This window comes from Alligator mississippiensis, chromosome 9, assembly GCF_030867095.1.
Source record: "Alligator mississippiensis isolate rAllMis1 chromosome 9, rAllMis1, whole genome shotgun sequence".
NCBI classification, from domain to species: domain Eukaryota; kingdom Metazoa; phylum Chordata; order Crocodylia; family Alligatoridae; genus Alligator; species Alligator mississippiensis.
The window spans coordinates 16193416-16264737 of record NC_081832.1 but is presented as its reverse complement, the minus strand read 5'-3'; the positions used below and the strand labels follow the sequence as shown (position 1 = coordinate 16264737).

Genomic DNA, 71322 nt, shown 5'->3' with positions numbered 1-71322 from the left:
GAAAAGAAAACGGTCTGTGTAAGTAATGATCCTAATTCCACTAAGCACTCTATAGCATCTCTTGGTAACACCCATCACGCAAGGATCTCCACCTTCTTCAAATAGTTTTCTAACAAAGAAATGACAGTGCAGGGAAACACGGTGACATAGTTAAGTTCAGCAGAGGAACCACTGACAAATATTAGCAGTGGAAGCAAGACCGCTTAACTGGAACTGGTAGAATAATAGATTTTGCCATCCTGCTCAGAAAGAACTGAATGGGGTTTCTGGGTATATCGAAAAATTCACCTCTGATTGAACCAAAATGGGTTTTGGTTTGTGTTTTTTAAGTGTGATGATCTTAGAGCCCCCCAAAATTCCTCCTGGGTTGATGTGAACTGTTTCAGCTAACCTGGGATGGACTGTTTCATTGCATTTTCAGGTGAATGAATCCTTTCTTTCTTTCCCTTTCCTTTAGGACAATACTGAAATGAAAAGTGCTGTTTTTTCCATGAAAAATCCAAGTGCTTCAAAGCTTTAAACATTTTTCCCCATTTTTTTCAGCTGCAACTATTTTGTGAATTCAGTCCCAACTGAAGGATAATGGCAGTTCCTCTGAAGTTTTCCTTTCTGTCAAATTCACTGAAAAAGTTTTCTTCCCCATCTCTTGTTCAGTTCTCTGCTCTGGCTACCACACCAGGCTGACTCCTAGTATAGGAAATGGTGGTAACAACAGCTCTGGTAGAAAGAAATGGTCTTGTCTGCTCTGGGATTACGGGAAATAACTCCTTCCATTTATCAAAATGATGGACAATTTGCTTCCAATTTCTCCAAACCTTTGAAGAACTATGATTCCCATATATCCTTTCTTTGGCAAATGGCCCATAATGGGGAGCTGCCTTTGAGACATGGAAAACTTGGAGTGTCCCTGAGAAGCTGGGAGAGGCCTTGCCAAGCTCCCCACCCCCGGAGGCAGGGGCACAAAGTTTCTTAAAAAAGAAGGTGACCAAGGGAGGCAAAAGGGAACTCTTCAGTTTATTTATTTCCAAATACATTATCTCACCTCTCCCTCTATTCTCCCTCCAGGAGACAGAGAAGCCCTCTAGTAATATAAAATCCTGGGGTCTGTCTTTATCTTCCACATTTAACTGAGAAACAAACCAGCATCAAGAATATGATGAGCCAGGTGGTGATGTAATGGAGTTTCTGGGGCTTTGTGGTCTATACGCTGCACCGCTAAAAATTGAGACGACACAGCCATTTTGTATGCATTTCAGATGCAGCCAGTGGCAGAGGTGAAAGGCACACTGTACCCTCACTGTTTCTGGGAGACCTGCCTTTCCTCACTGGTGGTTTTTTCTTGCTGCACAATGACAGTGCTGCCCGGGCTGTTCTCTGTGTGTAGCAAGAACGCAGCAGAGGGGACAGATGATACCGCATGCCAGCAAGATCCTGCTCGGAGACTCCGTCTGGATTTCCCTGCAGAGGTCAAAAGTCTGCGCCTTTTTCCCTGGTCTGTCCTAAACACCATCCAAAGTCATCATTCAGCTACAGCCACCCTAGTGTTACCTCACCGCGCAATACCCAGCTACAGACAGACCACCCACTGGAGACCTGGAGGGAAACCAAAGCTATTTCTTCAACATTTATCTAAGAGCCCAAAGCAAATGGACCCTGTAGCTGTAACTCTTAAACCTGACGGTTAGATGGATAGAAGGAAAACATTCAACCTGATCCGTGTATTAATCAAGGGAAACACTGAAAATAAACACCGGCCTGGGTAGAAGGCCAGATCCTCAGCTGGTGAACGCTGGCATGGCTCCACTGAACTGGCTTGGCTCCATGGGAGTCCAATGGAATTACACCATTCAACCCCACCTGCAGATCTGGCCTCTGATACATAAAGCAGCATACAGGTACTAACTGGGCTCCTTGCTGGCAGATTCAGAGAGGACAAGGACTGGAGACTAGGAGAGTCATGGTGGCTGATTTCTCTTACATCGGAGTTGGGTGCTCTTAGAAGCAGGTGCAGCCAGTTAAAGTACACTGCCATTGTGGGTGCTATTCCTGCTCTGGAGATGAAGGAGGGACTGAGGCACTGCTTATCCGCACAAAGTTTCTCCAGAGAAATATCCCAATCTCCATTGCATGAGAACTGTGTGAGGCCACAGGGAAGCTGGCTCTACAGTTTCTTGGTCCTTAGCTACCTGGTCCTGGCCTGCCAAGAAGAAAATCTAACTTATGCCACTGGCTAGCAGGGTACCAGCACGGTTTTGTGGTGCCACTTCCAATATACCCCACCTTCAGTATATCCCAGTCTTGCTGTGCTTCCCACTTAAGTTGTTGCCACCACCAAGCCACCAGTGTGCATATGCTCCTGTGAACTGTGTTGCTAAAGCATGAAGTACACCCTGGGAAGGCACCAGCTGCTAGAGGGCCTATGCAGCCAGCGGGTGGCATGGGGGTACCCCCATACACCTGCCAGCTGCTGAGCCAGGGAAGATGCCTTACCTTGTGTGGCAGAGATAGAGGAACCATAAGCAGAAAGGAGGGTTCGGTCACCACACAAGGGCTTTGAGTGTGAACTTCAGGAAATCTCTGCACACTCAATCACCCAATACCCCCAAGACCTGAGGCAAAGAGGCAGTGCTCAGGAAGCAGCTTTCCCTCATCATGGATGTGAACAGGGGAATTTTGCCCAGAGTCTGTTCACATTACACCTCTTGAACAATTCTGTCTTCTGCCTGTCTGTCCATCTGTCTAAATAAGCAGCATCCCAAATTACCATCCAAAATGTTTCTGGGCAGCACTCAGACTCCATTTTGACCAATCTTTTTCCCCAACTCCATTTCACTCTAGACTTCAGGAAAAGCCAGACGCTCCCCAGGTCCCTTCTCCAGCCAAACCTTCCCCTGCTCATATTTGGATAACTTTTTCACCTAATTGTTTATGAGGACTCCCCTCCTCCTGCCAAGATCCAGAGGTTCCTTTTCCTTTGGTCTCAAAGGCCCCTCTTTCATTTTTCCTTATTTTTTTCTGCAAGGCCTCCAACTCTGCTAGACTTGGCAGGCCACTCCCATGACAGGCTCTCGCACAGCGAGCGTCTGTCGAGAGCGCTCCTTTGTTTATCTACTGAAACAGATGGGGAGACCAGCCCCGCAGGTGGGACATGGAGCAATTCTTCCCAAGTCTAGCTGATAACCACAGTGCTTTCCGGCTGCATGTGTCCCTGCCTCAACCTGTCAGCCCTGCTCAGCCTCTGGTTTGTCTTCGATCGGGGCTGGACTCAGACAGAGATATTTGACTACATTTGTTTAAAAGCCCTCAGTAAATCATCTATATGCTGAGGTGGGCAAGTCATTCCTTCTGTTAAAGTCAGACACAAGTGGACACTGACTTTATCATGAGTGATTTAACAGGCTGCTCAGCCATTTGCAGCAGTATCAGCCAAACGGGGGAAGGCAAAGACTGCTGCTCCCAACAGAGGGAGGGTGTGAGCTCTGCTTTCCAACTTACATGTATGTCACAGAGATTTTAGAGGTGGGGAGACCCAAATCAGGGATGTATAGAACCTCCACCTTTCCCAGTGTGAGCTGGGAGAACCTCCACCTTTCCCAGTCTGAGCTGGGAGAATCACCTGACTGCAGCAAGCCAAGGATCTTGCTGCAGAGAGACCTGAACAAACTGATCCCTGCTAGTTAAAATGGATGGAGGTGGAGGAGGGTGAGGGCAAGGGGTGGTGATGAGGAGCTGGAAGAAACCTCTCAGGTCCTTGCAGGATGGACAGGCCAGCACTGGCAGATATGGCAAGAAGATCAACTGGGCATTGACCAGGATACTGAGATAAGCAGCCGTTTTCTGCAGCAAATACAAACTTCCTGTCTGGGCCTTCCTTGCCCCACTCAGCCCTGCCCCTCCATCCTCAACTCTTGCTACCTACATTATTATAATGGTTGTTACTCCAATAGGGCCTCAAGGCCTTGGCTACGGTTGAGGCCTCACTGTGCTGGGCATTGAATGTAGTGGGAGACTGCCCTGGCCTGAAGGGCTCATGTTCCAAATGGACATGACAGACCATGAGTGAGTGGAAGGAAGTCCTAGCACCTTGTTCCCTCTGTACCACCCAAGCATAGCAGGACATTCAGTCCCCTCCTCTCATGTGGAGGATGATAATAGGAGTGCTGAGTACCTTGCAGGATCGGACCTTCTGTGCCCATGGGGTTTGGAGGTGCAAGGCATGGAACCACCTAAGTGGAGCAAGAGGAGCCAACACACAAAACTCAGGCATGTGAGATTGTTTGAGTAGAAGGTGATCCATGTGCTCAAGGGCTTTCTCTGAGGACTGATACAGCAAACACCAAGCCTGGGACACTGCTTGGTGGAGCTGTGTGTGAGAGAGTAGTACTGAAAAACACTATATGAATTTAGAAAGAAGGAGCAAGCCAAAGGCACGGCTATAGCAGCACTATTAGTGTGACCCTGAGCAAAAAGCTAAAAGAGTGCTTTGGGGCTAAATGCTGGCTGAAAGAGGTAGAAACTTGTGAGCAAAGCAGCTGTCCCTGCTGTTTGATTCCTAATGTATTCAGTGAATCGGGACTTTGGCCATTCTTTGTAAATAAACAAGATTGCTTCAAAGGAGCCCAACACCATCTTCGGTTTGCCTTCCTGGCAGAAACAAGTCACAGGATGCTGTATTTCAGCAAATGGCACAGATTAAAATGGGAAAACAATAATAATAAGAACAGCATCTGGGGGGAAGTGATCTATCATTTGGTCATTAATGTGGCGACCTTAGCACGGAGCACCTGGCAATACAATGAAACCACCCTGAGTCAGGGACAGAGTGAAATAGCCTTGTGTCACCAGCACACATCCCACTGCTCTGGGGAGACGTTTAAGGGCCTTAAGAGCCCTTGCAATTGAACCCAGTGTTTCCTAAACGATAATACACTAGCTGCTGTACTCTCCTCTTTCAGGTGATGGAAATACCAGGACACTTTCTATCTGTGGGAATGCCAAGTCATAGCCTGGCATCCATCCTCTCATTAGGAATACCAACAAACCTGCCTCTTTCAATCACCCCTGCTCATCATGGGGGCAACCAGGCCCTCGCATGAATGCAAATCCATATTGTTACCTGCCACGCATGGCCCGGGCCCTCCACCAACCACAGGTCTTCAGTTTCAGTTCAGTTTCTTCTACAGGTGGCAAAACAAACAGATGATGGGAACTGAGCTTTAAAAGGTTTTGACTTGTGCCGAAAAGGCAGTCCTTGTCCCAAGCACAACAATGCTCTGTGAGGCCGGGGGCACCTCAGGCTGAGCTCGGAGTTTGTCACTTGAACGGGCTCCTTCCGCCGCACGTAAAACCAAGCGAAGAGAAGAGCCTGAAAAACTATTCCTTTTTTCTCTTTTCTATATCAGTTTCCAAACTCTTCAATCCTCCCCAGTCCCCTGAAATCCATGCCCATAAAGGACCCAATCCTGCAGATCCTCAGTTTCACCATGGGCAATACTCCTTTTGAAGTGAATGGGAGTTTGCCTTAGCAAGGACCCAGGATTGGGTCCAAAGAGTGTGACATGGAGTAGTGTGCACACTCACAGCCTGGAGCCTCTACCTTCCCTGGCTTTCACACCCATTAGCACCCTCTGCAGAACAACAAGGAAGATGTTAATCCCCTACTCACCATATGGAGCCTCCATCTTAGCGCTTAGCTCTGCAGTTACATTGACCATTTCTTGTCGGCTAGTGTATTAGAAACTTGGGGTGGAAAAGAGAAAGAGTGTAAAATAAAAAAAAATCTATGTGTACAAGGAGCCAGGTAAAGGCAGGAGGGACTGTGGAGAAGGAGGGTGAGGAAACCTGCCTCTCCTGTTATCTTATTGATTCGCTTAATCAGGGCTAATGTGGGTGGAGATGTTAAATAGTAACCAAGCTCTTATGGAAACCAATCTGCAAGGTGCTATGGCTGTAGCTATAGCAACTGCTGTCAAGCTGGGAACTCAAACCTGGCCATTACTGCATACTTTGGGGCTCCCTTTTGCACCTAGGCTCAACACCAGGCTGACCCCAGCACCCAGGGAGATGTTATCTTGTTGCTCTCCCCAGCTGCACTGGAAAGGCTGGATACCAGCGACAGAGCCCTGCAAGGGGAAGACAAGGGAGGGGAAGGCCTACCAGCCGCACAGCTGCTGAGGCACAGGGCTTTTTATTGCCATCGCCAAACAAAGAAAACAAAGGCTCTGTGTCTGTGGATGTGAGGGAGGCTGAGGAGGCCACACGTGTGTGTCCAGGGACACGTGTTTAGGTGTGTGCACACCTGTGCACATGAGGGTACGGGGTGAATCTGTATGTGGAACGTGTGCAAACAGGTGCTTGCATTTATGCAGCAGGGCGGGTGTGTATGAGCAAATGTGTATTTTCGGGAGGGAGCGTGTAGGTGCATCGTGCCTGGGCATGTTTCTGGTGGGGGGGCGCGAATGCAGATACAATAGAGCCTGTCCTGTGGGCGCCTTCAGTGGAGCAATATGTGTAAAGCTGAGGTAAACTCTCACTCACCGCAGAATTGGGGACCACTGTACAGTGCAGAAAATGAGAGGGTCAAAAGCACCCTTCAAACTGAAAGAGAAAGACCATTTTCTCTGTGTCAGTGCCAGACTTTCAGGAGGACATGACAGAGCTTTCCTCAGATTGTCAGGAAATGGCTCAAAAGCCTGAGAGACCCTGACAGGACGAAGAGAGGTGGGATGTTGTATCTCAGCATGGCACAGGCTTACACCACCTAGATATACCCAGTATATCTTACCTCCTTCTGACTGCCACCCAAATGAGGCCTGCCTCATTTATACTCCTGGCATCACTTGTCTAACTTGCACTGCCAACAAAGGATCATTGAAGTGGATTGAACTGAGTGCATACATGTGTGGCCGTGGTACATGTGAGTACACATATTCTTGCAGACTTGGATGGAGGCATGTAAGCACATGTGCAGCTGGGTGAGTGATGTAGAGGTAGAGCCACAGGCACCAAAGAAAGGTTCTGAAAGAGTCTCTATGGTCTCTCACCATCATCTTGTTCTCCCCAGTGTCTGTACTGAATTGAATCCCCTTGTGCCCCACATTGGCCACACGCAACATTCATTACTCCCTTCAGATCCTGCAGTGTATCTTCTCGCTACATGCTCTTCTGCTGTCCCACTGAGAAAGGTGATGTGTCATCCTCCTCCTTGTCTCTCTTGAAGGATCTGGGCAGAAGTTGCCACCAAAGCAACTGGACAGAGTCATTGACTCCAGCAAGCTATGATATTGCTGTAATAGCCAGAGGATGGTTGTCCAGCTGTTGACTGCAGGCTCCCAGGTTTGTGTATGGATGAATGCTATCTGGAATAGGCCTTGTGTGGAAGTTTTAACTCATGGATGGCAACATCAGCTATGAGAAAGAGGTGTCAGCTGAAGTGTGATATGGTGTCCATGACCTACCTCACACTTCACCTACTGGTAGGTCCCAAATAAATAAACAATGATAACAATAATCCCTATGACTGGTTTTCCCTGTGGAGGGGGTTACTTTACTGTAATGTGTGGCCAGAAACCTTTTTATCAGGGATACATATACTATTCTACATGGCAGTGATTCATCTGGCACTGCTGAGGTGTTAGCTGGATGTTCTCCACCCAGGTTATCATCCTGCTGTTGGTCTGTCAGCAGTGCAAGCACACCCAGACCTGGGACTGCTCATGGCCCTTTTGCATGTGCTTGAGGTAGTAGATACTGGTGTTATTGCTGAGAGGATGCTGGAGATGTGGGAAGGCCAGGCTTGGGCTAAGCAAGCAATCAGTTTGAAATGAAGGGTTGATTCCATGCCCACCCGGATCTACAAGTGTGAAGCTGGAGGCCAGAGTAGCAAGTGCTCTCCTTGCAGAGAACAGCAGGGTGTTGTTTAATTTGTGCCCAAGAGTGCTAGGTCATGATAGCCTTCTCAAGAAAAGGATCAATCATTGTGGGTCACTATATTAGTCATTCTCTGCTTCTGAGTTTTGGAAGCCACAGCCAGGCCTGGCCATGGGTATTTCACTGCCCTGGGCAAATTAAATGTTGCAGCACTATCCCCCAGATTCACGTAGTCACTGCTTTGACTAGCAGTGATCTGAAGCCTCTGATCATCAGCCTATTCTAGAATGCAAAGAAGAGGTTTCCACGCACCTCCAGACCCAAGCAGACACTAATCAGTCCTGAGCCCAGTGTGGGCAGCAGTCTGGCCAGTGGCACTCTCCCATCCTCAGTGCAGATAGCAGGGATGTTCACCTGTGTCTGCTGCTCAGCAGGTCAGTGGATGTTATCTGCTATTCATGCAATGTCTTCACAGCACAATGCAGGGTTGGGAAGAGATACGCAGCTACCTCTGAATGAACAAAATCATATAGCTATATTAGTGTGGCATCACACCCAGACTAATGCACCCTGCTTGTCAGCAGGAAAAGCAGAGCTAGCCTGGGCATCTCTGAAGCAGCCATTAAACAGACCCTTTTCCTTAGGCCTGAAGTCTTTGTGCAGCAACTTGGAACAGATACACTCAAAGGAGAGACCCTGATCTCATTGCGCTGGGGTGCTGGCTGAGACCTAACAGGCTCATTTTGTTGATGACCTCTGTGAAGATTTGCACTGATGTCCCCAGGTAGAAGCTGAGTGGATCATCAGCCTCCCTGGTTTCCCTCCCACCATTACACTGCTGAGTTCGCCTGCCTCAGAGGACCCCTCCCGGTGTCCAACTCCAAGATGTTTAAGCCCACCCTTGCTGACTCATTGAGGAAACCGCTAGTGCATACAAGGCTGATGCACTCATCCCACGCCTACACACACATTCCTGTGCTGTGTCCCTCCTGAAGCACAAATTCATTAGGGTTGTTGGGCCCAACATGCATTTGCAAGGCAAAAAAAAGACACAGCTTGAAAGACACAAACAGTGTATAGCTGATGCCATTATTGTACCAGCTCCATGTGGATGCAAGGAGGACTCCAGGTCTCCAGGGCTGGCAGCCCCTTTCCCAGCAGAATAATTCCCTGCACTCTCCAGCACCCAGCTGGGGCAAGTGGGAAGGACAGAGACATCGGGAAGACTTGTCTATGAAACGTCTAGTAGACGTGACTGCAATACCTCCCTTCTCCCACAAGGGGGTGGCCATTACACAGGCATGTTCGCACAGGAGCTGTGCTGCAACAACTGGTTCCCAGAGCTTGCCTTGGGCAACAAAGTGAGGGTAGTTTGCAAAATATGGTCCACTCCTGCCCCCCTATTGCAGGCTGGTGGTTGGGTTCCTTCAGGTGTGTGGTTGGAGATGCTCAACCCCACATCTTCTGTTCATCCACTCATGTAGGCGAGAGCTGCCTCTGCAGGGCTGCCAGCATCACCTCGGCTTTGTTAATGGCATTTCCCTACACATAGAATGAGGACCAAGTGTGGATGTGCTGCTCTGCACTGCGAGGGCTGCATGCTCCGCGGATAAAACAAGCATGAAGACAGGCACAAGTACCCTGGTCTCAAGACTTTTATTATGACAGTCTGAAAAAGAGCCCTGCTAGTTGTGCAGGATGAATGTGGAGTCACTTGCAAGGAACCGTTGGAGCACACTGCTGCCCATGGAGCCCTCGCTGCTCCAGTCAGTCACTCAGTTATGGGGGATGCTCAGAGGAAAGTCTCATCATTATTTACATTGCTCATCTGGCTTACATGTGAGAAGAAGGGGCCCTTCTGTCTCTGCCTCTGTGCAGAGTTGGGAACTGGGCAGTGCATACATCTGGATACATCTATGCCCTGCGAATCTAAGCTTTTGCCTACTTCCCTCAGAGCTAAAAAAAAAAAAAATACAAGCATTCCCTAAAGAGCTGTATGAAAAAATATAGAGACACAATGACAGCTCAGCCATTCCCTACACAGCACTACGGGGAAAGCAGGGACTGCTGGTATATAACAGTCATAGAGAAGTGTTCAGCTCTTACTGCTTAAAGCTTCCTAAATGCAGCTGAGGCAAATGTGGAGGGACGGAAGAGAAAGCAGCCTGGGATTTCACTGCCATAAATAACCCTTGGTGTACATGGTAATTCCCATTCTTTCCTGTCAACCAGCCATGGCTCCTGTCCCGGGTTCTCCCACTGCTCTGAAGCCTGGCACAGTGGTCTGGGGCCTAGAACCAGCTGACTTTGTTGGATTTCAGTCCTGTGAAACACATGTTGTTGCTGCAGATGCCCCCATAGCTGGGTGGGCAGGCTGAGCACGGTCTCCCCACCTTGTACGGAGCTTCTCCTATCCAGTTGCCCCTGGAAAGAGAGGAAGCAGTGGTGGGTGAGTCACATCACTCACTGCCTGGGAGTTTGTTGGCTGTCACATCTGGATTCATTGTACTCTAGACAGGGAGGCATGTGGGTAGGAGGCCTTGGATGGACCATGCTGTCCTAGACAGGTTGAAATCAGGTTGAAATCCAGGTGCACTTGCTCAAAGTGCATCCGGATGCAGGCAGACTCCTGGTGCTAGGCTATGAACCCTAGAACTAGTCCAGGGAGCTTGCCTGGAGCTCCAATGGGAGAGGCTTGTATTTTTAGAGCACTGACCAAGGTGCTGCTAACGGTGCACCTAACAAAGCAGTAACTTCAAATGGCACAGCCAGCGTCTCCCAAGATGGCCTGCTATCATGTAATAGCCTTCTTGTGCACAGCCTCCTATCCTGGGTCTTCATGACTGCTCTCATGAAGCACAGGCTGACAGAGAACCGACTATGTCAGGGGAAGAATAAAGCGTGGAAGCTGCTTTGTCTTGGCTCTTGATCCTTTGATGCTTGCACAGTGAACAACTCTCTGTAAACAAACACTGCAGTGGCCTGGGGCACACTCATTTTGGAGGCACAGTGAGACTAAACTCAGCCACCACTGCTGGGTCAGCTCCACTCCTAGTGGTGTGTCCAGACAGGATGGGTTAGGCCCACCCCCTGGTGCCCAGGGCTCTGCAGGTATGAAGGAACAGTTACATGAGGCTTGTTAACAAAAAGACTCTTGAGTCAAGGTCAGGATAGCAGAGCTGCCTGTGGCAACATTGGCTGTATACGCTTATCTCGGAGCCCAAAGGAAAACACTCTATAGAGCTAAAGTGGTCATAGGAGAGGCCAGACTGAGCAAAGGCAATGTATGTATGGGTCATCATATTCACAGGCAGGGCTGTGACTGTATGGTTAAGGGCTGAGACAGAAGTCACAGCTTCAACTTTGTGCCTCTCCTGTCAGAGGTCCCTCAGTCAAAGATCAGTGAGAGATGATGCCTAAGACACAATACTTATTTAAAAAGAAAAATCCCCTGGGAGGGGAGCAAGTGCTAGGGCTGTGCAAAACAGCACCGTTTCGTTTCAACTTCCGTTTCACCATTTTGAAGGGACAGGGTTTGGTTTCACTGTTTCGAAGCACTATTCTGTTTTGCTTTGTCAAAACTATTTCACTGTTTCGACATGTTTTGACGTTTCGCCCATAGGCTATAATGGGGAATCATGAAAATGCCTATAACTTTGTCATTTCTTTCCTGATTTGAATGAAAACAGCAAGGATGGTAGTCCCTGCTGAGGCCACAAAGTCTGTCAAGCTTCAAGGAGATAGGTTTAGGGGTTTCTGGGAAACTGCACCTCAAACTGTTCAGAGCAAAACTCATGTCACTTGTAAATGTGAAGGCACAGGGGGGTGAAAACAGCAGGCATGGTAGCCTCTGCTGAGGCCGCAAAGCCTGCCAGGTTTCAAGGAGATAGGTGCAGGGGGTTCTGGGAAACTGCACCTCAAGGTGGTGACAAGCAAAACTCATGCCACAGGCGTGTGTTAAGGCAGAGGTGGGTGAAAACAGCAGGCATGGTAGCCCCTTGCAGAGGCCATGAAGCCTACCAGGTTTCAAGGAGAGATGCATAGGTGCTGATGCTGCTGAGCTGCTGGAAGACAGCTCAGTAGCCTGACCCCAAAGCACAAAGAAAGCTCAGTTCAAACAATGCTTTTATGCAGTTTTTCCATCCCTCCCGCAGAGCACCGGGATTGGAAGGGACCTCATGGAAGGATCACAGTCACTGGCCAGCTACACATGTCGATATCAAAGCAGTCCTTCCCCCCTCTTCCCCCTCCCTCTCTTTAGTTTCTGTTTAGCTGCAAGCAAGCCTGGCTTCAAAACTCGAAACGTGTCAAAACTTTCAAAACGTTTTGAGTGTCCTTATTTCGTGTCAAAGCTGTTTCATTTCATTTTGATTTCACTGTTTCAAGCTCGAAACGCATCGAAACAGCTTTGAAGCGAAACACCAGTCGAAATTTTGCACAGCCCTACTAAGTAATCCCCAGCTCCTCACCCCCTTTCCCATCTGCAAGGGAGACTTTCCTTGGCTCACTTACTTGATGGCATAGTTGCACACTAGAAACACAGCCTGCCGCCATGTGCTGCCCCACACCTTCATGTTGGTGCAGGTGTTGATGGCACAGCCAATTCTGTTGGAGGAAGCCCACACCATCTGCACGGGAGACAGGAGAGTGGCAGTGATGAGCACCAGGCAGCTGGCACCAAAGCAGAAGCTCCCTACAGGGACAGCCAGGGAGCATGATACACAAGAGCAAAGGGACCTGGGAATCTCCCATTCCAAGTTGGAGATGAAAATCTCACCAGCCTGATTCTCTTTACAGCTGTCTAAATGCTGCCTCTCCTTTGTGCTTTGTTGCTTGTATTTATCACTCCTGGCCAGTGATTTCCAATTTGTGGCCACAATCTATGTTTCCAGAACTGACACCTGCCTGTACAAAGCTTGAGCTGAAATGAGCAGCACAGATCTGAGCCGTTTCATTTTTAATGACCTGGTTCCAACCTGAATCGGACAAGGGATCAGGTACACATAGCCATGCTTGCACTGCAGAATTACCCACCCAGCCTTAGCTCTGATGAAAGTGTCTCCAATGGAGGAGTCCTCATGAGAGAAGGTAGGAAGCTCTTCCACCTTGCTCACGTGGCATTTAACTCTTCATAAAAAGCAGCTGTTATTTTTCTAGTTGCCTCCCAGACTCTCTCATGCTGCTGCTCCAGACAGTCCGGAAGTCACAACAATAACAGCTGCCCCAGGACTGAGACACATTCAACCATCAGACATGTTTGGAGGAAAGGGGATGAAACATGTACATAAGTGGCAGACACCCATGTAAATATTGGAGCAGGGATCATCAGGGCAAAGCAGGCTGAGCAGAAAGAGACCCACAGTGGAGCTGAGCAGCACAGTGGTAATTAACGGTTAGAAATGCTTTGCCACGAACCATGGAAGTCAGAGAACATTTTCCACCTTGTGCTGGCTGCTCTCCGCCTGGATCTGCTCTGGGGGATGAAGGGGCCGTATTCACTGGGAAGCCAGACACTGCTGCACAATAAATAGCTGCCCTGTCATGGAGGTGCTGATTCATGATCAGCAAGGCAGGAAGGCTGTTTTTTTTTTCTTCGAGGTGCTACTAGTGCAATGAGGGGAAACTGAGGCCAAATCCTAGAGGAAAAAGGAAGCCTTGCAGCCAATTGGCTGGAGCCTTCCAGAAGCTGGGGAGAAACCTCCCTGCGCACAGCATTTGGATGCAAACAACCCTATTCACATGAAAGTGATGCGTGTGCTACAAGGCAGCAGCTCTGGGTTTCTGTCTCTCTGAACAGCTCTCTGAGACCAAGTATGCTGCCAGGTATCTCCAGAGAAGGAGTGGCATTGAACGCCAGCTGCCTCTCTAACAATCAGGAATGCTGGCCTCTGCCTGCCTTCATGATTTAAACCAGACAGCTTCCCAAAGCCATTCCCTCCCTCCAGCTAGCCCAGCTGCGACAGACAGCAGCTCCCCTGGTGCACAGAGCAATGGAAAATGCAGCTACTGATTCCAGGAGAGGAGCTGCTGTTTGGACACTGCTTTTCTAATGTGTGTGTTTGCACTGGTTGGAGGAGGAAAGGGGGGAACATTGCATCTATGGCCAGTGACAGATGCTGGGGCAGAGCAGAGCACCCTCTGCTTGTCTCTGGGTGTCACTGCTTGTGGCCCCCAAAAGCTACTGTAGCAGGATGAGGTCTGAACTAGTGTTTAGCCTGTCCTGTCTTGGATGCGCTCCAGAGGGCTCAGCAGTACCTGCACCTGCACCTGCTTTTTGTCAGGCCTCCCATTGTCTCTTCAACCAGGCACAAACCTGGGTGATCCAACGGATTGATTTCTCAGGGAGCCTGCTGGGATTTTTTGCTGTGTGTCACTTTATTTGGGCTTTTGCTTCTAAACCAGAACCATGTGAAGCCTCACATCCTCCTCTGCTACCCTGAGGAACACATTTTACTGCCTTTGTTTGCTCCTTAGGGCTGCAGGTTTTTCTGTCCTGCAAAGAAGGACTGCCCAGATCTCCTGCAATGACACAACAACAGCTCTGATCTTGACAAGCGCCTGTTGCACCGGGGGCTCTGGGAAGCTGTCATAGTTGGTAATGCCATTGCCATGCCCTAGGTAATGCTTGCTTCCTACCTGGGTGTAATGGCTACACACAGAACCGCTGCACTTGGAAGGGCAGCTGGGGTTGCACTCCTGAGGGTAAGGGAAGGAGTAGTGCTGCTTCTCGTAATACCAGGATTTCACAAGGTCCACAACTGAGCGGTACCTGCAGAAAACCACACAAGTTAGCCATGCTTTTTATCTCTCATCTTCAGAGGTCTGGGATGTACAGTAAGAAAAAGTGAGCCCCGAGAGGTCTTGCCCAGGCTGCTCATCTGGAGACTTGTCCTGAGCATGTGTTTTCTAGGGCAGTGATTAGGATAATGCATGTTGGATGCATCCAACCTTTTCCCACTCAGTGCCCATCACCTCCCTTTTTCTTGCTACATTTGCTGATTTACCCCATGCTCTTTGGTTTTTTTGCCCAGGGGTTTTCAACAGCCACTTTCATCCTGCAGTGAGAGCTCAACACAAACTTTTTCAATCACAATATAAGGAACACTTGTTGCTAATGCATTTCTCTGTATAGTAATGGTCTCTTAAGGCCACTGGCAGCTGAGTGGCCCTGGCTCTGCTGAGGAAGCTGAGACATGCCCTCCAACTTTTGTTTTGTGAGAAGTCCAAATCAACTCTGAGACTTTCCACTGCTACTGTAATTCAGAATCACTGCCAGTGCCAAGGGCTTCAGCAGTTCAGCTGCACATGTTCATGGCAACAGTTATTCTTAACTAAAATCATTTTGTCTGCAGTGGGCTTGTCTTTGTCAATGATGTGGTGACCAGTGCTCCTCACAACAGATAGACAGCCTCTCTCTCTCTCTCCCTCCTAGACCCAAATATTTTCCTGCCATAGCTTGGATCAAATGACCAATACCACCCTATAACCTTAAACATGGCAAGATTTTCCTTTCAGGCTGCCTGAATCCCTTCCTTCCATGAGGCTGTACAGGGAAAACATAATGGCAGAGAGAAAGCACACATACCAGGCTTCAAGGATGCCTGGGAGAGAGTTGTGGAAAGAAGCCCCCTAAACCCATTTTGAGCCCAGAAACCCCCAATGAGCCTCTCTAAAATAAAGATGCTCATTGCAGGCCAGACTTTTTAGTGCTCATCTTGCAGTACCTCCCAACTTTTGAATTCATCCATATGTCAGAAAGATCCCAGAACAGGGACTTTGGTGAGAATTTGTCACAATGCAAAGATCTGGCATCTAAGAGTAAACTTTCTTGCGGGAAATTACATATAAGCAGGGATCACAAGGTGGCCTGGCTATGGCTGAATGGTGCCTATTTAAAGTGCTGGACTGAGAAATTTATCAAACTAGAAAAACAAAGAACTCTTCCAGTTTAATGAAAATGTTGTGGGTATGGGCATGTGAACAAGTTAGAGCAAAGCTAAGCTCAGGCATGAACCTATGTGTCTGCTCACAGTGACTGTTCACGTATATACTTACGATCTGTAATACATGAAAGGCAGACTACCCCACTTCCCCTGCAAGTTTGTCCTCTAGCACCTTGCGGTAATTGGTTCATGTGCACGTACTCAATACATCTAGTCTCATTTAGGTGAGTCTGTTTAGGCACCACCATCTGATCTAAAAGTTATGGGACAACTTCAGTTCGGTGTCTGAAATGAATGAGTTGCATCAGAAATGAATTTGAGTGTGGTTGGGCAGATCCATAATTGGACAGAACCAGAATGGGACGATGGATGTGAAGCTCCCCAGTAAGACTCTAGTTTTACCGTGGTGAATTCTGGTTCTTGTACCCTTTATGTCTTTAAAAAAAACAAGCTTTAAGACAACCATCTTCTTCATTCAGAATATCTGCATAGTGTGAAGGACCATACATTGGCCCCATGTAAAAGAGAGATCCTGTCGACGTGGCTCATGTTCACTAGGTCCTTACTCCACCATTCAATCACAGTGATGTTTTTTATTTTGTTCTCAATTTCTGCATGAGAAACTGGCCCTAAATAATAAGAACACAGGATTGGATGGGACCATGTGTGTCAATGCCTGCACTCTGTTATCACAGTCAGCCATGTAATAAATGCTTAGTCTAAATGGGTCCACAAGAATACCCATTTTAACCTCTCTTGCATGTCATGGACAGAGATCCCCTTCACACTCTAGAACAAACTGAAGGCTCCTATTAATAGAATCAATGGAACAACATCCATTTTTGTTCTCTGCAGAGTTCCTCCCATTTATTCCTTATATTTGGCATTTGTTCTTACAGGGTAAGGCTCTGAAGTTCTCCTCTCCTCAGGTCTGGAGAGGAAAAGGAGTTTAACCCTGGTTGGTACAAATGAAGGACACCTGCATGGTCCCATCATACCTGTGGGTTGCTTACCTGCCAGAGTGAATGGAGAGGTTCTGACCAATGTACTTCATCAGCTGTGGTGGCCCATGGTCCCATATACACTGTGCTGCCCAAGCTTCTGCGGACTTGGCCAGTCTCTCATCCCACACCTAGGCAAGGAAAAAGACATGGGGCAACAGCTTTGTTCACTAGGCCAGGAGGAAAGATGTGTGTATGTTCAGAAGAACTGATTTAGAACTCTAGAAGGTGTGTTTGAAAAAATCCGTCAGGTCCTTCACCATGCAGAGCATTTCCCTACATCATTCCTGCTAGGGTTTGTACTCACATAGGGAAGAACAAGGGGCTATCTTAGGGTGAAGGCACAGAAATAATTAACAGGCTAGGGCTCTCTCCTGATCTGCCACTGGCACATTGTGTGATGGGATGTATGATGTTGAATGAGTCCCTCCTTCTCTCTAGGCCTCAATTTCTCCACCCAGGGCATGGGGGCTAAATCACTGGTTTGTAAGTTGTTTCAAGGTCTTTGAACAGATGTTACTGTAGAAAGATGATGTGCCATCCTCCCCCTTGTCTGTTTTGAAGGATCTGGGCAGAGGTTGCCACCAAGCAACTGGACAAAGAGTCATTGACTCCAGCCAGGTATTGCATAGTGCATCCAGTCCTTCTCAGGGGGTTCTGCTCAGAGGTATCTCCTCCAATCATTTTTAAAAGTCCTGGGAAGACTGTGCCATAACCCAACACATCTCACATCTCTGCTCTACATCTCACACCTCTACCTTGGACCCAGGGAAACTCACCTGGTTTCTGATACCATCGCAAGCACATCATTAATACAGGGGTAGTAAGACCCCTGCTTCTGTGGCATGATTGCAGTTTCCTGGCTGTGCTCTGAACAGTGATGAAGAAAATTTAACATCTGAGCTCCTGGTCTCCCTTCTGGGCTAAGAAATTCTCTGCAAAACAGGCTGTGCCAATGTTCCCTACTTCATGAAAGGTCATTATTTGTATAACCCTTAAAGGCAACTAAAACCTTGCAGCCTAGCATAGATTTCCAGGACACAGAGAAGCCACCCCTAAAGGAAGGAAAGATGAAGCTGGCAAGAAACACTGAACTTGAAGGATGTGACAGACACTCTCATGAGTATACACAGACTGCTCGGGATCATTTACAGTGCCCTAGGGCAGGGGACACAGAGTGAGTCAGCTTTGTCTACCACTGCCCAAGATACACCCAGTATGCCAATCCTGGATCCTACTGGGAAGGTGAGATGATGGAGTGGTTCTTGGTACCAGTGAGTAAGGACCATAAGCTGGTCCTAGGCTTCACCAGAAAAGGTGCATGCTGGGTGGTCTCTCAGGGTGGATACGTGAGGGATGTACAGCTTGGCTGATGGATCAGATCAAACTTGGGTGTGGGGATTTTGTGCTTCACACATGATCAGCCTAAATTCCCAGCTTCCAAAGCAGGTCCAAGACTGCTCAGGCTTTCCCTGGGACTGAGACTCATCTCCACAGAAATTCAGGATGAGCAGGGAGTTCTTAAAGAATGCATGAGGAAACCAGCTATTCTGACCAATTAAAATAAGAAATCGTTCTTAGATATTGGGTACTGAGAAACACAACAGGAAGTGCCAACACTAGAATCTTTATATCCCTGTGGCTCTTATTCCACTTCCACTCTCAGCTGATGCCAATAGGAGCTGGAGGTGCTTTAGCACTTAGAAAAATCAGGGTCATTTTTATTTCCTGACATGACTTGGTGCCTCTGAGCTATATGGATTGTGCATTACACTGTTAACCCCTGGGACTGAAAACTTGTCTTCTAAATATGTACAGCTCTAATCATGCTGCCAGTCCTTGACAAATGCTGCAGTAATAACCATTACAAAGAGCAGAAGGAATGGAAACAACCAAGAATCACTTTCCCAGGACTCCCCTGGGAAAATGGTTTCTTTTCATGTGGGGGAGAGCCCCAGGGGACAGACTGCTGTAATTTTTGCGGCACTGGTAAAAAGAGTTTCCTCAGGGTTCACATGAAGATGTTTGCTCCCTGCATGTCACAGAGATGTGCCCTTTCCTGGCCGTCAAAAGCCGCCTTTCAGGTTCACCAGAAGTTCTTCGCTGGAAATGAGCACCAGACCAATCAGGCGAGATGCTCAGTCTCACCAGCGGCTCTCAGAGTTTTGCAGGCCCACCCCCCACTCGGTCTCACTCTCTCTTCATTTTTATTTTCTATTGTGGCAATTTTTCAGGTAGCAAGAATTTCCCAGTGCCCATCTCCAGGGCTTGGCCGGGAACTGGGAGCTTTCCAGATAGAGTGAAAGTCAATAGCTAGAGTGTCCTACACTAACACAGCTAGATTTTGCTCCTCTAGGGACAGAAATTACACATAAACCTGTATAAGCGATTGGAAACCAGTTCAAATCTGTAACACAATACAAGTTCAATGCACATAAACCGCTTTCAAAATGGCTGAAACTGGTTTAAGATAAACCTGGATGGAGGTAGTATCAGACCTCACTGATTTAGGTTAAATTGGTTTATTGAACTTCTGTCCCAGATCCCCTCCAGATTTAAGCTGTCTTCTCCAGCAGGGCGGGGAGGCATGTCCTAGTGCCCCCTGGCTTCTGCCGTGGGCTACTGCAGGCAGGTGGCTGCACTTCTGTAATCAAAAGTGAATGTCTGTTCACTTACGTTCAATCTATGCAGCTTAAACTAACCTGCAAAGACTGAATTGATTCAGCCTCATGCTTTTTGACTGCCTGTGCTTAGGGCCTGACCGAAGCCTTCTGAACTTAGTGGAAAGCTCCCCTAGGCTTTGGATCAAGTCCTGAGAGGGTTTTATTTCTTTATGTATTTCTGTATGTTAATTAACACACCCACCATTCTCCTACTCTGACAGTTCTTTGACACTTGAAATAAAAGAAGCAAAAATAGCCTTAGCTCAGACTCATTTGTTATTGAGTTTACAGTCAGTGGCTCAGGGATTTTATACATATGGCAAGACAGGGATGCAGGGAAGATGATGTGAAACCCATTTCTTCACTGTGTAACAACTCCCCCTCCTCCCCACCTCAACCATTGCAATCAGAGCTGCTGGCTGGGAAGTAGCAGCCTCTCTCTTTCCTCTGTCATCACTTCAGACAGCAAACAGTAGCCACTGCAATTAACAGGAACAAAACCCTCCCACTGGGCTCAGTAAGCTGTTTCCACAGGGGCCCCTCATGCTGCATTGTGCCTGCTGACACAGTGCTCTCCCACTGGTGTGAAAATCCCTCCCTTTTCTCTTCACTTTTTCCTTTGCACATGAGCTATAGTCAAAGTGGTCCCTCCTTAGACATGCTGCCTAGTTTAACTCAAGGTGTGTCACAGCAAAGGTGGGGGGGCTGTGATTGCAACCCATATAGGAATACCTAAGCTAATGTAACTAGCTCACATGCCAACAGCTGTACAGCACACGCTTCTGTGTGGGCCACACAATCCTGCCTAGGAGCATTGGCAGTTACCTGGGCAGCTAACCATCCTGATGCAGCTTCCCTGATATTGACCCCTGAACTAGGCAGAGTCAAGGTAGCTCAGGTGTGCTGGCATGAGCTGAAATGGGGGTCAGACACGATGATCTACTGAGGTCCCTTCCGGCCCTAAAAAAAAAAAATCTATGAAATCCCCCCCCTTCCCACTGCAGTGCAAACACACCCTAAAGGCATGATGCTGAACAGGTGTAAACTCCCCATGTGCACACTATATATGGAACCAACTCTGGCTTCGATTGGTTTAATCTGCATCTGTTAAAGTGCAAATGCCAGCTACATTGATATGAGCCAGGTTCAAAGCGTTCACACAGAGCTTCACTGTGGTGGTGAACATTGTACTGTGAGTAAAATGAGTGCAATTTTGTGTGTAGATCAGAGAGAGAACTGTACCACGGGCTGGAAGGGCTATTAGCAAACTGTCCCAGAGGACACTGCCAGCAGCTGGGCGCAATAGCAGCATACATTGTAATGACCCTGGCAGTGTGTAGCCTAAGGCACAACAAAGGTTAATAAGCTCTTGTTAAAGGGCACTAGATCCTCTCTCCCGCTCCTCATTCAGGTCCTTTTAAGAAACTCTGCTCTCTTGTCTTCACCATGTAAGGTTCAAAAGTACAATAAATCCCAGCTAAACCCTGATGAGGAACCTGGGGGCTAATGTTTACTTGCATGCCCCCTCTTCCCTCCTCATACTCACACAATCTCCATAGGACCCTCCCTCAGGTCATGTTGGATTTTGAGTTGCAAACCCATCAAGACAGGGTCTTTGATGCTGCCTGGCACACGTCTGAGCGTTCACAAGTATTAGCTCACAATGACAACACTGCAGGTGCCTGAGTGTGCCACCCTTGGGTCATCTTGCACACTGCTCTCAAAAGCACTGCCAGTCCTGTGCTCTGCCACACCAGATTCTGGCTATGCTGGAGTTCATGCCCGTTTCATGCCTGTTTTCTCAGCATATAATGCTAAGGCATTAAAACTACCAGTAGCCCCAGGACTATCCCATGTCCCTCTCATATCCAAGACAAGAACTCACCATATACTCCATGTTGGCAGCTGGTGGAGAGACCTGAGCCCGCACCTGGTTGTGATAGTCCAAAACTGCACTCATGTCCCTTGGAGATATGTATCGCTTTCTGCGGCTCCTTGGCACCCCGATGCCAGACAGAAGGCCAGTCTCAGTGCTGCTGGTTGGGTACAGCAGGTCAGTGGCATTAGGCAGCACAAAGGAGCTAGATTTCTGTATAATCCAGAGGACCAAGCCACTGAAGTACAGGTGCATATGCAGTAAAGTCATTGTAGGCTTTTCTCCTCCTTCAGTGGGCTGCTTTCAATTGAAATAAAACACAAATGAAATAGAAATAATGCAAATCTTCTCTCTTTCCTCTTGGGTTATTTATCTAAAAAAGAAAATAACAGATACCTGGTTTAGTTTTGCATTTCACAGGAAAAAATCTGTCTCCCACAAAACAATGAAATAGGTTTTCCTCATACCAAAAATCAAAATAGTAAGTTGGAGAGGCTGTAATTCCTCTTCATTTATAAGAGCAATTTCTCTGGCACCAGATGGGAAATCGGTAGAGAAGGGCTTTTTATTTTATTTTTTTTAATTTGAATACAAAATTTTCCCCTCAATTTTTTCAGTTTTCACACTTACCTGCCAAACCCGGGCTAATTAATAACATGCTGCTACATTAGGTTTTGGCTCCTGCCCTGTTAGTTCACAGGCTTTTGGTAGGGAGAACATATCCCCTGAACAAACTGAAATATTACAGAGATAAGGAAACAAACAGCAAATTCTGAAAGAATCATCAAGAAACTGAAGAGTCTTTTTCATGGGAGGAGAAAAATAAATGAGTACAAAACCTGGGACTAAAAAAAAACCCCAATCAAATCTGTCCTTTTCTTTTTGAATAGATGCATCTCCTAACATCAGGGAAAGACATTCCCCAAAGAAGCTGAGAGGACGTTTCCCAGACTACATACCTTGAGGACTGAGCCAAGAACAGCTGAGAAATGTTAGCTGCTGCAACAGCAGGCTAGAGATTGACCTTTGCAAACAACCTGCTCAGGCACATGTGGCAGAGGGATTTAACCTAGCCAAGTCCTATGAGCTTTTGATAGCATCTGACGCAAAATCTGCATCTTAACTCTTCCCTGGGGAATGTCCTGAAGTTTGAAAAGTGCTCTGTTAGGCGATTTATGATCTCTTCCCTATGTACACAATGCACAGCACAGCTCAGTCCCCAGTTTGTTGTGCACATATTATGAGCTGGATAAAATTGTAAAGTGTATAAAATTAATGCTATTTCATCCTGTGTACAGCCACTTCTCTTCTGCTGCAGTCTGTAAGTGGGAACTTTCCCTCGGGCTGTAACACCTAGTGATGGACAGTTCTGATGACCACTTCATAGTACCCTCAAAGTGCTTAAATAATCAATTAGTTTTAAAGCTGAAATGGCCATATACTTTGCACTGCAGAAGCAGTGTGTTGAATACTTCCCAGGAGTGTGAGGGTGACCTTAATTGGTGTAAATTGGATCAGTGTGCAGTGTTCTCACTTTGTAAGTTCAAGGCAGTGCTCCATCTTGAATTGTCCCATGCGTGTCCCATGGCTGAAACAATCCACCAAAGCCCCCCTGCCTATTGAAACCAAAGCCACAATGGCATGCTCGATGACTGGACAGACTTGTAGCCATGGTTGTGTTTAGAGCAGTCACTTTCCACATGTCAAGGTGCATTAAGCATTTGGAGTCTAAATTACACCATTCTGCTGACATTGGTCTAATCATGATATTGGGGATGGGATATCTGTTTAAAGCAGAAAGAGTCTTTCTCTGTAGAGCACTGATGCTCCCCTAGGGCAGCTCTACAGACATTCAGGTCTCCAACTCACAGGTGTGAAATCACAGCATAAATCTAAAAGCCACAGACAGGTCTGGGAGCATCAAATGTGTTTTCCTGTATCATAGCAAACAGTTCAGCTTCCCTGGGACTGAATAAATTACTACAGGTCAGGGAAATCCAGCACTGGAAAACTGCAGGGACTGTTTGAAATGCTCATCACATCCTCTCTTTCTCTGCTGTTTATAGAGAATCTGAGCAAGCCATAGCTTCTGAATAGTACAGGGGCTGGATACTGCTATTGCACACAGGAGATGTGTCCACTGTCTTAATGCCATGCCCAGCAGTGCCAGTGTGAAATACACCCCTTCCTCTTGCCCCTGCTCCACACACACCAAAACCCAGAAATGAGGCAATGTAGTCACCTTACAGCAGTGCTGAGCATGTTTCAGCAAGCATCCCTAAAACTGAGCTTCTAAGAGCAGTGCTGGGCACATGCTGCTCAGTACTCCTGTAACACGATTGCTTGGCCTCTGGCATGCACGCAGTGGAATTGAGGGGGAAGGGTGCACTTTATAGCAGTGCCCCCAGCTGTTGCACAGAGGTTGTTTAGAGATGCACAAGAACCACAATACTGCACAATGCACATACTGTATGGAGATGGTTCTCAGCCAGCTTGTCTCATATGATGAGGTGTGCCCACTGAACTAGACATGCACCCATTTTATTCCCCCAACTTCATGTGCACACATCTGGGGGTTCATGCATATACAGCAGAGCAAGGGGGAGAACCCACATTTGCAAATATCGGTCTTGCCAAATCAGAGACTGAGTCTAAAACTTTGGCCGGCCTGATGCACTATCAGGAGAAATGGCCCAACTGAGAGATCTGTGGAAGCTCTGCTGATTGAGACACCGATGTTAGGACTAGATCACGCACTTGAGAAAATACCGTCCTCTGGGACAGATTAGCTTGGACTTCATGGTGCTTCCTCGGCTGTAAACTAAATGGTTCTATGACCCCGCTATATATCTACAGCCATATTTTTGCCAACAATTCATCATAACCACTGAGTGGGCCTTACTTAAATTAACAGTGCTTCAAAATCTAATGAAAGGAGGTGCATGGTCTTCCTTCCTGTCATCTACCAGCAATGTAGTTACTTCTGTATCCAAGGGGGTCAGGTTGTCAAGTTTTCAGAAACCCACTTAAAAAAGGATAATGATACAATAGACAAAGGACAAACCACAGTGAAGCTGGTGGTCATTTTACCGGTGATGAAAAACCTTCACACTAGAAGTAAGTCCAACAGCAGTGGGCTCTCCAGGAAGGCTCTGTCCCCATTTGTTTGATGCTGGGGGCTATGTGTGCCTCAGAGCAATGGGTGATAATATGGGCTTGTCTGTATGGTGGCATTATGGCTAAATGTGCTTCATAGAGCCTTACCCCGCCTGCCGATGGCCAGACGGGACTGATGGCATGTGATCTGAGAAGCTAGATCTGAGAAGCTATACCTCATAGCCAGCCACGCGTTGTACATGGAAGGTATGGTCCATGTAGCCTACATTTCCCTGCATGCATTTCCATCTTGGTCCCACCCGAGCAGTCCCATGAGATGATACCCTTTATGGTGATAAGTCTTTATGGGCTGGGTTTGAGAATGGAAGACAAGGGACAACTTCAATCTGCTCTATGAGTTAGGTGCATCCATTCAGCTCCTGGTGAAATGCTAATGTGTGCAACAATACACTGGGCAAAATCTGAGGACCCCAGCACAAGGGGATAAGCCAAGCCCTACCAGAAGCTATTCTGGCAACTCCACCTGGACCACAGTCAGCTATAATAGGGAAAGATGATGGCAAAAGGCCAAGATTTGTCTGGAATGAAAGCAACAGAGACAGCAGAAGGGGAGTGGGGGAGGGGAAAGAGGGGCCCTACAGACTCCCTGAGATTAAAATGTAGCACCAGGAGGAAGTGGCAGGGGATAAAGAAGCTGAATAATGCCCAGGAAGAAGGTTTGAGCCCAGCAGGAAATGTGGCCCTCCTTTCCAGCCTCCAAATCCCCTGATGTGATTTTGTCTAATGAAATATTCCCCTGTGCATATTTTTGCAGATGCTGGAGTTTTCCTGGAATCTGCTCTTGTACAAAGTGAATCAAGCTGCCCACTGCTCCTGGCAACTGGACGGACAGAGAGCAGCAGCGACATGTGGTGGACGGGCTGCGGCCAGGGAGCATTTTCATTCATCCCATGCACAGCGGATTGAATCATGATTTGGTCAGAGAGGAGGCAGGAAAACCTTCCCCCACAAGCTTCTCCTCAGGGCTCATATCACATTTAGGACGAGTCTCTCTCTCTCGTGGCTGAAACTGGTTAGGTGGCTCTGGAAACCTTGCCACTATTGAGTTTGGTACACAGATTGGGAGGGCTCGGCTTGGGGTTGGAGAGGCAAACTGAGCTCATGAGGACCTTGTAATGAGCCTATAGCAAACCTGATGAGCCAGAGGCTTTTCTTTATGGTGAACTCAAGCAGCAGGCAATTTCTGTGTGAGAAAGCGGCAAACCCCAGCAAGTGCTGTTCCGGGCATATTTAATTTTGTGTACATAAACTCAAACAGCTAGTTAAGCCTAACTGTGGCCCTCCCTCCATATCTCAGAGTTAAGGCAAGACCCCTGCTCTCCACTGAAATCACACATAGATGTGACCTGTGAATGCAGAAGCAATGCAGCAATGTCTGCCTAGTGAGAAGCATCTTGGTAAGGGGGCAAGAATGAGGTGGCAGTCACAGAAGAATGGCAACGGCTGCTTTCTTCCAGTGCCTCTCACTGTGTTTGAGCTGCATGTTTGGGAGTGGGTGAGAGCATGCTTTATGGACATTAGTGGGGGTTGCTGGTGTTGCTTCATCCAGGTTCTGCTAAACCTAGTTCATCCCAGGGGCCATAATCCCCACAGTCCCCACCCATGATGGTACCAAGGAGGTTCAGCAAACCCAGTCTTCTGGGGTCATAGGTCTTTATGGCCAAAGGTTTTGAGACAGGTCAGTTAAAATTGGAATCTCCTGGAGCCAGGGGCCTCAATTGCTCCTTTGTCTGCTCCCACCACTGGTACTAACTACCTAAAGCAGCCAACAAACACTAATAACAATAAGAGCTTTCCAGAAATAAGAAGACCCAGGATAGGGAAATTATGTGGCTCTTGAGAGCTGAGTAGAAGTAGTCACAGAACTGGACTTTCTAAGTAGGTCACTGCTATGGGCTGTTTTCTTTTCCAGGTCCCCATGTTCCTTTCCCATGGTAAAGAGGTCTTTTTCTTCATCCACAGACAGGATGTTTCACCAGCATGAATAGATGAAAATACCCCTAGGCTTAAGGATGGCGAGGGTAAAAACTCAGTTTGGCACTACTGTCAAATCTGCAAAAAGGTCAGTTCAGTTCTTACTGGGTGCATCTACACATGCATTTACTCTAGCCTAAGTTTACTCTGGTGTAAACTAATTTGGTATAAGCATTTTAGGACAGGCATCTACACACACGGGGATTAAGAAGCAGATTTACACCAATTTTCATGCAGCACTGCAATGGGCCCTTGCCACCACCATGGGGAGCTCCAGGCACCGGCTGCAGCTGCCAGCACCTGGCAGCCATTTTTAAAAGCCAGGCCCGCTGGCTGCTCTCTGGCCAGCCCCTTCCTTGCCCAGGAGCAGCATGCCCAGTGCAGGGGCAGTGTGCGGCAGCTCTCTCTCCCCTTGCCCACTCTGCCTCCCTGCACTATGGCTACTCCAGCCCCAGCCCCTAGCGGTGACAACCAGAACCCCATGCTCCTGCTGGCCATGGTGCTAGCTCTTCTGGCCCCAGCAGGCACCTCCTGCCCAGGCCCTAGGAGAGCTGCATACCCACCCGTGGGGGCCAGGGCACTGGGTGCAGGAGGCCCCAGCTGATCACCTCCTCTAGCTCACCTGCACCACTGCCCATGGACCCCCCCACCCTCCCTGCCCACTCCCAGCACCACACTCACTACAGGCACATGTCAGAAGAACAAGTCTTTATTTCCCCCACATCAAGCAGACCCCCCGCCTCCCTCCTCAACACACAGAGAAACCCTCCCCCATCCCTCCCCAATAAAGAGAGCCCCTCTACCACCCACCCCACCAACTAACAATAAAAAACCCTCTTCCCTGTGCAAACTATGTACAAAGTGAATTTTGTGGTGTCCCAGAATGGGAGGCCATGGAGTGGGGATGCATGGGGGACAGAGCCCAGGGGCAGGCTCTCCCTCTGCCAGACACTGTCCATGGCCAGCAGGACTGGCATGTGGTCCTGACCCCACTGCTGGCAGGTCCAGTTCTGTGCTTATGGGATGCAAATGTGCTTATTTAACTGAGTGTGGTGGGCCTGAGCCCAGGTGGGGGGCTGGATGGCGGCAGACCCAGGATGGGGGCCAGGCCAGGGGCTCCTGGCAGCTGGAGGCACCTTAGGACCTCCTCCCAGGCCAGGTGGGAGCCTACTGCTGGGCGGCAGGTGGCTGCCAGGGGGCAGGCAGGGCTAGGGTCAGGAGCCAGGCAGTGGATAGCACAAATGCGACCACCAAGGCCAGAACGATGTCCAGCACCCAGAGGTCATTGTCTGTGGCCCGTACTGCCCAGCCCAGCCCAGCCCAGCCCAGCCCAGGATGGCATTCTTCACCTGCAGCACCTGGAGCTGCTTGTACTCCAGGGCCAGGAGCGTGGCCCAGAACTCCCAGTCTACTCAGATCCGTGCCTCCTCACACTGGTCCCATGCCTCTTCCCACCATTCCCATGCATCCTTGCAGATAATGTCCTCCGCCTGCCAGGCCCATGCATCGGCTGCACACTCCTCTGGAACTACCACCAGTCACTGGAGGAAAAGGGTGTGCCTCTGGTGGAGCCAGCGTATCTGCAGGGCCCCAGCAGTGGGTGGTGGTGACCCTGAGCTGGCATCCCTGCTGCCAAGTGTGGCCTCTCCCCTGCATTCAGATGCAGGACCTTTAGAGCCATGAGACAGAAGCTTTTTGTGAGACTTTGCAACATTTCAGAGATCACATACTCTGTACCAGGGACCATGCACTGCCCAGTCTCAGATCAGGGGTCAGCCATGAATGGGTGCCCAGGGACCATGGTAAGTGAGTTGGGCTACCAGGCCCAGCTGCAGGCAGGTGCCAGCTGAGACCCCATCCCTGCTCTTTCCCCTGGGGCCAGTGGGCTGCTGGGTGCTGGCCGCAGGAAGCCTGTATCCCCAGCCCCATTCCCAGGGCAAGACAAGCCAAGCTCCTGGCAGCAACTGCTGCCATAGCTCCAGACCCTGTTCTCCCCGCCTCCTCCTGCAGACCAACCACTCTGCTGCGCTGCCACCCAGCCCATGGTGCCCAGACTTAGGCAGCGTGGGGCTCCTGGACGACTGGAATGAGGAGCTGCCCATGCCCCAACCCTCCCTGCAGGGGGCCTCATCGTGGAGGTGCCCTGGGGCCAGCCCCTGTCATGCCACCACTGGGCCCTGAGTGTGCCCCTGTTGTGTGTGCCCTAGGTGGTGCACGATGAGCTGTTTGTGCTGACCAAGGGGTGCCTGACCCACTACACCCTGCTGCTGCTGATCCTCATGGTGCCCCGGGTGCACCTGCACTCCTGGTACAGGACCATGAGCTATGACAGTGAGGGGGGCAGGTCCAAGCTGTCCCATAACATTTGCTGCTCCCTGGAGGGCTACCTGTGGCTGTTCTACATGTCCCTATGCTCCGCTGCTGAGGAGGACATCACTGCCGACATCGACATGTTCCTCAGTGTGTGAGAGGCCTGGGGTTGCCTAGCTGCAGGGGCACGGGCTGCTCAATAAAGTTCTGTATTGTGTCCCATCTCTTTGTATGCTGTGGGGGACCCCGGACCAGAGAAGTCCAGGTGATCCAGGTGGGGAGGGGTGCAGGGGCAAGTAGCAAATTTAAGTGGGATTAAGGGTTTTACTGTGTAGTAAGTGCATGCACAAGTAGACACGTGCATTTACTGAACAGTAAAGTACGTTAATGTGCAGTGACATGTTTTGTGTAGATGTGCCCACAGTAGGGTTACCACACATCCGGGTTTTCCTGGACATGTCCTCTTTTTTGGACCCCTGTGCTGCATCTGGATGGGTTTTTCAAATAAGAGCAAATGTCTGGGTTTTCTGCTCTCCCAGGCTGGCTGCTTGGGGCTGGGAGCAGCAGGCAATGTGATTGGCTGTTGGGGATCATGTGCTCCCTATGTGGCCTCCAGTAACAAAAGTAGAGACAGAGAGAGAGAGTGAGTGTGTGTAAGAGACAGTGTGTGTAAGAGAGAAAGAGCGGGCATGCATGTAATGCAGGAGCTGCTTAGACAGCAGGGCTGGAGAGCCAGCAGGGTCTGCGGGTCCAGAGTGGAGGACACCGGCAGTGTTGGGGGGGCAGGGGCGGTGGGTTGGGAGTGAGAGGAACTGGCAGGGCAGGGGGGCAGGACAGGAGGTTACAGGTTGGGAGTGGCACTGGCAGGGCTGGGGGAAGAGGCTGCAGGTTGGGAGTGAGGGGCACCGGCAGGGCTGGGAGGTGGGCAGGGGCTGCAGATCAGGAGTGAGGGGCATGGGAATAGGAAGGATGACTGTGTGTTGGGTGTGCAGGGCACTGGCAGTGCCAGGGGGCTCTGGGTCAGGAGTGAGGGGCACCAGCAAGGCTGGGGGGCAGGGCAGGGGGCTGCAGGCTGGGAGTGAGTGGCACCAGCAAGGCTGGGAGGGGAGCAGGGGGTTGCAGATCAGGAGTGAGGGGCACAGGGGATAGGACAGGTGACTGTGGGTTGGGTGAGCAGGGCACTGGCAGTACCAAGGGGCTGGGGATCGGGAGTAAGGGGCACCAGCAAGGGGTGGGGGCAGGGTATCGCTGTTTGGGAGTGAGGGGCACTGGCAGGGCTGGGGTCAGTGGGTCCAGAGTGAGGGACAGCAGCAGAGCTGGGGGAGGGTGTGGCTTGTCAGTGAGGCGCAACAGAATGAGCAGGGTCAGGGCACTGGCATGTCACTGTCCCCCCCATCATATTCCCTGTGCCTGCCCGCCACCCCTAAACCCTCCCCCCCACCCCCGCCCCTGCAACAGATGTCCTCTTTTTTGGACCTGGAAATACGGTAACTCTAACAGTGTCCAACCCAGTTTATCTTTTGTTGCGACTCTCACATGCCTTCAAAATGAGTATTCAGCATATATAGCATATACTGCATAAAGAAGCATATAAACCCTGACAGGCTTGTGCAGTAGACAACCAAGACTCTCTTTAGCATAGATTGTATCATTTATGGGAATAAGCTTGGAAAGGAGGAAATGTGGCACTGATGCTCCCACTACACTGCATTAAAAGGGACAATACCATTTACTGTAAATAGAGATAAAGCAACTGGTACCATCAAACCTCTCTGGAGAGTCTATACGTATGTTTTATCAAGGTCAAAGTTAGGGCATGGACTGGGCTGGTGGGTCATGGGCAAGCCAAATTGGCAGAAGCAGCCACCAGAGTATTTGTAAGGAACTTCACCATAAAAGAAAAACACAGATGATTTTATACAATTGATTATTATTTTCATTAGAGCATGAGCCCCAGGGAGCCAAGGCCTGTCTGACACCATACACTGCAAACTTGAGCATTTGAGAAAATAGATTTTGTTTCCCAGTCTGACGTTTGACGGATTGAATGGTTTGAAGACCGTGAACCAGCTGCAGTTCCCACTGCCATAAAGCGCACTGAGAGTGAAAAAATCCTAGGCTCAGAGACAGTTACAGCGTTTTGTCTTGGGTGCAGATTGAAAGCGCTGCTTAATCAGCACTCTCCTAGACAATCTAAATTCCAGGAACTGGTAGGGTGTTGTGTCCCTGCCAGGCGTAATATCCTGCAGCCTAGACTGTCCTGTCTGCCAAAGCACACGGTATCTGCAGAGAAGGCCTTGCTGAGAGCCAAGAAGCACAGGCATTCAACTGGATTCAGCAGCAGCTCTGACAAATTCTCATTTTAATGATCATTGAGAGAAAGAAAGAGAGGAGATAAATCACAGGGCTAACAGCTTTCTCCCAGAGGAGACGTGCACCACTGGCTTAAAGGCTGACACACATAGCAATTTGCTACATAATACTGCACAATGGAGTCTGTGGATTTTATCAGTCTCCTCTGTCTCTCTCTCTCTCTCTCTCTCTCTCTCTCTCTCCAGTTGTCGGTCTATTGATTTTAGAAAACAGCCAGGAGCCAGATTGTGACAGGACCGTAGGCAGACAGTATAGTGCTCATCAATCCTCTAGAGGATTGACAGAGATACTCAATCTGTGGTGATACCCAAATCCATGTGGGAGCATTCCCTTATGTCACAAATGGACTGGCTGTAACAAGATGAGGTCACTGGAATTGGCCCGCTGACACCTAGGCTGAATTTGGTTCCTTTTCTCTCAGTGAATATAGCAACAAGTGAAAGGTGCTGGCCTGACAGTTGTGTATGTGTACATGTATTAAGGCTGTGCGAAACGGCACCATCCCGTTTCGACTTGCGTTTCGATGGAACAGCATTTTGTTTCGAATTTCATTTCGATTCAAAACCGCTGTTCCATTTCATTTTGTCGAAACAGTTTTGCTGTTTCAACGTTTCACCCATAAGCTATAATGGGGAAGCTCAAAACAGCCTACAACTTTGTCATTTCTGGCCTGATTTGGATGACACTTGCAGGAATGGTAGCCCTTTCTGAGGGCATGAAGTCTGCCAAGTTTCAAGGAGATAGGTGCAGGGGTTTGGGGGAATCTGCACCTCAAGCTGCAGACAAGCAAAACTCATGACATGGCTGACACTCTGTGTGTGTGTGTGTGTGTGTGTGTGTGTGTGTGTGTGTGTGTGTGTGTGTGTGTGTGTGTGTGTGTGTGTGTGTGTGTGTGTGTGTGTGTGTGTGTGTTAAGGAGCAGCAGGGTGAAAGCTGCAGGCCTGCTAGCCCCTGCTGAGGCCATGAAGCTTGACAGCTGTCAAGGAGATAGGTGCAAGGGGAGTGTGGGTTCTGGGCCCTGCACCTCTAGCTGCTGACAGGCAACACTCGTGACATGGGTGGGTGACTGTGTGCTAAGGTGATCCCTCCCTCAGCTGACACCAAGGCAGAAAGCGGGGCAATTCAAACAATGTTGCCTTTTATGCAGGTTTTCCATCCCTCCCCCAGAGCACTGGATTGGAAGGGACCTCAGGGAAGGATGACAGTCACTGGCCAGCGACAGTTAATAACGAGAGCACTCCTTCCCCCTTTCCTCTTCCCCCCCCCCCCCCCTTACTTTAGTTTCCATTTCCCTGCAGGCAAGCCCAGCCTGAGCTTCGAAACTCAAAACGTTTTGAAAATGTCTAAACATTTTGACTTGCCTCATTTCATTTCGAGGCTGTTTCGAAGCTCTCTGTTTCATTTTGATTTTGCTGTTTTGAGCTCGAAATGAGTCAAAACAGCGTTAAAGCGAAACTCCCGGTGAAGTTTCGCACAATCCTAATATGTAAGTGTATGTGTATGTATGAACTTTCACAATGAATATCTCACCAAAGTATGTAAAACCTGAGCAACAGTGGTACAAACTTTCTGGAGTTATATACCCCTGGGACCTAGGTAGCTTGCTTGGACTTCATAGCATACCTCTGCTCTATTTGGTCAGTGTTGGGACCAGCTGAAGCAGCAATTATGACATTCTGTTTTCTGTCTGATGACTAGGACCTAGATGATGAGGCTCACCAACTTCACATAACTCGCAGCATAACCACCAGGTAGGTGCAACTTCCAGCATCTACCAATCTGCTAGGTTTGCTCCTCCAGAATTTTTGAAGGATGTCTTCCAAGAGGACGGTTCCATGTACATTTGTTTCAGGGCGGCCCTGTGAGAGCTTGAGAGAACCGTTCCTAGGAGACCGATGTGCAGCTCAACTGAGTTAATGGGAATTATTGATACTTATTTTCATTATGGTATCACATAGGACCACAAATTGACGAACTAGGCCCTATTGTGGTCAGTGCTACAAAGGCAACAATCCCTGACCCACAGAGCTTATGATTCACATGCTAGACTGATGGATAAAACTGAACTCAGTGAGCTTTGGGTCAGCCCCTGGCAGCCTTAACTCCAGCCTGTTTCCTTTTCAAGCTTCCCTTTGTTGCTTTCACACCCTGGCTCCTAATTCTGATTTCAGACTCTGATAAGAAACCCTAAAGGCATGAAAGGAGATTTCAATAATCAACAGATGCTTTCTGTTTACTGTGAGATAAAGAGGAGATGGGAGGGAGAAGGAATATTTCCTTCTGATTTAGTAAAACAAAAAAACCCTTATTTAGTCAAAATGTTTTCTCCGGTAGTGTTAAAATTCTGCCTCTACAAAAATTCTCTTCACTGGAAAAATTATTAGTTTTCCAGCTTTATAGAAGTCTGTTCATTTTTTTCCAGTCCTGACGTGAACACTGATAATAACTCCGGCTTCACAGGTGCCAGAATCGGGGAAATGAAGGAAAGAAAGTGTTTCTCTGTTTCTGAAGGGATATTTTTTTTAATTTCTAGTATCCACTAGAGCTCAAAAACTTCAGGAGTAATATATCAAAACAAGATTTCTTTGCTCGGGGCATTTGACAGTTTTTCCTTCTGAACAAACCTCTTCAAAGATCAGCGATTGGCTACAAGCAGGTTACCAACCCTGCTGTTTAGACAGGACAGTTAGCTCTGCTCGTAGGTTTTCAGCAGTTTTATTTTTTCCAGAAGCTGCTTTCCAACCCCAGCCAAGGGGCTAACCAAAACACAATGCACAAAGCAAACACATAAAACAAAACCCATCTTTTGCCAGACAATGAGAGAGGGGATGGTCTTACTCTGTGCTTCTCCTGAACACCCAAGCCTTCCTATCTCCCTTCTCTGCATTCCCACCTGGAGTTCTTAAGCTTCTTGCTGGCTCCCTATTCATTAGTGAGTTATTATCACCTGTGGCCCCCAGCCTCCCAACCAGGCACACTATGATTGGCTGACCACCTGCAGCTGGATGCCAGGCCCTTGAACACCTCCTTACAACACCCTAGGTTAATCATGTGCAAAAATACAGATTAACTCCAATTTTAATAATTTTTAATAACTGGAATAACACCTGCAGCTCCAGTGAAATCCAGTCACCTTCAGCTCACAATTACCTAGATTAGATATCTTGTTAAGTTTTCCCAAGGTTTGTTCAATTAATATCCCAGCTTCTTGAGACAACCTTTCAGCAACAGCAGGCCAAATTAACATAGCTCAGTTGTAAGCAGAGCTGATGCTTGCAATCCAGCCACTTCTGCTGCCAATTGCCACCCATTTCCACCCCTTGCTGAGTGCTACATCCAAAACAGCATTATTGTTTTCCATGGGCACATCTACACATGCAATTAATACTATAAAGGCTTACTGTGCAGTAAAATACTGAGCAGTAAGCCTTCCCAGAGAGCATGTGTACACATCTACATGTGCTCCCTATTGGAAGCAAATTTGCAACCAAGAGGAGCAGTCCAGTACAGGGGTGCTCCAATCCTGCTCTGGCCCCTTGCAGCAGCCAGGAGGAGCCCTAGGATCCCCTTGGCTGCTAGCCTGAGGGGTGGCAGGGTGAACAGGGCTGGTCCCCGTGCAACCAGGGCCAGGAGAGCTCTGCTGGCTGCAGTAGCAGCTGTCTCCTTGCTCTGTACATATTCAGAAGCATCCTGAGGTGCAGGGGGCTGGGAGACAGCTGCCAATTCAGACCTCTCCTGAGCCCCTGCACATGGGAGCAAGCCCCATTCCCAGTGGGGCTTCCCTGGCACACCTAGGGGCTGGCCCAGAGCTGTCCCACTTCTGAGGCAGCTCCCAGCCAGCTCCAGACTCTTCACAGATTTTCCCAGAAGTGGGACAGTTCCCAGCCAGCCCCAGGCTGGGTAGGGAAATCCTCGCACAGCCTGGAGCTGTCTAGGAGCTGCCACAGAAGCAGGACAGTTCCCTGCCAGCCCCTGGCTGCTCAGGGAAATCCTTGTGAAGCCTGGACCTGGCTGGGAGCTGCCCCAGAAGCAGGACAGTTCCTGGCCAGACCTGGATTGGGTGGGGAAATCCTCACGCAGCCCACAGCTGGCTGGGAGCTGCCCTAGAATTGGGATAGTACCCGACCAGCTCTAGGCTGGGCAGGGAAGCAGAGTTCCCGAGTCCCAGTGCTGCTCAGCTCCCAGCTCCTGTGGGGGTCTGGGAGCTGAGCAGCACTGGGACAGGGTGGGGCAGAGAGCTACCCCATCCCAGTGCTGCTCAACTCTCAGCTCCTGGGGGAAGCAGGAACTGAACAGCGCCAGGACTAGGGTGGCCATCATGGAGGACAGTCTGGTTGTCCTCTGTTCTCTATTGATACAAAATTGGATGCTGTTATGTCCTCTATTTTTGAAGGACTTGAAGAGAAGTCCGCTACTCTGTTCTCTGTCCTCTATTGATATGCCACCAGATGCCTAGAAGAGAAAAATAGAGGACATGAAGGCGTCCAGTTTCGTATCAATAGAGGACAGAGTAGCAGAAAACCGGAATGTCCTCTATGATGGCCACCCCTAGCCAGGACTGGGGGAGTTCCCTTCTGCTATGAGCCCCTAGTGTAGGGGCTGACCAGAAGCAAATTTGCTCCTGGTCAGTGTCTACACAGTATCTGCGCAGTTAGTTTAGTCTCATGTAGACACACCCAGTGTGTATGAAAATTTTAAAAAATGAATAAAAAAGTCACTGAAATCGTGAATTTTAAAGCACAGGACAAAAGGCACCTCAGACAGACATGATCAGAGAGATGGGGTTGGAAGCAAAAATAAAATGCATCATCACTGAGAGTTAGGTGACCACATACACTAACCTCTAGTTAATTGAATATGGGATAATTTACTATTAAGGTTTCACTTACTGTTGCTCTGATTCCCTCACAGCATTCCTCCTTGTAGTTACAAATCCTGATAATTGGTCATTACTGGATAATTCGCAATTATTTGCACTCCCCTGGGAGTAGCAGATTAGCCAGATTTAAGAGTGTCTTTAACATTTGACCTCAGATTTCTATTAATTTGTAAGGGCCCTCAGTCCAAGAGGTGGCTTTTAAAATCCTGATTTTTTTTTTTATTTTAAACCTGCATATCTATAGATAATATTGCAAAAAATTGCCTGTGAAATTGAGTGTATCCATTTTACAGATACAAAAATACACCCTGGCACCTGTAAAAAAAGGCATTTGTATGCATAATATTTTACATTGCTGCTTTCAAACAAGTCAATACTCTAATTCCAGATGCGCATTTGAAAATTGGACCCTAAATGTTAAAAACAAACAATTATTCATCTTCTAAACCTACCATTTAAAAATGTCACTAGCCAATATAGTTTACAATAATAATTGTTATAATTGCAATTTCACTGTTTTACACAGAACAGGACAATAAGTGAAATATACCACACAATCACCTAAGTTTCTGCTGTGAAATACTCGAGATATACAGAATAAACGGTTTCAGACTGATGAGTAACCTACATTGTACCTTGTATTCCCTCAAAGCCTTTTTTGGGTCATTGTTTCTCAGTTTCTCATTTTGACGCATGTCGGTTCCATTTGTGTGCAAATTGTTTCAAACTCATTTCCGTCTCAGTTCCCAACTCCATTTAGTGAAATAGTCGAGTAAACACAAAGGTTTTTTATATTTACATTTGTAAATAAATATACCAGGGAACCGACTGCTGCAGAGATCAGATAACACAGTGGTCAAACTGTTAAACTACAGATGAAGCCCTCACAGACTGAGGTCTGTATGGCCTTTAACAAGCAGTGACTGCCATAAATTGCAACACTCCCAACTTTACAGGAGTCTGTGGAGCGAGTCTGAGCCAACATGTCCCAGGTTTGTTTGCCAGAGCTTGCAAGATTATTTATCAAGGATTCCTTTATTGATTTCGACTGATTTCTCTGCCCCTGTCCCATTTTGAATCTTGTTAGTGGTGACTGACTCCTAACCCATTAGAACGGAATGATGTCTCCTGGCTAAGACTTCTGCTCCTTGTAGCCAGCTGGCAGTCAACAGTATAGCATAGGTTGTATGCTCCCAGGCCCTTGGGGAGTGAACATTTCACCTCTGCTATGTCTGAAATTACTGGAGGTCGGGGAGTAAAGAATGTCAGAGCCGGGCCAGGCTAGAGAGGAAGGTGTATGGGACACAAACTGTGCTGCCAGCAAGACTCAAGTCTGGGGCACTGCAGTCCAGACAAAAGGGCTACCACACAAAACCTACTCATACATTAGGCAAGCCACAGTGTGGTGCCTGATGCCAATGACGTAGAGAGGGTTTTGAGAAGACTCTTTGAAGACTCACTGTCTGGCCTCAAGAAGAGAAGGCAGGGCTATTCCAGCTTCTTATCACATTTTGAGCCAGTCACTAGAAAGTGAAAGGCTTGCAGTAGAAAGCACAACAGAGTCCCCTCCCTCACCTCTCACCACCCTTCATTGCCCTGTGCTCCAAGTGCTATAGGACAACAACACGGCTGATGGGGTACGAGTGTGTGAAGTTCTACTGCTCCAGAAAGGAAAGGACTGGAGGGGGTGTTTGGCAGCTCTAAAAAATTCACTCTGTATCTGCTTCTGCTTGAGAAATAAACTGTATTTTAATTCAGTTAGGCACAGACAGACCCAGTTGTTTTTTTCTAGGCTCACAAACCCCTATACTGCCTAGCCCCTGGAAGTGGAATCTGAAACAAAGCAAAGCAAAACTCACATAGTTTTGCTGCAAGCTCAAGTCAGGGGAAAATTTCCCGCCAATAAATATGAGCCTGATTTTGACCGCACTGTTGAGCTTTGCTTTAGGGCCAGCATACACTCAAAGATTTCTTAAGAATCCAATTGAGAAGCAGATTTGACAGCAAGGTTTCAGCTGTTTCACTCTAGGACTTTGCTTCAGAATCAAAAAGTGGGTGGGACGTGAGTCTTTGTGAACTGCAACAAAAGAAAATGGAAAATGTTGAGTAATAAAGGAAGGTAACTGATACTGTTTCTGTTTCTCAAATGGATAAATGTCATTCTTAAAATGAGGTTTTAGTTTTAAAAAATTTAGAACTTCCTTTCCTGTGGCTTCTCCTTAAAATCTGCTGATTCTGCTAGTCAGCTCACTTCCTGAAATATTTGGGGAAAGCAAGTATGAAAGAGGTGCAGATACAAGAGAATTCACTTTTCTTAAAAAAATGTAAAATGCCTATTGGAAAAACGAAAGGTCTGAGTTATGTACTCATCACCACCTAGCAAGAGAGTCATTCCCTCCCATATATAACTGTGCGAGAATCTCAGTGCTAATTCTTCTTTCCCATCACTCTGATTCTATTCCACTGGGTTATTTCCCTAAAACTTTTAATAACACTTGGTCTAACATGGCTCCTTTTTATTAGTACACCATCCTTTGAAGTATCAGCAGCAATAGACTCAGCTCTTGAAGCAGCACCGTTGACCCAAACTCAAGAGTTAACAGGAGCGTGTTTATGTCTGGGGCAACTCTTTAGTGCACTAGAGGATTCTTGGCACCATCAAAACGGCTAGTTCAAAATCTTGAGGCATCTTCTTAAAAGAAACATTTCACTCAAATTTTAAAAAAATCTAAGAGCTCTGTCTACCATATGAGCCTAAACTGACTGAAGCACTGAGGGTAAAGACTGACTAGAAGTTCCCTCCTTTAATGGTCATGCTAATGCTTCCTAGAGCCATTTTATATGCTGAGGCAGTCCATAACTCACACTTACCAAAGGTATGGTGTTGACCTCACTGTGAAGTGCAGTAGTTCACAGTTACACTACTGAACTCCAGGTGTCCTGGCACAGAAGGAGTGCATCTGTCCTGAAAGTCCTTATTATCCTTTAGTTGCTCCTCAAGCCAATTCCAGGGAGTGCGTTTATTTTGCTCCATAGTGTTTACTTATTTCCCTGAATGCTTCTCATTGGACCAAATAGGAGTTGAAAAATGTGCATGTTATAGTGAGTGGTGTATACTATATGGGCAGGCACCTTCGGAGCCAAGACTTCACCCAGCTCTAGGACACATGCAGTAAGGAAGCTGAAGCGGAGCAGGAGTTAGAAGGAACACTTTTATTTAACTAGTGACACAAAACTTCAGAACCAAGAAAAACTACCCAGAGACTTTCTGCCTGACTGGGAGCTTTAGGACTTGATTCTTTTTTGCCACCAGCAGGCTGTAAACTTTGGCCAAATCTAGATTTGTCTAAGTAGTGTTGAGGCTTTAACTCAACCAGTTTAAAAAGCACACTGCTTCAGCTCTATTAAACAATGTATGTCAACTAGCATCTTCCTAGTTTAGAGGAGGTCTGGGCAAATATGGCCCTCAAACCTCCAGGGGATTGGTCAGATGCTCATACTCATTTGTGACTAGTATCTCATAATATTTACATAAATAACACACAATACTTTGGACCTTTTTCCACGAAAACTTCAAAAGCATTTATAAGACTCTCTGCACCTGCAAAATTATTTATGAAAATTATGTTACCAAATGCAAAGAAAGGCCACTGATAGTACTCTGACATATATACAGGAGCAGTAAGGTACTCCTGCCAATGTCAGAGGCAGGAAATGGCATGATGCTGTGTGGCAAACTCCTAAAGCCATTCACATGGACACTCAAGTCCTGCACTGCAAACTGGGTCAGTGTACTCAACAAGGGCTGCAGCATAGGGCCCATCCTGAGCCTTTCAGAGCTGACCCAGGCCGCAATGTAGGAGCCTTACAGAAACAACCTTATGTAACCCTGTCACTTCTGCTCACATATTTGCTAGACTATAAGAAAAACTGGAAATAGATGTGAAAAGTCCTGTTCCTCATTCATATTTTAGTGTTGTCACTGACAATTTTGCAGTGAGCCCAAGTGCAGGGTGAGTGCGCATGCACATGTGCATAGCTGTGACCACCAAAGGTGGTGGTGCTGGAACTTCACCAAGGAGTCCACCACCCAGCCCATATTCCAGGCACACCCAGATACTGAACCCAGGGATTCCATCCCTTGGCTCCTGTGAATTAGACCAGTCCCTTGCCTGGGATCTGATCCTGTGAGCAGAAAAGACAAGTTCTACCATGCAGTGTTCTGGCTCAGCAGTTCAGTTCAGATCAAGGTACAGAATGGCATTCTGGGAATTGTGGTCACTGGAAGCCACACTTTTGTATTAGAAAGGCCTGTTGTATCCACCCAACACTAAGGTATAATTGGAAGCCTTGAAAGGTGAGAAATTTTTCTGCAGCCTCTAGAAATAAATGTCCCCGACGATTGAATGGCATGGACTGTAGTTTCTTGCAAAGATACTTTTTACAGTAACACGTCTAAAATTAGACATCTATTTAACAAACAACACAGGAGCTACTCATGACGCAAATCATAAAATCCAATCACCGATTTACTGTTTGCTAACAATTTACTTTTTTAGCCCAGCAATTGGGGCATGTGATGATCTCAGTACATTCTACCGACATGAGAAGAATCTAACAGGTACGCGAAACCAAGCCCCCACCAGACCATGAATCATTCCAGAAAATAAACAGATTAAAAAACAAGAAAGAATTAAATCAGTTGATGGTTGCTCGCCACACACACATGTGCAGCACCCATAAACCACTCCACATAAACCTGTGATCTACACACCCTACTTTGTACCCGAATACCTACCATGAACACCCAGAGAACACAGACACATTGCACACCCATATGCCATCCCTGTTATACACCCAAAGCGCACACAACCATAAACTACAAATCCCCCAACCCACACATAGAGCACACAGCACTTTATACAAATGTTCAGCTCCAGAAACAGAGCTTGTCAATCTTTCTAGATCTTAACATTTTTTGCTTGATCATCCTCAGTAGACGAGCACTTAAATTTCAGGGTCAACAATATGAAAATAGCTAAACTCAGATGGGGACATGAGTTTCTTACTCAGTTCACGTATTAAAACTTCTGGCCCAAAGGGATCACCCAGATGAAACTCCTAACATCCCCCTTCACTTGCCAGTGCCTGCTATTGCCAGCCCGCTGCAGTTACTGGCCATTTTCTGGTGGGGGTCCCATATCTGTTAGCTATAAGCATTGCTCCCAATCCCATGGTGGCATCATTGTGTTGGAAGGGAATGGCAGTAAGGAGATGGTCAGCATGAAGTCTGTTCATTGCATTACCAGGGGTGTTTAGAGTTTTAATATGACTATACAGAAAGCAACTCACAATGATAACAGCTGCCCACCTGCTCCTCAAAATATTTCCTGTTGCCACCAGCCTGGTACTGATTACCACCACAGTAAAGAACATGGAGCAGAGTTCTGCAAGGTGTAAAAACACAAAGCTAACTCGCACCTAAGGTATACATCAGTTCACATCTTAAGACAAGTGGGATCATCCTTTTCTGGGGTTCAGACACTGAAACAGAGCTGCTGTGCAGTGGTCAGGAAATGGGGCCGAAGTCTGTGGCTTGGATAATGTGTCTGAGAGCTATCTGATCAAAGGATATCTGGAGGGCAAAACCTAGACCCAGTGAAGTGAAATCAGGACACTTGGCAGTGGCAACATGTAATTTTCTCACTTGAAAGGGCGTGCGCCTCGTCTTGACTGCAGCCCCTGTGTGTTTAATTTGCTCACTGTTTTTCCAAGTCCAAAATTAAGATAGAAATCAAGCCCCTGGCATCAGTTCACAGGCAGATTTTTCACTGCTTCACAGTATGTTCTTGTTATCGTTGTTTCCCTTTTGGTTTCCCTCCACACCCACGAAAGCGCTCCTCTCGGCTGAGAGTCATTGCGCCTGACTGTTCATGTGGCTAGGATTCAGCCAATGACAAGAGGTTGGCTACAGTAGGATTTGCCCTTTGACCTCCGCTGCAAGGTGCAGGTTTCACTTTCTCTAGCTGGAAATTGGCTTGCTGTGGAAAAAGCTCTTTATTTGTTCAGATGGTAATAGAATAGCTGTGGGGATAAAAGAGAGGTTTCCTTTTCTTACCACCTGTGGATAGGATAGGGAGTGGGTCTCTAATAAATCATTATCAATATGCAAGTTGGCCTGCATTTTGGGATGGTGTTTTCTTTATGCATATTTTAGTATTTCTCACTAGGGAACTGTCTAGGCGCATGGCAGTTACACACGGCTGAAGATGGTCATTATAGGGGATGACTCTCAGGACTCTAAATCAGTCCCCTACTGAGCCAACAGAGCTGGTTTGAAGAGAAGGAGAAAAGCAAACCTCTTACAACTCGGGTTGCCAACTCTATTTGAATCTCTTCTGGGAGGCTTCCTGAATGCCAGTGTACCTGTGACACACAATGCAAACGTGCCTGCATGCCTGTGTATGTCAGTTATGGATTACAGTGCATAGACTTTAGGTCAGGAAGGCAAATGCACATTACTATTACATTTTAAAAACCCACTGGACTGCTGTATAAGTCAGATTCAACGTTAAATATTTATTTTAATGAATGCCCTATCATTTCTCTCCCAGGTCACTCTCAGCAGTCTCCTGGAGATTTGTACCTAATTCCTGGAGACTCCAGGGGAATCCTGGAGGGTTGGCAACCCTACTTACAACTAATTTAACAAGATCACTGGAAAGGAGTTAAGAAGACAACACTTGTCAGTGCTGAGGGGAACCAAACAGGAACCAGACTCAGACGCACAAACTCTCTGGGGGTGCCTGCCTATGTCACCCTTAGGTAAGAAAGAGAGGCATGTAGGCTGCTACTGTGTGCTATTTTTTCCTCAAATGCTTTGTTCCAACCAATACATTTATACTGTATTTTTAAGAAGGCTGTTGCTCCCCCACTTTGCTGGGTTTAGGCTCCTGAAGGGAAGAAGAAAAGGTGCCCAAGTCCAGTCTGATCTGTAGAGTAACAAGCATTTGGCACACACATAGTGGTGTCATGAGGCTCCACTCAAAAGGGAAGTGCTACTACTTGGACTGGACTGTGTGGCCTGGAGTAGGAGTGCTACAGCCGAAGATCTGCATGCCTCAGAACATGGCTTAGTAAAGCCCAGTGACTCAGTGCCCCAGGAATAGGGCAGCAATGTGGACTAATGGATGGATCACTGGCCTAAACTACAGGAGGTGAGGGCTCTGTGCCTGGCTTTGCCTCTGGCCCACTGGGTGACATCTGGACAAATCGTTTCCCTTGTTTCTGCCCCACCTCCTCTATTTGTACAATGGGAATAAGGATACTGACTACAGCTATATTAGAGCCAGGTGTTATTACTAATTACACACACAGGTACCATTGCCCTAGGAGATAAGTGGAGATGGGCAAACAATTTTTTGAACAAACTGAGTTCTGTTTCTAGCTCTCAGCCTGAAATGAACCTTAGATTTGTCCAGTCACCACTGAAATTTCTCTTTGTACTTACCTGTCTCTGTACTTCCAGGGGAAGGGCTAGAACAGCCCAAGGCACTTCCAACCCCATCAACAGCAAGAAGGATTTAGAATCTCCCCAAGGGATTTCCAGCCCATTTTCTCAGACCTCATGATCTCAACACGAACCTAGACCCACATGCTGAATCTTCTGAGGTTCAGCCATTGTTGCTTTGATGTAGCTTGAATCACTGCACAAGCCAATGCCCCTGGGGAGTAGATGAAAGAGGAGGAGGGAAGAAAATGGGGAGACCACAGTATAGCACATTCTTTTTTCATTGAAACATTGTTTCCTTCATCTGCGTGCACTCCCCATTGATTTATAGTTACTGTATTACCGTTGTATGGGATCAAACAGTGTACTTCCCTGGCTAGATCCTGTAGACATGCCATCATCGCTGCCTTGTGCCAGCATGACTGAGGTGTCCTCTGCTCCTCCTCTGCTTTCATCTTCACTCTTTCTCAAACAAAGTGTATATGTTCAGGGCGACTGTCCAAAACCCAACCGCCTGCTTTTTAGCTTACTGTGTAATGACCTGAGGCCAAGCCAACCACGTATGTGAGGTATAGGGAATGGAAATCATGATCCCTAGCTCCAGAAGGATTTGACTGATGACGTAAAGGAGACATTCTCTTAATTCAGTTGGGGAGGAGAGGCTGGCAAATACTTCAAGAAATTTCTACAAACCCCTAATTTACTTCGAGAATGTCTGCCACCCTTTTAAATCATTTTCCACAGAGTCAAGCAAGTGACATTTTTGTTCTCAAGAATATACCCTGAGTGCAATAACTCTGTGAGTACTTACTCATGGGAAGGTTCAGACCGGACGTGTTCATGCTACCAGAGTGGGAATTTCTTTGATTTTTGTCACCGTTTGTAAAAGTTAGTCATCTGATGTGGGAACAAAAATGCCACTATGCGACTTGAGGGATCAGTCTCATGAGATAGCCAATAGTTGAAGCAAACAGGAGGTCTCCTGTCTTGGTGCAAGAGTATGGACCACATGACTTCTGAGGTCCTTTCCAACCCTACACTTCTATATCATAATATATTGCTGCCGTCCAGCAGGGAGGTAACAGAAGCACATATGAGTGAGGTTAGGTTACTGCCCATCGCTATGGGATGGAGTCTTTTCAATTATTCCTCTTCTCCCCACAGCTGTGACACTCAATAATGCTGTATACTTTCATCTATATCAGCATGTGCTTTGCCTGTGATCTAGAACTGGCTTCTGTACCAGAGCTGGCTTACAGAGAACCTGATGTTATCCATTCCATCCAGGAGGCCAAAGCTGTGATGTGCTTGAGGGGGGTTGAAGGCCTCCTACAAACTCCATATGAAGCCTTAATAGTCTCTAAGCCTCAGAGTCACTGACCAGTAAGACTCCATCTTTCACAGCCCTCCAGGGCCTTAACTTCTAGCAAGGGGAACAGTGGTAGTGAAGATGCTGTGACATGGGGTTTTACATGTGCTAGCAATCAGACCACAAACTCTCAAGGGACCCTGATTAAATGTTTATGTAGTTGTGGTGTTCACTGTTAGTATGATCTGTATTAGCTGGGTTGAGCTAACACAGGTGTGCTAGCACATGCTGCAACTGCACCTTCATTTTGCTGTGTACATATACCATTATGAGTGCCTAAAGACATACCTGGAGCTGTTTGGTGAATTAAAGCAGTGAAGGGAAACAGTCCATCTGCACAAGGTCTGGCAGGACAGCAAACACTGAGGTCACCATAGAAGCGTCTGTTGCCTTTGGCAGATCACTCTCTCTGCTCCAGTCCATTTCTCTGCTTTTCTACAAGTGGCAGCCACAGGGAGTGGTTTTACCTTGGCATCTGTCTGCTGTCCATGTGTTGCTACAGGGCCAGATATTGTGTCATTGTCACATCATGTAGCTGAGATCACTACAGCTGTGCATCTCCCCTTGGTCAGGTTCCAGGCTGCTTGAAATGATGGGAAAGCCCTATGAAATGCTCCCCACCAAAGTCTCACAGAAGCATATTCAAGGATTTCCTGACCAGCCATTGTCATGTCTTCTATACTACATCTTTTAGGCTGTTCCTATTTCCCAGCATGGCCCAATGTCTAGGATATGTTTTTCATAGATTTCATAGACATTTGGGCTGGAAGGGACCCCAGAGGATCATCGAGTCCAGCCCCCTGCCCCAGGGGCAGGAAGTCAGCAGGGATCATAGGATCCCAGCAAGATAAGCATCCAAATGTGTCTTGAAGGCGTTCAAAGTGGGTGCTTGAACCGCCTCCGGTGGCAGTCTATTCCAGACCTTGGGGGCTCGGACAGTGAAGAAGTTCTTCCTTATGTCCAGCCTGAATCGGTCACAGTGGAGTTTGTGACCGTTCGATCTTGTCATCCCTTGCAGGGCTCTGGTGAATAGATGTTCCCCCAGATCCTGATGAGCACCCCTGATAAACTTATAGGTGGCCACCAGATCACCCCTGATCATGTGCGTGGCTCTCCTCTGCACCCTCCCAAGCTTCTCCACATCCTTTCTGAATTGTGGAGCCCAAAACTGGATGCAGTACTCCAGCTGCGGCCTCACCAAGGCTGAGCACAGTGGGAGAATGACGTCCCAGGATTTGCTTGAGAAGCATCTATGGATGCAAGCCAGCGTTTTGCTTGCTTTACTAGCTGCAGCATCACACTGAAAGCTCATGTTTGTCTTGTGGTCAACCATGACCCCCAAGTCCCTTTCATCTGTAGTGCTAGCCAGCGTAGCACTACTGAGCCTATAAGCATGCTGCAGGTTTTTCCTCCCAAGGTGGAGAACCTTGCATTTTTCGGTGTTGAACACCATCAGGTTCTTGTCCGCCCATTTCTTGAGTCTGTCCAGATCCGCCTGGATCACCCTCCTATCCTCAGGTGTGGATGCTTTACCCCAGAGTTTGGTGTCGTTGGCAAACTTGGCCAGTCCGCTTCTAAAACCAATGTCCACATCATTGATGAAGATGTATAGGCCCTAGGACAGAGACTTGTGGGACCCCACTGGTCACAGCACACCAAGATGACTGGCTCCCGTCAATCACCACCCTCTGGGTCCTATCGCGGAGCCAGTTCACCAGCCAGCAGATCGTGGTGATGTCAAGGCCGCAGTTAGCCAGTTTAGCCAAGAGGTGATCATGGGATACCAGATCTAAGGCTTTTTTAAAGTCGAGGTATACAACATCGATCTCTTCCCCCTTGTCCAGGTGATAAGTCACCCGGTCATAAAAGGAAATGAAATTGGTCAGGCAAGACCTACCCACAACAAACCCATGCTGGGTATCCCTCAGGATATTGCCTTCAGCTAGTCTGTTAAGGATGGACTCTTTGATAATCTTTTCCAAGACCTTCCCCTAGGGATAGAGGTCAGGTTGATGGGCCTGTAGTTTACTGGATCCACTTTCCTCTCTTTCTTGAAGATAGGCATGACATTGGCCTTCTTCCAATCATTGGGCACTTCATCAGAGCGTCAAGAGCTCTCAAAGATCCATGCCAGGTGCTGAGCTATGATGCTTGCCAGCTCCCTGAGCACCCTTGGGTGTAACTCATCAGGGCCGGCTGACTTGAAGGTATCCAGCCTGTCAAGATGTTCCTTCATGAGGTCAGCTTCAATGGAGGGCAAGGAATCTCCCTATGTTCTTGGGCCATACAGGTGCAGCAGTGGTGGCCAGTTGCTGTTCCCTTGGAAGGAGATCAAGGGAAAGGATGCCCTCCCCAAGCTCCTGTGTGCATTCCAGCTTGACTCACCAGCTTTCTTCTGTTCTTGTCAAGAGCTTTCTGCAATGATCCTGCTGCTAACAGAAAAGAGGAGTGGCACCATACTGGGGAGTCTCTGTCTGGGCAGCCGGGATGTTTGAGTCACTCAGTTGCACCATGGCAGAGCTCAGATTGGGTGGGCTGTACTGGTAACAGCCTATCAGCATCTCTCTGCAACTGTGGTCGTGCTCTTTAGAACCAGGGCTGGGGCGGGTGGGCTCATTTTCCTTTATGTGATTCTCTAGTGATCACATTTGCAAAGAAAATCTCAAGTGGGAACCTAGTGTAACCCCTGCAGAGAGGCTAGAGCAATGGCTCTGAACAGTGTGAACTGCCTCATCTCAGTCAGGGATTTTTAGCCACCTAGTGAGGATAAAGATGTTGACATTGATAACTTTTTCATTCCTTGTGCAAGAAGGGAGAGAAAGGATCATTGATCTTCATAGACTGCTGTAGGAATTGTCTCATCTCTGTCACAGTGGGTGGTTCTTGGGAGATGTTACCCCTGATTTATTACCTCCCTAATAAAAAGGAGTTTACCCCAAACTGCCAACCAGAGCTTGGAGCCACAAGCCCAGCTGAGGGAAAACCAGATCCTAGTGCTTGGGGGAGAGGGGGTATGGGACTCATAGAATATGCACAGCCACACTTTGAACCTCTGTGTAACCTACAGTGAAGAGCATCACATCTCAATGAGTCACATGGGTGAAGTTCATTCTGCAGGTACAGTGAAGCTTGGAGCATCATCTTGATCCCCTTCAATTCAACCATGTGCTGTGTTCAAAAGAAAAACATGAAACACTTAAACTATGTCTACACTACACTACAGCCTTCTGTCAGCCTGGTTTGGTCAGCCAGGGGTGTGCCAAGGTGTGACACCTGACTACCACTGCCGAACCAGCAGAAGCCCAAAGTGTAGATACATTTATACCAGCAAAACTGAGCGTTTGCCTCTATAGCTTGTTGAGTGCAGGGCAAAGGGTGAGGGGCTGGGGGAAGCTGTGCTAGCAAAAGCAATAGTCTCCAAACTAAAGCTCTATCTACACTAGAACTTCTTGTCAGTCCACTGTACTAGTATAGCAATACTAGCTAGATGTTAATAGTGTACTCCTAGTCCGAAGGGCCCAATAAACACTAAACTTCATAGTTAATCTAGCTATAATGCCTCAGCATCTTTTCTGTGTTAAAGATACTAGCTGATGGGAAGGCAGAGAGGTACAGAAAACCCTTTGCCTTTTAAGTCCAGTTCAAAATCAGTTCAGGGTAGAGAAAGTTCAGGGACTTGTTTAGTGTGTGAAGTTAATTAGTGGGGTTCATTTTTCCTTGTTAGTGAGCAAGTTTCTACGTCACAAACAACAGCACACAGCTGGCAGCCTTGGCAGAGAGCTCAGGGTCTGAATGGGCCAGTAAAACTCAATTCCCTCAACTGCACACCTTCATGCTTTTGTAAATAATTCTGGGGGAGGAGCCAACCCTGGACCTAGATGTGAATGTAATAATACGTGGTCCTTTGTTATAATGGGTCCCAAAATCCCTGATCAGAAAACCCAAAACACATGTAGCTTTAAGCTGGAAGTTAATACATTTATTAAAGTGATTATGTGATACTGTCTTTGACAACAGAGGACTCAACTCAGCAACTCAAGAGTTCCCGTCCAGTCCTATTTCCATACGTAATCAAACTACTAGAACAACGAGGTAGGTTCCATTTTCAGTATACAAAACAACTGGTGTGAACCTGGAGTAACCCGACTGATTAACTGGAGTTACTTTGAATTTACATTGGCATCAGTAACAGAATTTAGCTCTTGACTTTTACTATTTATACCTGACCAGAAAAAGCTGACAGGCTGCACAAAACTGAACAAGAAGTTGTCCTCTTGAGTTTCTATGGAAAATGTAAGTATTGTACAGATCTATAGAGACTCTGTGAACTTTCAAGGTACACTTCAAAGCTTGCTGAACTCTGGCCAGCCATCTTGTACAGTTGCCCATCAAGGTGGTGAGGGGGCTAATCAGTTCCTGCAAATATTTGCTGTTCCTTTGAGTTTACAAATACTTCACTCCAAGCCCCCAGCTTTGAAGTGGAGTTCAAAGCCCCCCCACCTTTGAGATCCCTGAGGAAGGGAGCGCTCTCATGGGTATGCAAAAATGCCACTTTGCAAAGGGGGGGAACAGAGTCACTGATTCTCCTTATACAAGCACCCATGATTATGCTGGAATCCTGCATTATCTTTCACAGGGTCCCGCTGATCTCTCCACACTGGAATAAGAAATGCCCTGCCAATTGTTTGAGGCTGACATTAAAGAATAACTCTGAAGAAAGATCTCTTTCAAGTGGGAACAGAACACACATTTCATGTGCTTTCCCTAGTGTATGACTGAGGATGGGTCAAGTCAAATATCTGTGGTGTGTTCATATTAAAAAATAGCTTTTTTTGACTTGTACAAATACACAGAAGAAGAATCCTTTCTCTTCCAAGGAAGCTGGTAAGTGCTCCACTTCAGTCCTAGCACTAGGCTTTGGTGTTTTATACTGGTGTTTAATGCTGGTGAAAGGAGCCAAACTGACAGCTCTAGACATGTTGGTTCATTTGAAGAACAGGTACAAACCTGGTAGCAGCAGCAAAACCTTCTCCTGTGCTCCTTCCCATGCATACACCACAGGGACTCATCCAAGAACTAATGCTCCATGTCCATTCCATTCTTGACTCTTCTGCTGAGACCAAAGGAAATAGTTATAAAGATGGTTTTGTGGTATGGACATCTGTTCATTGGGAATTGGCTGAGAACCAACAAGCAAAATTTAGGTGAGACATTAGGAACAATTTTTTAACTATGACAATTGTTAAGCATTGGACTAGATTGCTAAAAAAGTTGTGGAACTTTCATTATTTTAAGTGGTGGGAAAGCTGACTTCCTGACGTCCCTTTCAGCCCTATTTCATGACTGGAATTTATTTCCCATAGGCCGCTGGGTAGCCTGAGTCTGAATTTGATTTAAATTGTTGGCTAAATGATGACAATCTCATATCTTAGTCCTAACTTTGTGAGTAGCAAGGTGAGCATTATATTCCACAGACAGAGAGATACTCATCACATTAAAGTTGAAAAGCAACAGCATTCTGTTCCATTTGATGCCAGCTGAGTGTGCAGGATCTTGGGAACTGCCAGATCACAGGTGATCATCTCAACTGTCTATCTACACCATCTCCCCTCTGATCATTTGCGGCTTCAGTTGCTTCCAAGGAAGATGCAAGAAGCTCTTTAATGAATACTTACACAATAGCCTGCCTACGGGGAACTTTTAGCCCTAATGCTAGCGGTTGTCTTATTCCTGAATAACAAGCATTTCATCCTTTACATTTTATATCTCATCTAGCACAATTATGGATGTTCTCATTATCCATGTACATGTTTAATCCTGGTTTTTTTTTACCACTTGAAGGTCTGGTCCCTAGTATTATATTTTATAGCAGTGATTTCTGTGGATTATGTGAAAAAGTACAGTAGTCTCTGGCTAAGAGAACACCCCTTGTGAGCAAGGGAGATGTTCTCTAAGCCAATGTGTTCTGAAGTGGAGGTGACCACTAGACATAATATGCCAAAGCCAATGAGTCAATCAATAAAATTGTATTTCTTGTTTATGCTATGATATGTGCATGAAATTAACAAAATAAGAGAAAAGCAATAGGCAAATGCATATAAATAATATGTAATAATAAAGTAGAACACAGATTAACATTACTAAAGTTGACTAATATACTAATTAACAAAACACTTGAAAATATGACTCCACCACTGTTTTTTGACACAAAGTAAAAAACCACATGTATTGATACTATGGTTATTAACACAGCATCCCTACACACTTTATAACATGGAGAAACAGCTCTACATGAATTATGAATAGAGGAGCAATGGTCAAAACATGTAAAAAAGGGGATTCTTTGAAGGAAAGTTCCTATTCCTTTAGGGGAGCTCTCACAATGTGAAAATTCAGTTTCACCACAAGATTGTTATCCTAAAGTGTTATCTCACTTGGTGTTTCTATAAATGGAGACAATTCAATTTCATTCAAAGTCTCAAGCTAGATATTATTGTAAGATTTTATCATGTTACCATTATATATCTCACAAATAAACAGTACTAATTTTATTAATTTTCCTGTCTGTTCTAGGTCAGCTTTCACAAGGAAGCGCCTTCGGGCTTTGCTCCTGATCTAAACATAGCCCCTGACAGGCACTAGCACCAGGAATTCCTGAAAGCCATGAATTTCAATTTTAGCAGTAGATTCCATGATGCTAGTTCTGACTGGTAGCTGCTATCTTTTTCACTAAACAGTGAAAGAAGGGGAAATGTTGGATGCCAGCATAAGAGGTGGAGATGTCAGGTGTGGGTGTTGAGGATGGCAGCTGCCCATTGCCTGGAATGCAGCAGTCCCCACTTCAGGAAAAGTTTAGACATCATACTTCATACTGCTCCTTTACTTCTGAAGGAGGAGGAGTAAAGGGAGGCTTCCTCCTACCACAGCAGGGTTTGAGGAAAGGTTTTGGACAGTCACAGAGGTCCCTACATGCAAGCCATGTCTACTAAAGTACTTCCATTTTTACTTATCAAAAAAGATGCCTTCCCCATCAAAATGAACGTTCTCTTTTTCCCTTGGATGGCTTATGGTGCATGTTCTTCACTCTGGAAAACTTGTCATACAGCAGCAATAGCTGCATAATCCCAGTACTTAACAGGCTAAATACATTAAAGTCCTACACATTCAGACACCAGAATAATGCCAGGGAACAGTACACTTAAACTACCCCTCTCCTCCAAACACTAGCCAAGAGTCCTGGGTCTCAGCTCTAATAAATGCACCCACTCCTACACCCGAGACATTGGTTTATGTTGGGTGTTGTGCCATGAACATATAGCACCATATTTTGAGAACAGCTGTCAGGACTCCCCCATATTTCTGAGCTCTAGACTGGAATTCAGGTCCCTTTATTTTCATGTTAGGTCTTGGCCTATTAAAACCCCTGCTCCCCCTGCCCCTGGGAACTCACCTCCTGAAAGAAGCTGTTCCCCTAAGCATTGCTGGTAAAATATTTTCTGTTGGCTATTGACAGCAGAGGTGGCAGCCACTGATCCACCCTGCAAGAAAGAGAAGGGAGACTCAGTAGCACAGCCTTGAAAACCCTCATTATGTGAGGAAGACTCATTTGAGGTAATTCTGTGGTAAATATTAAACCGTATAAATCCCTGTAGTTTAGTCTACACTCTGGTAAACATCAAACCAGTTTCCCATGGCTGGATCAATCTGCAGGTGGTAGAAATGCCTCCAATCATGATCTACACTTTGCTCTCATTGATACTGGCAGCATCATGACGAGGTTGTTAGATCTACCTGTAAGTTCTTGTCTCCCATGAGATAACAATGGGATTTATATTAGTCTTTTATTATTAAGTAGTATTAAGTATTATATTAAGATCCTAATGCAATAATCAAGCTGTATCCAGAGGTAAATATTACAGTGAAACAATATTACAGTGACTTAATAAGATGCTCTTTTACCTATTATCTTTTGAATTCTATGTAACTGAGAACAGAGAGCAAGATCTAGATATTTGCCTTCTCCCAGAAATGATGAATATGTTGAAACAGGTGTCCTACTGAGTGGCTCAAAGGCATCTTTGGGCCCGTAAGAAGTTCCTGTTTTCCTCTGAGGCAAAGTCACTCATTCTAAATATTTTTGGCATCTGCTGTGTCCCCCTATATATTCCTTCAGAGGCCACTTTCTGCTGTAGCCTGATTCTAAGAGTCATTTAACTGAGTCCAAAAGGAGTTACAAACATTTAGCACACCTCAGGATAAGCCTATATATTGACTTCATTGTTCCTCTCACTCATCTGTGAGAACCTGCTTACATTGCACCATATTTTGACAGATGCCATAACCTCCAGCCTCCATGTTTCTAGACCTAAACAAGTCTAAATATCAAATACAGATTCAAAATGAAGGATGCAAGAAGAGCTCAGGAGAAGAATGTCTTAGCTTCCTGAACACAGTAAAGAAGCAAATAAGAGAACACAGGGCATGGCATTTGCAACGATTTGCTTATTCTACTAGTGTCACCATGCTTCTTTTTGTAATTAACATTATGAAAGTCCTGATCCAACATATTTTTAGTTTCTTCTGTTGCTAATTTTCGATCTACAGATCATTTATACTGTGACCCTTGCTAAGGCATTTAAATTCCCACTTCAGGCTACAATTTGTTAAAGTAAGCCAATTATCAAAGCGCAAATTGTGAATTGTACATTTGACTCAAACAGTCATCATTTGTAATGTGTTGGTCAGTTACACATGTCCAAGGAAGAAACAGAAACAAGAACTTATGGCACTCCTAATTAATCAAATAAATACACATTACAAATTTTAAATCTCCTTTCAGCAAACATTTGAGCTAAAAATGCACTAATAAAATTTTAAAAGTTCATACTTTCTCAACTTGAGTGACTATTCACAGGACATTCCTTCCATTATTTGCTCATCAAAAATAAACAGTATTTTCTTCCTTAAAACTTTTTTTTTTGTGTACAACAAAGCCAAGAGTGACAGCCACCAAGAAAAAGGGATTCAGGAAAACTGAACCCTTCATGAGGTTTAAGTTGTGATTCACAAATATTCAAGAAATTGAAGACTAAGAAATAATAATTATAGTTTAAGGCAACACCTAGGGAAATGTTATATCTTAATAGAGAAAATTTACTTACTGGCAAGTACTTCTTTGAGTGGAGTGTTTCTTTAGCCCATAAGTAGAAATGTGTAGAGGCCACCTTGAAAAGGAAAAGTAAGAATCAAACTAAGTGAGGGATGCAGGTGTTAGATCATGAGCATTTTTTGGCAGGCAAAAAAAACATGTTATATACTGTACACATAAAATATAGCATGGGCCAACAAGTTAAGTAGGCATTTGCACAAACAATTAGCATGACTACTCTAGGAAACCAAGTGAATGTAGCCAAACATGGCTAAGCAAGCTCATGTTATGCACAAATACTTATAATTACAGTCATAGCAACATTGCACTGAAAAAAATTAGGTGTGCACTTCTCACCCTCACTGACAAGTCCTTTTACTGAAAGATCATGCTGTTACCATACGTTGGCACATCATTTGGTCCCTAGTGACAGTAACTATTTTACGACCTCAGGAACTATGTATTTTTGTACATATTTTGAGGCTTTTAAAACTGTATGCCCATTATATCTGAGCACCTGATGATTTATCCTCAAAAGACCCCTCTGGGATAGGGAAGTATTATGGTCCACATTTTACAAACAGGCCATTGAATGCACAGTGATTAAGGGACCTGCCTAAGGCTGCATAGGCAGCATGTGTCAGAGATACAAATTAAATACAGATTTGGGGAATCCAGTCCAGGGCCCTGACCACAAGACCATTCTCCTTCGTAATTTAAAAACTGCCATTAGGCTGCACTCCTGAATCCTGTCTGGAAATAAGATGAAATCTAAATACTTTGTGACATTAGGTATTAATTTGCTACTCCATAGTCTCAGTAAAGCTTGTGCTATTGAAAGCTGAATTGGGCTCTTTATTACTCCTTGAGTAGGTTGTTGCCCTGTGTCCCAAAATGTTTTGATCTCTGGCTATAACCACAAAATATGCTGAAAATTCCCCTTAGCCAAAATCATATCCTTTTCATTTAGCTGAACCATCTGTCAGGGGCAAGGTGTGACCTGCGGAGGAGGATATGATGCTTGTACAGTAATAGTTCAGTATGTACAAATTATCTGGGCCTGGTTTCTACACTTGGTTCCAAAATTTCAGGGGTTTCAGGAGTGGGGAAGTTCTTGCCCACTTATTTGAACAGCTGCACAGGTTGTGAAATGCCATGTTCTACCCACTCGGTCTCTTGATTCAACTTTTTTGTTGTCAGCAATGGAGCTTCCAATCACAGTCCTGAGAAAACCTTAAGTATGAATGGGAAAGAGGTGTATCAGGGTCTTCTATAAAAATATAATTAGAGGCAGGCACAAGGGCTAGACATATTGTCACATCCCTCCCTCACAGAGCAGTCCAAAGGCTTGAGAGACAGGGGAGTGCTCATCACAGTGCCACTAAACCAGGGGTGGGCAAAATGTGGCCCACGGGCCAGATGCGGCCTGCCAGGCCATTTTCTCTGGCCCATGGGGCCCCTAAAATATTTAGAAAATGAATATTTATCTGCCCCTGGCTGCCTGTCATGCAGCCCTCAATGGCTTGCCAAAATTCAGTAAGCGGCCATCTGCCTGAAATAATTGCCCGCCCCTGTACTAAACATACCCCCTTTCAGACTTACAGTGAACAGAGCACGCTGCATTGCCTGAAACCTTGAAAATAAAAAGCAGTGTCCCAGTGAAGGGCCAAACTCTCCTAAACTTCAGGCATCAGCTCCTATTAAGCAAAGAAAATATATCACAGATTATGCTTAGGTAGCACCTTTCATGCAAACATCCCAGAACTCTTAACAATCAAAATCAAACAGAATCAATCATTGAGATGTAAGGAGCATTCACCAAGGAAAACAGAGAGAGCAAGCAGGTCTTGGCTAAAGTCCTGCAAGAATGAATTCCCCATCCAAGCAGCACAGCCACTAAAAGCACATAGCATCCAAATGATTTTTATTTGAAAAGCACTGAAGGGACTGAAAGAAAAGGAGCTGAGTAGAAATGGACCCCCACCCCCATCCATGGGAAAAAGCAGGCAGATAATGACAGATAAGCAGATCCAGCTGGGCTGTAGATGTGCTGCTTGAAAAGGCCAATAAGCTTGGGACAGAATAGATTTTATAGGTCCAGAGAGGGGAATATGGTGCAGTAACGTGAATAGGCAAGTGCATTGGGACACAGTAAGAACTAACCCAAACCTTTGCCCAAGCTGAAATCAAACAAGAACCAACCTTTGTCTGTAGACTGAAAAAGTTCACTCCATTCAGTGCCTCTCCCCCAGCTTTTTTGTGTGTCCCTCACATATCCTGTTGTGGTGATATTGGAAAGAAGCAGAAAGGTCATAGAATCATAGAAATTATTGGCTGGAAGGGACCTCGAAGGATCATTGAGTCCAGCCCCCTGCTCTGGACAGGAATATTGCTGATATCAAATGATCTCAACAAGGTGTCTGTCCAGTCTCCTCTTGAAGACTTCCAGAAGGAGTTCCCTGTTTGCCAGGTTCAAGAGGTTTAGATATATATCCACTACTGGTCCAAAACAAACCTTGTGACCTTTTGTAGTTTGCTCATTTCTAGCAAAAATCTAGGGCTGGGAAGGCTTATGAAGGTAGCTGGAGTTTGTAAAATTAAAGGTACAGAAACATAGGCCTAGAGGTTACCAAAGCACAATCTGCTTTCTCTGTAATGGTCTTGCCACCTAGTGGATGCTACATTTTTGGAGTTTGTCTGACAGGAGGAAATTGTGTATCGTGATGTCATGAAATGTACGTTGTGATGTCATAGCATTATGGCAGTGAGTTTTGATATAACAGACGATGCTCTGACATCATGTTATCCTGCATCAAAATGACACTGCATCATGATGCAATGGGATGATACTCATCAAACAGTCGTTATCTTCTGTCAGAAAGCTGTTCGTTACAAAGCATCCTGATAATGGGCTGAAGTTTTGAAGGCCCCCAAAATGAGAACTGCTAATATCCTACAACCAGTACTCAAATGGCATGAGATTGTCCCAGTTAAAAAAGCAATGTCATGACTAGGAGTCTGAGAAGCGATCATACACCACTGACAGGTAGTAGAGATTCTCATTCAGATATGCTGCTTTGGGGACTGAAAGCAAGGGTTTCCAGTCCTGCAGTCTTCCCTCAGCAGAAATATATCAGAATGAGATGAAGACTACGAGCATAAGAACTGGCAGTATTGCTAAGATGAGAGGTGAGTTTCCTGGCTGGTTAGAAGGCCTCAGGGACCCACTTCACTGATCAAAGAAAGTACTGCAGCAGCCTCTTGAAAGCTTTAAAGTCAGCAAAAGTTGTTGCGTGAGATGTACACCACCTCCTATATTCCTATGACTATTATTCCATTCTGATACTAATGTCACTGTATCTCTTCAAAATACTTTAGAAACACTGATGCTGAGTCTCACATTTGCCTGTATACAGATTGCTATTTTTATTGCCATTTTACAGATGGTAAAAGAGAGATGTAGAGTGTGGAAGTGACTTTTAAAAGGCCACCCAGCAAATCAGTGGCAAAGGGGGAAATGAAAACCAAACCTTCCTGCTGAACACATTAGAATATTCTTCCAGTTTCAGTCTCAGCTAGAATTGAAAAGGAGCATCAACAACAGGGGGGAAATCGCCCCAAATATCAGAACTGCAAGAAAGGTTCATATTTGATTCTGATAAAGGATGGAAGCTGAATGTTATCTGAACCAGATTGCCAAGCCTGACTACAAATGGCTTCTGACTTCTAGGTGCAGAGGAAGAGGAAAAGATTTCTTTGGTGAATACTTTATTTACTCTAAACAATGGGGTTTGGTTTGATCAGAGACTATTTACAAATTAAAGGTGAATTTGGTGAATAGTTTCAGCATAATAAAAAAATGAAAAGTGAGGGTGAATAACTCTCTCTAGACCAACTGCGAGAGCACGTATTGAAGGCATATCCCTAGGCTCCAGTCCCAGCTCCAATGTATATTTAAATATTCTATACCAAGTAGCAGAGTTTCAACAGGATAATTATCCTTTAACATCCCACAGCACAACAGTTAATTGTTCCCCCAATCGGGCAGAAAAAGTATTTGAACCTGAATCACCCACATTATGGGAGAATGTCCTAACCATGGGGCCATAGGCAATAAGGAGGCAGAAGCCACCACCTCCTCCACAGTTTTGTAAACAGAACCTAACTTCTCCCCACACCCTCCATGCATCTAGCCCTTTACTTTCATTTAAAAATGCTCCCATAAATGAAACCAACCAATTTATCTTGGTCAAACTAAACATTTCAAAGTGAACTGCTTTGATTCACCAAATATTTGGTTTTGGGTCAACCTAAAAATTATATGAGTATTATTTTTTGGTTCAGCCACTGAATCAAAGAATCATTTATTCACTTGGCCCTATTTTGGAAACAAAAATGCAGAAGTCAGAGTGGCATGGAAGGCAAAGAGGCACTGGGAAGCTTTCCGCATACCAGTGAGCACTTGGAGCATACACACACTACAGACACAGGTAGAGGAACATCACCAGAAAGATAATGAAGCATATTGAGGGTTCTCACAGGGATTGACAGACTAACAATGCAATGAGTTTTCTGCCTGATGCATTACACAGATCTTGTTCATAGACATCTTCAGAGATAATCCTCAGATGTTCCACACTGGACTGAAGATAGAGATATCTCTGGCCCATGACATCAATGCCATTTATCTGTAACACGTGTTAAGCTTATGAAATCCTACTGCAATGTGTAGACTCCACAATATGCTCCATTAGCAACCAACCAAGCAACCTGCCGTCTCCAGTTCATAGGCTTTAAAAAACAATCTAAAGAGCAGAGGTGCAACCCTGTGAGGTGAAGGGAACATTTTAGAGACAGCTGGACCCTTGCAGCAGGGGCTGTCAGCAAACAGTGCTGAACTCTGATTATTCTCACTCATTTGAGTGAACACAGCTGTCTGTCTTTTCTAATTCAGGGGTACAATGCTGTGGCTTGTAATGTGAGGCATGGTCATGGCAGTACTGCCAAAAACAACATCTAATAAATCGTCAAATGCCATTTACCCTGCATCACCTTCTTAGCTGAAACTCTTTAGTATTGAAGAGAGAGTTTTTCTGTGGTGACAAGAACTTTAATGCCTTCCTCTCTCCTTTCAGACCTCGCCTTATAACAAATGTGCTGATCATGATGCCAAGTAAACTCTGAAAAGCACCTTGTCAAGAAACCCTTTCTCCTTCTGGCTGAGATTAAATCTGTTTTATATTCTCTTGTCATTACCAAAAGCATTTGCACGAAAAGCCAATTCTTTGTTCTGTAGGGTCCTTTGCTCCCTACTGGGTTTTTTTAAAATTTTCAAGTAATTGATTGGAAATTACTTTTATTGCAACAACTCAATAGATTAAGTAACTCACAAATGCAAAAATGAGAATGGGTCAATTTAATCCTTGGTGGAACACCATTGCTTTCATTGGAGTTCCACCAGCAATTAATTTGCCACAATGCATGTAGTAACAAGGAGGCAATTCTTTAAGCTCTAAAGGACTGGACTTTCTCTCAAGATCGAGAAATGAAGTTCAAAAACTCTTTCAATTGGCAAGATACTCCTGTTTTGCTTCTGTGCAGGGTGAGAAAGCACTGATCCCCTTTAGTAAGAGGCATGCATGCTATGCTAGAAGAGGTATAGATGAGTAGGATTATATTATCTGTCCCTTTAGTAGCTCACTTGAGCTTCTTAGAGGTGGCTTTGTTAGGCCCCAGCTCAAGTCTGGGTTCGTGCCCGGTATGCAAAGGCCAATAAAGATACCAGGGGTGAAAGTAAAAAAGATTTTATTGCTAGCAATAAAAGGTGCAAGCGGAATAATTTCACTCTACAAGCACAGCACATATGCAATACTGAGCCCCTTATATACAAGAGTTTGAATCTTCATAAGCATCCTTGTTTGCTAATTGGTTATAAAGGAGTGACGCAAGGAGTTCTTTACTGAGCATGTCTCTATACCTATGTTTTAGCTATGTATCTCATTAACATACATATATGTTTCATTAGCATATATCTTCCCCGCCTAGGGGTGTGATTTTTAATATTTTAATGAGCTCTTTGTTCCAGTAACTCTGATTCTGTTTTTGTTTTCAAGCTTCCTCTATCTAAGACTGTCTGCTCCTTATCATTGCAGATGGGCATTCGTCACATAACATTCACTTTTGCTTAGGCTTTGCATAGTAGTTTCTAGGTCGAATCTTACAGCTTGAAACCCATCCAGTTGGTTATAGACAAGAGTTGTCTTTGTTCCCATTTTAATAAGTTAGATTGTAAAGCTGAGTTAAGAGAGCATTCTGATGCACTTCATTGTTTGAATGTTCAATGCACCATCCCACTTGTAATTCTCCTCTAAGAGTACAGAAACTCTCCATACAAAGAGTAGTATAGATTAGTTTTATAGTTGTTAGGGACTGGAAGGGACCTTACAGATCACTGGGTCCAGCCCCCCTGCACTTGGGCAGGAAAGACTGCTGGAATCAGATGACCCCAGCAAGATGGACGTCAAGATGCTTTTTGAAGATCGCCAGGATGGGTGACTGTACCACCTCTGTGGGGCGGCCTGTTCCAAACCCTTGGTACGTGACTTGTAAAGAAGTTTTTCCTTAAGTCTAACCAGAAGCAATCCTCAATCAGCTTGTGCCCATTATTACTTGTCCTCCCTTGAGGGGCCTTGGTGAACAGCTGCTCCCCCAGGCCCTGATGTGTGCCCTTGATATGCTTGTAGGCTGCCACTAAGTTCTCTCTGAGTCTTCTTGTCTCCAGGCTGAACAGTCCCAAGTCTTTCAGCCTCTCCTCATATGACCTCATCTTTACATCTCTAATCATGCACATGGCCCTCCTTTGGACCCTCTTGAGCTTCTCCACATCCTTCCTGAAGTGCAGCACCCAGAACTGAATGTAGTATGCCAGCTGTGGTCTTACCAAGGCCAAGTAGAGAGGAAGGATGACATCCTTAGCCTTGCTTGAGATGCCTCTATAGATGCATGCCCGTGTTTGATTAGCTCTGCCAGGTATGGCATTGCATTGGCAGCTCATGTTCATTTTCTTGTCTATCATGACACCCAGGTTTCATTCAGATGTGGTGCTGGCAAGCATAGCACTGCTGAGTGTGTAAGTGTATTGTGGATTATTTCTTCCCAGATGGAGCACTTTACATTTCTCTGTATTAAACGACATCAGGTTGAGGTCCGCCCACCTCATGAGCCTGTGCAGGTTGGCCTGTATTGCCAGTCTGTCTTTGAGTGTGACCACGCCCCACCATAGTTTGCTGTTGTCACCGAACTTTGCTAGTTTGCTTTAAATACCCGAATCCAAATAGTTGATGAACATGTTAAAAAGCACTGGTCCAAGTACTGAAGTATGTATATATGTTATCTGTCTATGACATGAACTATGGATACAAGATTGACCAAGGATACCACAGATTGTGTGTGCTGATATTCCCAAACACACAGAAATGCATGGAGAGGCAAATAAACCAAGGAAATCTCCAGATGGGAGATGAGGATGAAAATGGGCCTATACAGAGATTTTTAAAACCAATAATTTTTTTGTTACAATCTTTACCTCTCACGCTGCAAAGGTCTAGCCTTCTTGCCTCTGCTGGCACAGTGCAGCTGGGCAGCCCAACCTGGCCCCAGGAAATCCAGTCTTTCACCAGCATACGCAGTCAGTTATTTTGGCCATCACTGTATAAAAGTGAATAGCCACTGAAAATGGCAGAGGAGGGTGTGACCTGGTATTGCCTCTCTGTTCAGAAGACTGTTCAGCATTGGCATTGGATTTAGGATATAGCTATACTATACAGCTAGCTTGAATATCAGACAGTCTTTCCATGATAGAAGGAGAGTAAATTAGCCCTACAAGGTTTGTATTACCATGACTAGCCTGGTTCCAATATACAAACCAGCTAATTTAAAACTAGCTTGGGTATCTCTACCCCATCCTTCAGGCTGCAGTATAGTAATACTCTCCATAGGCCTGCAAGATCTGCTCTGTAAGGGTCTCAGGAGGTTTCACTCTTAAGTCATGCCAAAAGCAGGGCATTTATCAGGGAGCACAACTTCTTTCTGTATCCTGGTATTGTATCCTAGGGGCTGAGTTGTATGATATGGCTGTTTCTGTTTGCAGAGATGGGGGAAGGTTGTAAAAATGATTATATTTTGGTCTATGTTATGTTTCCACCCTCCAGAAACTCAAAGCAAAACTCAGTAGGAACCATTCAGTTTTATCTGGTTTCCCTGCAAAACCACAGACATCCTTGGAGTTCACTCAAAATAGATTCTGTTTCCTGAAACTTGACCAAAGGACACTAAAAGGTTCGTGAAACTTAGAAACCCTAGGATAAGCATTGGGTCTGTAATAAAACCTCACAGCAGGTGAATCTTGTGCCTAATCTCTCATTTATTATAAAAACCTCACAAAACCTCTGCATTGTCCATTCATAGTATCTAACGAAATAGGTGGTAGCCTACCAAAGCTCATGCCTCTCTGAACTAGTTAGTCTATAACTTGCCACCCTGCCCTGCCTAACATTGCTAACTACTTCGCTCCACTCTGTCTCGCTAGTTAACAGAGTAATCATCTAAGAAGCAATCCATTTCCCTGGATGAGGCTACATGTACAGTTCCTAGCTGTGCAACACAATGCTGCTACTTTTCTTGGTTCTCACTTGTGCGATAGAGATCTTTCAAAATATCTGGATAGTGCTGCATAGGCCTGAATATCACTAGTTTTATTGCTTTATTTTTTGGTAAAGAAGCACTGCATGTGCCCTTCAAGGCTCACCAGTACTTCTCCTCTTTGGGACATAAAGCATTGTAATGCAATAAAAGCGCTCCATCTCCCAACACCAGTGTTGCTAGACTCTTGTGGCTCAGAACTAGACACTGGGTTTGGGAATTCAATTTGGATTTGACATATAAGTCAGAATTGCATGGTTTGCTACAGGGCTGACATGCTAGAAAGATTCCCTCCCATTCTTTGTCGAAGTAATTTATAATGTTGAGTTACAGACCCCATACAGAGGTTTGTCTTACTGCTGGGAAGTTTGAGGCAGAATCTCCATTGGTAAAGGCATCAGCGACTACAGCTGAGTAAACGTCAGGTCCCTAACCATTATTCTACTAAGTAGAACTGTATTGTGTGGCTGTCAAGCCCCCTGTGGGGTGAATGTTTCCAACATCAACCGAGAAACATTTGTCATGGGGATGAACATTCCTTTGGTCTCCCTGGAAACAATCTTGGAGAGGCAAAATGTTAGTTGGAGGGGCCACAGCCCCACTCCCCCCAAGTCCCGCTGCTGCCTTTCACTCCTGACCCACAGTATCCCCCCCACCCGACCATGACCCACCCATCCCAAGCAGCTGCATGTTCATCTTTGTCTGTCTTCCTATATAGTCAGATTGATCAGTTGCTTTATGTTGAGGAATACACCACCTTCATGAACTGACTAGATCTAGTAGAGTTCAGGCCTGACTTAAAAACAAGTAGAAAGAGTCCACAGTCTGAGTATCATTAGAGGATTCAGGACCCGTAGGAATTTTTATCACATTACATTTGTCTTATTTTGGGTATGTTCATATCTAGTTGCTTGTGACATAGAAACCCACACCAATATGAAGAGAGACCTTTGTGAGCTGCCATAGAAACCTCTCTCTTGGTGTATTAACAAGTGAACAGGATATGCTACAACAGGCGGAAATATCTGCAAAAGAGAATTAACTTTGTCAGCCCCTTCTCTTCCTCAAGTCATGTGGTGCCACCTAGTGGAGAACTGTTTTTAAAAAGCTGCACCTTCTAGCTGGGTTGTTGCGCTGTGGCCCTGAAGGTCTAAGAAATAGAGAGGAGAGGACAAGCCCTGAGGATGGACAGCAGTTGGCTCCCAGCTTGTCCTGAGTCTCTCCCAACTATACAGCAGGTGCCTTAAAGGATGTAAGGAAAAAACCCTTGCCTCTTATTAAAAACAAGAGAGGTGATGAGCAGTGGGAGTCTGAAGTCAGGCAAAAGGCAGGGCAGAGATACACCTTTACAGACTAAATAAGATACAGAGAAAGAGAGAGAGATGGCATGCAAGCTTTCATGATGAGCCACTGTTTACTTCATCAGATACATCTGGTGTTGGGGTAGGGGGAAGTAATATGATTGGGGGAGGGAGGCAGTGATATGCCTGTGCTTTGCCCATCACTCCCAAGCCAACCCCCTCCAAGCCCTGCCACTGCCTTTCACTCCTCACCCACAGTATGCCCCCCCGACCATGCTGGTACTTCTTGATCCCAACCCGCAGCCTCCCAGCACTGCCTGTGCCCCGTACTCCCAACCCACAGTCTCCTGCCCCAACAGTGACCCTCACTCCCAAGGCACATTCCCCCCTGCCCTGCCAGTGCCCCTCACTCCTGACCCGCAGTCCCCTACTCCCTCCAGCCCTGCAGCGTCTCCCAGCTGCCCCATTCCTGCGAGCACAGTCACCCACCCTGGTGCCTTTGGCCTGGCCATGCAGTTCCCTGATGGCCTCAAAGGGCCCTCCCGGTCCCATTCCCTCCCTGCCACCTTCCCGTGCTGGAGGGGCAGGCATGTCCCCCTACTGACTCCTTCGTCCTGCTGCAGCCCCAGCACCTGGACAGCTTCCCCAGTGCCGGCATGCATCTGTTTCCCCTCACACACCCATTTCCTCCACACACACAGATAGTCCCCAAGCCCTGGACCTCCAACCTCTGCCCCCCACAGACCTATCTGCATCCAGCTGCCAGGGCTGCTCGCACCACCCTGCCTGGCTGCATGCCGGCCATGTGCATAGTGCTTGAGAGAGTCCAGAGGAGAGCCACTCATATGATCCAAGGCCTGGAGGGAAGGCTGTACAGGAAGAGGCTGAGGGACTTGGGACTCTTCAGTCTGGAGAAGAGAAGGCTCAGGGGGGACTTGGTAGCAGCCTACAACTTCATAAGAGGGGTACATCAGGACCTGGGAGAACAGCTGTTCCCCAAGGGACAACAAGGTCTAATGGCCATAAACTCCAGGAAGGCTGATTTAGACTGGATATAAGAAAAAAGTTCTTTACAGTGCGTGTGGCCAGGGCCTGGAACAAATTCCCCCCAGAGATGGTGCAAGCACCTACTCTGGTCTTTGAAAAACAGCTGGATTTATTTCTTGCTGGGGTCACTTGAACCCAGCTGACTTCCTGCCTATGGCAGGGGAGCTGGACCCAATAATCTCATGACATCCCTGCCAGCCCCTAATGCCTATGAAATCTATGAATATGCATCTTGCCTCCAGGTGCCCTCCACCCACTGCCCCCAGCCCCAAGCAGCTCCTGGCTAGGGCTAGCCATGAAATGATGGGAGAAACTTCAATGATGAACGGATCAAAATCTCAGACATTTGTTGATATTTTAAAAAACTGCCCGGACTGAGATGGGAAGACCCAAAAAGTGAACATGTTTGGGGAAACCTGGACGTATGTTAACCCTATGCAAACCTCTTTGCTGAACCACAAACCATGCGTGTTGCACATTAACCTGTGCGCAGTGTTGCTAATTTGCAGCACTGGGGATTTCCCGGTAGCAAACCCCCAAACCCCTGAAAAAAAAGCAGGGCAAAGCACTCCCAAATGGCACGCGCCAGGATAAACATCTCCGTGCACTGCGAAGCCCCTGTGCTGAGGCACCCTGCGCCCCAGCCAGCCGCTCCCCGACTAGCTGGAGCATAACGTCACATGGATCACGAGCAGGGGTGTGCTCTGGGGGGGCACAAATTTGTGCCGCTGCAAACATGGCCTCAGAACTAAGATATGGGGGGGGGGGGCAGTGATAGACAAACTTAGCTGGAGACACAGAAGCAACTACACGCCACACCCCTACACGCGTCGCCCGCGCCCTGCCGCAGACAACCACGCCCGCGCCCGGCCCCGCCCCGCCTCGCCACCAAGGCAACGAGGGGGCGGGTCAGCCCCGCCCCTCCCAGACCCGAGCCCTGGCGCATGCGCCTGGCGTGTCCGTCCGCCGCAAGATGGCGCCCGCGGGCCGGCGGTCGGGGGCGGGGCGTCGTACGCCGTGACGCAGGCGTCGTGACGCAGCGCGCGCGGCGGCTGAGGGATGGCGGGGCTGGAGCGCGGCGCCCGGCTCCTGTGGGCCGCGCTAGTGCGGCGGGCGGCGCGGAGGGGCCTGCCTTGGCTGCTGATCCTGCTGCTGCTGCTCGGCTCCGCCGCCCGCGCGCTGGGGCTGCCGCCGCCCTCCTACCTCAGCCTCAAGAGCAACCTGCTCAACGTGTGAGGCGCGGCGGGGGGCGGGGCCTGTCATGCCCCAGCCCGCGGGTGGCACAAGGGGCGAGGCGGTGGCCGGGACGCGGGCTGCAGCGCAGCCGTGTGGGCAAGAGCAGGGCACGGCCGCGTCTTTCGGGGCCGGAGGAAAGGACCTTGCAGCGATGGGGGCGCGCGAGGCAGCGCGTTTGCTGTAGCGAAGGGAATGGACAGGAAAGGCCGAGCCCCGGAGACGCACTGCAGGGCCGTGGGAAGCTGGACGCAGCGCCCGCGCTGAAGGCGAGACACAGGCAGGAGGGCGGCAGGGTTCACAGCAATGGGGAATGGGGGCAGGAAAGGGCTCTCAGGCATCCTGAGTGTGAGCTGACAGATGGGCGCCTGCCCACTGTGGCTCTCCCTGAATGAAGTCGTAGATTTCATAGGTTTTTAGGGTTGGAAGGGATCTCAGCAGATCATTGAGTCTGACCCCCTGCCCTGGGCAGGGAAGAGCACGAGTCAGATGAAATCATTAAAACCCTCTCCCATTCATGCTCCTCCTCAGTCATCCTGAAAGCTTAATGCATTTATACGAGTCCCTCTTGGCTTTGTTCCGGCAGCTACTTTGTGAAACTGGCCTGGGCCTGGACGTTTTGGCTGTTGCTTCCCTTCATCGGAGTCACCAACTATTGCCTCACCCGGAACGTGCAGGATGTTCTGCGGCGCCTCAGTACCCTGCTGGTGGGCACTGCTGTCTGGTACATCTGCACCCAGTTCTTCATGTACGTTGAGAATCTCACTGGCAGCTGCTACAAGTCCTCAGCACTAGATGTGCTGCATCGGGAGCACCAAAACAAGCATCATTGCCACCAGGCCGGTGGCTTTTGGCATGGCTTCGACATCTCGGGCCACTCCTTCCTCCTAACATACTGTGCCCTAATGATTGTGGAGGAGATGGCTGTGCTGGAAGTCCTGAACACAGACCGGAGCTCTAGATTGCATGGTGTGGTCAATGCCCTCTTTGTTGCCTTGAGCTTTCTGGTCGCTATTTGGGTCTTGATGTTTTTGAGCACTGCTGTATATTTCCATGACTTCTCCCACAAATTGCTTGGCACGCTAGTGGGCCTGTCAGCCTGGTATGGGACATACAGATTCTGGTACTTGAAACCTGTGTCTCCTGGACTTCCTCCCCAGAATACTTGCTTGAGTTCAAAGAAGTCCAGTTATAGCAGATAAAAAAAAAAATTCTGTTTCCTATTTTGTTTTAAATACAGGATTGGCTATGATTTTTTTTTTTTATAGGAAGGAACGTATTAAGGGGAGGGGAATTAAAAAACCAGATGTCTTAGTTTAATGGTCCCCGGATGGTTACAGTCCAGTTCCTGGTGTCACAGACTGCCACCCAGGAATAGGAGTAACTGACCAGGTAATGGGTGATCTTGGCAAAAAAATCAGCCACAAAGTGCCCTTTTCCCTTCTTCAGGGTTCCACCGGGACAATCAAGTGTATTGGCAAGATGTGGTAGGGGAAGCTTACATTGCTGCTACCTTTGCTGTACCTGTTCTGTGGAGAAACAGGGAAGATTAAAGATTGACAGACAGCCCCTTTTCCCTCCCTCCCTCCATTGTTTTTTTTAAGACAGAAGATTTTAACAAGGTCCAAATCTTGAGCTAACTTTAATTGCTGACTTTTTGTTTTAACTCTCCACTTCTAATCTTTCCAGTTGTGCCAGAGGCAGTGCAAAGCTGCTAACTATTGCAACAAATGTGTAGTTGGCAAGAATACTTTAACAAGGAGAATGCAGCTCCATTGCAAAACTGCAGCACCTGTAAGTGTTACAGTCTTTCCATAAATTCTTACCAGCCCTTGCTGCTAGAGTAATTTTTGTTTTTGAGGCCCGACGTCTGACACTAGTTCTTAAATGTAAATTTTCTGTCTCCTGTCAACCTTTTAAAATGAAAGGCCCAAAATGAGTTTTATCTCATTAGATAGCTTATTTTTTCCTTAAATAATGGTGGGTTTTTTGCTCTTTATTCATAACACTAATTTAAAAAAATCAGAAGCCATAATGAGAGAACTCCTTCAGGTACTGTTAATGTCTTAAATTACTTCATTTCTTGTACAAAAGTTTGGGAGCAATTTTAGACATTTATTCAGCTTCTGTACTTGCAACTGAAATACCGTTTTATGTGTTCTTTTTGGAAATGCAATGAAGTTCTGAAGGTCAGGTAACAAGCATGCTAACTGATTTTTGCACTGACTTGAATCAGTATTTTGTTGTTCTTGAGAACTATATAGAGCACAGGATTGTTTTTTTCCAAGGTTATTTTAGTAATATGCATACAGATATTTATTCATGTCCTGTCAGTATCAGTAAGCTCTTTCATTTTGAATGCATGTTAAATGTTGTCTATTGCTGATGTGGCAAAACCTGTGGCTAGTAAAACCCAATTACATTATAGAAAGCACAGATATACATTGAGTTGGACACTAAGGGTATTTTTTAACCAGTACTTTTTAATTGTTTTATGAAAGGCTTATTTGTGTTAGGAACAAACAAATCAAAATAAGTTTTTCAGCTGTAACAGCATGTCCAACATGCTACCAAACAGCCTTTGTCTCAGCTAAAATTTAGATATTTGTAGTAGTATGATAATGGACCTAAATTTTCTTCAGACCTCAATTCTGAGTACAGTGTTTTGCTGCCTTTTAGAACAAGGTGATCCATAACCTAATCTGGGTATATATCATATTGCCATTTCAATTTCCTGGCCAAAGAGAGGGTTAGGTCCACAAACACTAACAGCTTAATATCTCATTTGGGGCCTGTTCCTATGAATTGCTGAATTCCTATTGATTTCATTGGTAACTAAAATTACTTAGGTATTCCAAGAAGGTACAGACATGAGAATCAGGCTGTCTTATGAGATCCCTGTAAATAGGTGTAAAGTACAGATTTGTATTTTGACTTCATTTTGGCTGCTGACAGACGTGAAACCCCAGAACAGTGCTTTACCAGAAGAGGCATTGCATCAGTTTGACCCAGCTCGCCCAACGTCCGTATAGATCACATGCTTCAGCAGGACTTTTTGGCATTTTTATCTAATAGCTGATTGAATTGGCTATTAGATGAAAGCCCCAAAAAGCCCTGCTGATGCTCATGATCTCTACAGACATTGGGCAAGCCAGGTCAAACTGATGCTGTGCCTCTTCTGAGCATGCTTGGCATGGGGGTATGCTGAGCTGAAAGTGAAGTGCTGTTTTGTTTAGGTTTGTTTTTTTTTTCATGTCTGTAAACGACCTTTGTTTTGGTGTCAGATCACCATTATGTTTACACTGCTGTGCCTAGGGATTATCTTCAAGGGAAGGCTATGCCAGTTAAAATTATGTTGGGGTTTAAACTGATATAGTAAAATTAGTTCAGATCTAATTTAAAGTGAACACTTATATTTTGGTGTAATTTAAACCTGTTTGTATTAGATTCCAACTAAACTGAATCAGTTTCTCTGTATGGAAATGATGCTTTACATCAGATTTACTAAATCAGGTTTAGATTCCCATCCTAGGTTATTTCCTGGCAACTTTCCTGTCTAGGCAAGTTCTAAGAGGAACCCCAGTAGCTTTGAGAACTATATGCTAAGTGCCTTTGAAAGCTTAATTGTATATTAAAGTGTGCCCTGGAAATGCATGGTTGATGTAGTCTGTTTACAGACACTTCTAACCACCTATCCAGTGTGTCATAATGGTATATTATTGTGAATAATATGGTGAGGGATAGGTGTGCTTAATACTTTATGGAACCTCAACAGTAGTATTTTCCTCAAGAGTAACTGATCAAAATCACCAAGGGAATTTGCCAGGGAGTCTGAGCAAGGTTCCATTTCTGGAGTCTGTAAAGATAATGGTCTGATTCTACTGCTTATGCTCATGAGTAATCAAGGGGCTCCTGGTGTGGATAAGGACTACTGAGGTGTGTACGCATTGTAGGGTCAGACCCTCTTTGTCCCTCAGGATTGCCATGGTGCAATATAGCATGTTTTCAAAAGCATCTGGTATAAAAATGTATGAGCAAAGCAAGCCTTACAGTGTGCACCCATTGTATGGGCAGATTTGCAGCACGCATACCTTATGTATCCATGATCAAAATCCAGTTCCATTGAGCTTAATGGGCTTTGGACTTCACTCTTTATGTATTTGGAAGTCTATGTGTTATATAGGGGCCACCCATTTACTGATGGCTCAGACACTGGAACTTGTCTTTTTAATTTGTACTTCAGGCAAAAGACCTTAAACTCAGTGTTGTTCTAATAGCTGGCTATAGAAGTCAGAGGTTGGGCAATCTTCTGTCCATGCATTTAGCATAATTTTTGTTCTCTTTCATCTCTTCTGTGGAGAGGAATGAATGCGTATCGCTGGGGAAAAATCCAGTCCGTACACTTTTGGGATAAGTTTGCATGGAGCACAAACCTCTGCTCTAAGTAGATGGATTTGATGTGGATTTTTGCCAAAATGGACAGATCATTTCCAGCACTTGTCAGACATGAACTGTGAGTTTTAAGAAAACAAAAGACTGTAAAAAGTTTTACAGGACAAAGTCTTGTAGTAGATGCTTATAGGAAGCAACTTGTAATCATGAAACTGTAGCTCATAATATCCTCATTTTCTTCTCTTCATTAAAAGTCACTACAGTTCCTGTCTCTTGCCTCCGTATAGAGTTGTTTATCCCATGTCTCTGGGATTATTTACGGGATTTTCAATTTCCTCTTTCCATTGCTATCCCCCAAAAGCATAAAAAATCAAAGTATCATTTTGTTTAATTACACAGCTTTTTGTTATACATTGGTTATCATTTATATATAAGAATGTCTCTCCAAGTAAACATTTGAGTGGGATTTCTGACACTTTGAGTCTCAAAAACTATTCAGTTGGCCAAGAAATGGCTAAGGAATAGAAGCACAAGAGGAATACCAGACCAAGAAGTTG

At 46.3% G+C, this 71322-nt stretch overlaps 2 protein-coding genes and 1 long non-coding RNA gene across 4 annotated transcripts; 1 reads left to right on the top strand and 2 right to left on the bottom strand.

Moving 5' to 3' along the window:
- Positions 1–9506: 9506 nt before the first annotated feature.
- Positions 9507–22837, bottom strand: R3HDML (R3H domain containing like). 2 transcript variants are annotated; one of them, XM_019484565.2, is made up of 6 exons: positions 21983–22837; positions 21362–21725; positions 16826–16944; positions 14506–14638; positions 12382–12497; positions 9507–10293 (listed from the first exon to the last, which is right to left on the bottom strand). In XM_019484565.2, exons 2-6 carry the CDS (start codon positions 21620–21622, stop codon positions 10161–10163), a joined length of 762 nt encoding a protein of 253 aa, XP_019340110.1. In that variant the 5' UTR covers positions 21623–21725; positions 21983–22837; the 3' UTR covers positions 9507–10160. The 2 variants fall into 2 exon arrangements, with proteins under 2 accessions (XP_019340110.1, XP_059589163.1); XM_059733180.1 differs by having other exon boundaries at positions 22312–22837.
- A 26064-nt stretch (positions 22838–48901) lies between these two features.
- On the bottom strand, positions 48902–56638 carry LOC132243373 (uncharacterized). The gene is made up of 5 exons (XR_009454911.1): positions 56295–56638; positions 55695–55789; positions 54106–54168; positions 52395–52482; positions 48902–50054 (listed from the first exon to the last, which is right to left on the bottom strand). It is a non-coding gene; the product is annotated as an uncharacterized LOC132243373 (long non-coding RNA).
- A 9545-nt stretch (positions 56639–66183) lies between these two features.
- Positions 66184–71036, top strand: FITM2 (fat storage inducing transmembrane protein 2). Its single transcript, XM_006275241.4, has 2 exons — positions 66184–66372; positions 66960–71036. Exons 1-2 carry the CDS (start codon positions 66200–66202, stop codon positions 67573–67575), a joined length of 789 nt encoding a protein of 262 aa, XP_006275303.1. The 5' UTR covers positions 66184–66199; the 3' UTR covers positions 67576–71036.
- The last annotated feature ends 286 nt before the right edge of the window (positions 71037–71322 follow it).

Excerpts from the sequence above, each read along its gene's own strand:
- R3HDML (XM_019484565.2), bottom strand. The coding sequence starts at position 21,622 with ATGACTTTACTGCATATGCACCTGTACTTCAGTGGCTTGGTCCTCTGG. Across the intron at positions 14,639-16,825 it reads CTCTCCATTCACTCTGGCAG|GTACCGCTCAGTTGTGGACC; the intron begins GTAAGCAACCCA and ends GGTTTTCTGCAG. Across the intron at positions 12,498-14,505 it reads TGTGTAGCCATTACACCCAG|ATGGTGTGGGCTTCCTCCAA; the intron begins GTAGGAAGCAAG and ends TCTCCCGTGCAG.
- FITM2 (XM_006275241.4), top strand. The coding sequence starts at position 66,200 with ATGGCGGGGCTGGAGCGCGGCGCCCGGCTCCTGTGGGCCGCGCTAGTG. Across the intron at positions 66,373-66,959 it reads AAGAGCAACCTGCTCAACGT|CTACTTTGTGAAACTGGCCT; the intron begins GTGAGGCGCGGC and ends TTGTTCCGGCAG.